The sequence below is a fragment of the Choloepus didactylus genome, chromosome X (genome assembly GCF_015220235.1).
Source record: "Choloepus didactylus isolate mChoDid1 chromosome X, mChoDid1.pri, whole genome shotgun sequence".
NCBI lineage: Eukaryota > Metazoa > Chordata > Mammalia > Pilosa > Megalonychidae > Choloepus > Choloepus didactylus.
The window spans coordinates 67,292,111-67,364,199 of NC_051334.1; the positions used below are offsets into that span (position 1 = coordinate 67,292,111).

The 72,089-nt window shown below is 40.3% G+C and overlaps 1 protein-coding gene across 4 annotated transcripts; it reads right to left on the minus strand.

Annotated features, from left to right (window-relative positions):
• Nucleotides 1–7,404: 7,404 nt before the first annotated feature.
• On the minus strand, nt 7,405–46,477 carry ZC4H2 (zinc finger C4H2-type containing). Of its 4 annotated transcripts, none has more exons than XR_005214626.1 (7): nt 46,345–46,477; nt 18,392–18,563; nt 16,690–16,862; nt 15,700–15,862; nt 14,468–14,564; nt 9,298–10,337; nt 7,405–8,182 (listed from the first exon to the last, which is right to left on the minus strand). XR_005214626.1 is itself a non-coding variant. In XM_037822221.1 (5 exons), the coding sequence occupies exons 1-5, from the start codon at nt 46,395–46,397 to the stop codon at nt 14,451–14,453; spliced, it is 675 nt and encodes a 224-aa protein (XP_037678149.1). In that variant the 5' UTR covers nt 46,398–46,477; the 3' UTR covers nt 13,071–14,450. The 4 variants fall into 4 exon arrangements, 2 of the variants coding, with proteins under 2 accessions (XP_037678149.1, XP_037678151.1); XR_005214627.1 differs by lacking the exon at nt 7,405–8,182 and having other exon boundaries at nt 9,501–9,528; nt 10,205–10,337; XM_037822221.1 differs by lacking the exons at nt 7,405–8,182; nt 9,298–10,337 and having other exon boundaries at nt 13,071–14,564.
• Between the last annotated feature and the right edge of the window lie 25,612 nt (nt 46,478–72,089).

A 72,089-nucleotide genomic window follows, 5' to 3' on the forward strand; every position in this document is an offset into this window, starting at 1 on the left:
GGCAGAGGGAACTCAGTGCAGTGCAGCTGTGAGTGATGTTTTGAAGAGGAGCTACAGCCAAGAGGGACACTTTGAAGAAAGCACAGGAGCTGCAGATGAGAGACAGTTTGAAGATGGCCATTGAAAGCAGACTCTTGCTCCGGAGAAGCTGAGAGAGGACAAATATCCTAAGTGCAACTAAGAGTGACATTTTTGAGGAACTGCAGCCTAGAGAGGAATGTCCTGGGAGAAAGCCATTTTGAAACCAGAACTTTGGAGCAGACACCAGCCACGTGCCTTCCCAGCTAACAGAGGTTTCCTGGACACCATTGGCCATCCTCCAGTGAAGGTACCCGATTGCTGATGTGTTACCTTGGACACTTTATGGCCTAAGACTTTAACTGTGTAACCAAATAAATCCCCTTTTATGAAAGCCAGTCCATCTCTGGTGTTTTGCATTCTGGCAGCATTAGCAAACAAGAACAACATCTTAACAATACTTAGCTTGCAATCCATGAACAAGGAATGTCCTTCCATTTATTTAGGTCTTCTTTGATTTCTGTAGCAATACTTTGCAGCCTTGGTTAGATTTATTCCTAGATATGTGATCCTTTTAGTTGAGATTATGAATGGAATTTTTTCTTGATCTCCTCTTCAAATTGCTCATTACTGGCGTATAGAAACAAGACTGATTTTTGCCTATTGATCTTGTACCCCACTACATTGTTGAATTTCCTTACTAATTCCAGTAGCTTCATTGTGGATTTTTCAGGATTTTCTGCATATAGGATTTTCCCACCTGCAAATGGGGAGAGTTTTACTTAATCCTTTCCAACATGGATGCCTTTTATTTCTTTCTCTTGCCTAATTACTCTGGTTAGAGCTTCCAGTACAATGCTGAATAACAGTGGTATCAGTGGGCATTCTTGCCTTGCTCTTGATTTTAGGGGGAAAGATTTTAGACTTTCACCACTGAGTATAATGTTAGCAGTGGGTTATTTATAAATGCCCATAATACTGAGTAAGTTTCCTTCTATTCCTAGTTTTCTAAATATATTTATCAAGAAGGGCTGCCAAATTGTGCCAAATGTCTTTTCTTCATCAATTGGGACAATAGTGGATTTTTTTCCTTCATTCTGTTAATATAGTGCATCACATTAATTGATTTGTTAATCTGAACCACCCTTGTATGCCTGGGATAAATCATTACTTGATTATGGTGTATAATTCTTTTTTAAAAAAATTTATTAGAGAAATTGTGGGTTAACAGAACAATCTTGCATAAAATACAAGATTCCCATACACCACCCCACCAACATTGGTATGGAACATTTGTTACAACTGATGATAGCACTTTTTAAATAATTGTACTATTTTTAACAGCAATTTTATTGAGATATATTCACATATCATACAATACATCCAAAGTGTACAATCAATAGCTTTTTAGCATAATCAGAGTTGTGCATTCATCACCACAATCAGTCCTAGAATATTTTCATTACTCCAATAAAAAACCCATGTCCCTTAGCAGTCACCTCTCAATCTATCCTTCCCAAGGCCTACAAAACTACTAATCTATTTCAGTCCCTATACATTTATTTATATTTACATTTTATGTAAATTTAATCATAAATAGGTAGCATTTTAGGTCTGGTTTCTTTCACCTAGCATATTTTTTAATTTGTATTTTTTTCTTAGAGAAGTTGTGGATTTTCAGAAAAGTCATGTAAAAAATACAATGTCCCAAATACCCCCTTATTGTTGACACTTTGCATTAGTGTGGTACCTTTGTTACAATTGATAAAGGAATATTGAAATAATACTATTAACTATAGTCCAAAATTTACATTAGATGTATTTTTCCCATATACCACCCTATTAATAACACCTTATAAAAGTGTCATACATTTCTGACTACTCATGAAAGAGCATACTTATACTTGTACTATTACCCCCAGTCCATAATTCACAACAGGATGTGCTTTGGGTGTAAAATCTAAGTCTATTGTGCCTATCACAATATATTTAAGATGCTTCTCAACATTACCCTCTGAAAGTTTTATAGTCTTGGTTCTTATATTTAGGTCTTTGATTTATTTTGAGTTAATTTTGGGAAATGGTGTGAGATAGGGTTCCTCTTTCATTCTTTGCTTATGGATATCAAGTTCTCCCAACACCACTTGTTAAAGAGACTGTTCTTGCCAGTAGTGTGGACTTGGCAGCCTTGTCAAAAATCAATTGGCTATAGATATGAGGGCCTATTTCTGAACTCTCAATTCAATTCCATTGGTCAATATATATAGGTGAGTACCAGGCTGTTTTGAATAGTGTAGCTTTGCAATATGCATTAAAGTCAGGATGTGTGAGTCCTCCAAATTTGTTCCTCATTTTCAAGATGTTTTTGGCTATTCAGGGACACTTATTCTTCAAAAAAATTATGATAATTGGCTTTTCCATTTCCGCAAAGTAGGCTTTGGGAATTTTGATTGGGATTGTGTTGAATCTGTAAATCAATTTGAGTAGAACTGACATCTTAATGATACTTAGCTTCCAATCCATGAACGTAGAACGTCCTTCCATTTATTTAGTTCTTCTTTGATTTCTTTAGTAAAGTTGTGTAGTTTTCTGTGTAAAAGTCCTTCACGTCCTTGGTTAAATTTATTCCTAGGTATTTGATTCTTTTAGTTGCTATTTCCTCCTCAGATTTCTCATTATTAGTGTATAGAAACTACTGATTTCTGTGTGTCGATCTTGTATCCTGCCACTTTGCTGAACTTGTTTATTAGCTCTAGTATCATTGTTGTAGATTTTTCAGGACTTTCTATGTATAGGATCATGTCGTCTGCAAATAGAGAAAGTTTTACTTCTTCCCCTTCCAAGTTGGATGCCTTTTATTTCTATTTCTTGTCTAAGTGCTCTGGCCAGAACTTCAAGAACAGTGTTGAATAATAGTGGTGACAGTGGGTATCCTTGTCATTTTCCTGATCTTAGAGGGAAAGCTTTTAGTCTGTCACCATTAAGTACAGATGTTTGATGTGGGTTTTTTATATATGCCCTTTATCATGTTGAGGAAGTTTCTTTCTATTCCTAATTTTTTAAGTGTTTCTATGAAGAAAGGATGTTGGATTCTGTGCAATGCCTTCTCTGTCAATCAAGATGATCATGTGCTTCTTTTTTCCTCTTTGTTTTCTTAATGTGGTGTCATACACTAATTAATTTTCTTTTGTTGAACTACCCTTGCATACCTGGGATAATTATTTAAATATGCTGTTGGATTTGATTTGCAAGTTTTTTTTTGAGGATTTTTGCATCTATATTCATAAGAGAAATTGGTCTGTAATTTTCTTTTTTAATTCAATAAAATTTAATAAAACTTTGTTGACAGGCTTCCAGAGCAAAATTCAGTTCTAGGATCTGGAAGGAAGGGAAGGCAGGACAGAGGCCATTTCTCTCTGTCCTGAAGGACCATTACTGGGTGGGGAGGATTTGCCATTTTATCTAAGTTGTCTAATTTATTGCCATACAATACTTCGTTTATAGTATCCTCTTATGACCCTTTTTTTTTTCTGTGATGTCAGTAGTAACATCCCTCCTGTCATTTCATATTTTATTTGCATTTTCTTTCTTTCTTTCTCTTTCTTTCTTTCTTTCTTTCTTTCTTTCTTTCTTTCTTTCTTCTTTGTTTCTTTCTTTCTTTCTCACTCTAAGGGTTTGGTAATTTTATAGATCTTCTGGGAGAAACAATGTTGGTTCTGTTACTTCTCTCTATTTTTTTTTCTAATTCTCAATTTCATTTATTTCTGCTCTAGTCTTTGTTATTTCTTTCCTTCTGCTTGCTTTGTAGTTTGCTGTTGTTTTCCTAGTTCCTCCAAGTGTGCAGTTTGATAACTGATTTTAGCTCTTTTATCATCTTTAATGTAAGCATTTCAGGTTATAAATTTCCCTCTCAGCACTGCCTTTGCTGCATCCCATAAGTTTTGATATGTTGTGTTCTTGTTTTCATTCATCTCAGGATAATTACTCATTTCCATTGCGATTTCTTCTTTGACCCACTGATTGTTTTAGAGTGTGTTGTTGCATCTCCATATATTTGTAAATTTTACAGTTCTCTGACTGTTCTTGATTTCCAGCTTCATTACATTATGATCAGAGAAAGTGCTTTGTATAATCTCAATCTTTTTAAATTTATTGAGATTTGTTTTGTGACCCAACATGAGGTATAACCTTAAGAACAATCCATACACACTTGAGAAGAATGTATATCCTGCTGTTTGGGGGTGCAATGTTCTGTATATGTCTGTTAGGTCTAGTTCATAGTTCATATTATTCCAGATCTGTTTCCTTATTGATCTTCTGTCTACATATTGATGAGAGTGGTGTATTGAAGTTTCCAACTATTATTGTAGAGAGGTCTACTTCTTCCTTCAGTTTTGCCAGTGTTTTCCTAATGTATTTTGGAGCACTATGTTTAGTTTAGGTGCATAAATATTTATGACTGTTACATTTTCTTGGGTAATTCCCCTTTTATTAATATAGTGTCCTTCTTTGTCTCTTATAAAAGTTTTGAATATGAAGTCTATTTTGACAAATATTAGTATAGCTACCCCAGCTCTTGTTTTTTTTCTTTCTTTTACTATTTGCATGGAATATCTTTTTCCAACATTTCACTTTCAACCTATTTGAGTCTTTGAGTCTAAGGTGAGTCACTTGTAAATAGCATATATTTAATCATTTTTTAAATCCATTCTGCCAATCTTTGTCTTTTGATTAGGGAGTTTAATCCATGAACATTCAATGTTATTACTATAAATGCAGTACTTACTTCAGCCATTTTATCCATTGGTTTTTATATGTCATATATTATTTTTGCCTCTTTTATCCTTTCAGTTACCCTTAGTGATAATCTTCATTTCTACACTCTCCTCCAAGACTTTCTCTCCTGTCTTTTCCTTTCAGCCTGCAGAACTCCCTTTAGCAGTTGAACTGTTCATCTTGATGAACTCTCTCTGTTTCTTTTATCTGTGACTATTTTAAGCTCTCCCTTGTTTTTGAAGGAGTTTCACTGAATAAAAAATTTGGGCTGGCAGTTTTCCTCTTTCTGTACCTTAAATATATCATACCATTGCCCTCTCACCTCCATAGATTCTGATGAGAAATCAGCACTTAGTCTTATTTAGGATCTAATAAGATGTTGAATTGCTTTTCTTTTGCTGCTTTCAGAATTCTCTTTATCTTTGGCATTTGATATTCTGATTAATGTGTCTCAGAGTAGTCTGTTAGGATTTATTCTGCTTGGAGCATGTTACACTTCTTGTAAATGTATATTTATATCTTTCATAAGAGATGGGAAATTTTCTGCCATTATTTCCTCAAATATTCTTTCTGTCCCTTATCCCTTCTCTTCTTCTGGGACACCCATGGTGGGTATGTTTGTGCACTTCATGCTATCATTCTAATCCCTGAGACACTTTCAATTATTTCCATTCTTTTCTCTATCAATTCTGGGAATGTCTTAATCTCTCATTTTTACAAGAAAATCATTACTGGATATAAAATTCTTGTTTGGAATTTGTTTTCTCTCAACACCTTAAGCATTTCAACCCAGTGCCTTCTTGCCTCCATATTTTCTGATGAGAAATCAGAACTTACTCTTATTGGGACTCCCTTGTAGTTTACACGTTGCTTTTCTCTTGCAGCTTTACCATCCTTTGCATTTGACAGTTTGACTACTGTGTTCCTGGGTGTATTTCTCTTCAAGGTTACCCTGTCTGATGTTTGTTGAGTTTCTTGCATGTGCATATTCACATCTTTTGCAAAGTTTGGCAAGATTTCTGTCATTATTTCCTTTAATATTCCTTCTACCCCTTTCTCTCTTTCTTCTCTTTCTGGGACTCCCATTTTGTGTACATTTATATACTTGATAGTGTCCCACAGATCTCTTGGGCTACTTTCACTTTTTCTAATTCTTTTTATTTCTGCTCCTCCTCAGCTGATTCATTTCAACTGCCTTTTCTTTGAGTTCACTGATTTTTTTCTGCCAGCTCCAATCTGCTGCTGAAACTGTCTAGGGAATTTTCATTTCAGTTTTACTGGTCTTCAACTCCAGTAGTTCTCTTTCCTTTTAAAATTTCTCTCTCTTTATTGAGATTCTCCTATTGTTCATTGTTTTCCTGATATCCTTTAGTTCTTTCTCTGTATTTTCCTTCATCTCCTTGAGCATACTGAGGATCACATTTTTAAAAGTCTTTGTCTGGTATGTTCAAAGTTTGGTCCTCTTTGTTGATGCTTTCTTGTTCCTTTGGGTGGGCCATCATTTCTTGTTTCTTTGTTTGCTTTGTAATCTTTTATTGCACACTGTAAATTTTAATATTTTAAAGTATTAACTCTGGGATTTAGTCCCTGAGCTGTTTCTTAAGTTTGTATCCAGCTAGTGATATGACAGAGACTTCCTTGAGTGCCAGGTGCTAACAAAAACAATCAAAGCAAAGATATTTATCTTTTACAATCTTTTCAATTTGGCTCTGCTTTGGTTGGTTGTTTTCTTCAGAGCTGACGCCTCTTATCAAGAAGATCAGCCTGAGGCAAATGCCTCAGGGCCCTCTCTGTCTTATCTGAGCCTGAGTGGAGCCATAAAGCCTGCTTTTCTTTGGCTTGTGCTTGCTCATGGTATTAGGAATTCCTCCTTTTTACAGTGTACAGTTCAAATGACTCATGTACTCCTTTTGAAATAGACTTTCACGACCTCCTGGGCACTCTTTTGTATGTCTTTATGCAGGTAGTACTTTGTCCCAGGTCTCTTTGACTAAATTGTTTCTTATACTGGTTTAGCTGTTTGTAGGCTGCTTCTCTGCTTTCGCGGCAAATTCTGGGAGGGTAAGTTAAGTTTTCTGGGTACCTAATAGATTGGCACTGACATTCAGGCATTCCAGTATATCCATAGGGGTTATTCTGCTCCCTCTAGAACAGGGCCAAGACCCATAATGAGAACACAGGCAGGTTCCACACTGCGCTGGGGAGGGGTTGGGGGAGGGACTACCATTTTTCAAGCTGCATTTTCTTGATTTGGCACTTATCCAGTTACTACAATCCTCTACCTGTTTTCTGGAGTTTTGAGTAAGATGGCCCTGCCAGTTTTTGCTAGTTGTTCAAAGATTCTGTGGTGGGAGGGCACCCTGGAGCATCTTACACTGCCATCTTGGTTTACCAGAATCTCCTCTTTTTTATTTTTAAAGATGAAAACTAATTGATCTTGTACATAGTGGAAAGTATCCAGGGTAGAAGGAGGGGTGAAGAAGAGAATAATGACTACTGGTAGAGTAAGGAGGGCTGAGGAAGCAGGAAATGGTGTTTTCAGAACTAAGGTAGAGGGTCTGACTTTGGCTGGTCCAGAGACCAGAGTAAAAGTAGGTGTGTATGTAGGGAAGTATGTCTCATTCATCTTTGAATCTCCAGAGTTCAGCAGGGGTGGGGTGGGGGTCCCTTGGCATGTAGCAGGCCTCTAGGAAATGTCAGAGTGAAGAAGACTAAGGAGAGTTTAGGGAATACTAGCTACAGGGGAAGGGAAATTTTTTTTAAAGTGAATTCCCTAATGCAAAAAGGATAAAGTCTGAAATTGGGGCTGCAGAAAGAGGGAGTTAAGGGGATAACAAGCCAGAGAGTAGACAGGTATGTGTGTATGTGTGTACACACATGGCAAACTTAGCAATGCAATGGAATAACTTTCACTACAAGCTGGCAACCTGTAATTAAATTGAATTAAGGCTAATTCTGCCTCTCCTGAAAAGGCATCTCTTTCTAATCATTAACTAGCACCGAGACAGATTGAAGGAAGCAAGCCTGCAGGGCTGGGCAATTAAGGGTGCCCCCTCCCATCTGCTGCCCATCCTTCTCCCCACTTACAGCCTAGTTTAAGTGAAATCTGCTTAGAGTAAGGGGGAGGGGTAAAATGACATTTACTGGTTCTCACTTGCCTATATCCAGCCCCAATTAATTCCTCAGACTGCCAGCCAGATGAGAAACTATTGGAGCAAGGGAGATTGTTTGGGAAAGCTTCTGAAAGGCTGTTCTCAGTCTCAGCAGTCCAGCACCTCCTGGTGGAGGACTATCTAGGTAGTTGGAGATGCAGGCTGTATTCTCTGGTAGCTCAGTTCTCAGTGTGGAAGTGAAGGCAGAGAAGCAGAGAAATCACCAAAACATGTGACTGCCAAGAGGGCAAAGGCTAGTTCAGACCATGGGTAGGAAGGAGTTAACCCCACCCAGTGGCTTCCTATCAAAATTGTAATTGTTTTTGCCTCTGCCTTGATTTCTCTCTTCCCCTTATTTACTCTAATCTCAAGCAAGATAAGATTCACATCTAAGTCTTAAAACTCCAAGTCTAGAGGAAGGAAATGAAATGTTATTGATGGCCTACAGGCAAATTGTTCTAGGCAATTTTGTGGTATGGTAGAGTCAAACAGACCCAAATTTGAAGTCATTTGACCTTTCTCAGCCATCTCTCTTCTCTAAGATGATGACACCCAGTATTAGAAAGATTTGATTTGTTTATTTGTTTATCAAGCATTCAAATAGTGTTCCCTGTGTACATGTTATAAATTTTAACACATTTAGTCCTCATTTAACAATCTAATGGGGTAAGTACTATTATCTCCATTTTACAGATGGGGTATTGAGTCTTGAGGAAGTTAATGAATTCACCCAAAGTAACACAGTTAACAAATGGCAGAGCTAAGATTTGAATCCAGACTCTGGTTTTAGGATCCATGCTCTTGGCCACTATGCTATGCTACCTCCTATGCATGATAAAGTATGTGAAAGCACTTAGCACAGTGTTTGTCACATTATAAGCACCCAATAAATGGTGATCCTCCCCTTCATAGTTTTTATAAATTTCACACAACCAATATTACCTCCATTTTACAGATAAGGAAACTGGGGATTGGAGAAGTCTGATGACTTATTCAAGAATGCACTGCTAGTAAATAGAGGACCTGGTATTTGAATCCAGGAACAACTGACTCTTGGATCAGTGTCATTTCCCTGAACTGTGCAGTACAGAAACCACTGAAGTGTACATGGCCTAGACCTCCAACGGGGAGCGCTTGTTTAAGGACGGTCTTCACTTCCCAGCCCCAAACAGAAGAGAATGTGATGGAAAGAGGGCCTTCTACCCAGTTCCCAGTAGGGCCCTGTGTCTTTTACAATCATTAAACATACTAAACGGCTGATGGCAGTAAAGCCTCAGTCTCCTCAAGCTTTAGGAAGGAAGCTGTTAATTTCAGCTATCAGTTGAGGCCCTACATAGGAGCAAATGCTTACCTGATGTACCCTCTGGACCTTTTGCAGGCTTCAAATGCTCAGTAAGCCTTCATCATCATCATCATCATCATCATCATCATCATCATCATCATCATCATCATCATTTTTGGCTTCTCAGGAAGCCAGTCATCATCATCATCTTCTTCCTCGAAGCAACCATTTATTGAATGCTTGTCAGGTGTTGTTATAGGCACTTTACATGTATTAGCTCATTTAACCCTTCTAACAATGCTATGAGGAAAGGACAATTATTATTCCTGCCTCACAAGTGAGAAAAGGGAAGCCTAGAGAGGTTAAGTAACTAACCCCAGGGCATAGGTCCCTGAGTTAGCAGGCTTCCTAGACTTCACTTTGGGAGATGTTGATCATTGCAAAGATGCTGACAGTTGCTATGGGAAAGCTGAGGGCATAACAGTAACAGAGAACTGGACTTCAAGATCAGAACTACTAAAATCACCTGCCCTTCCCTTTTGGAGTGAGATCCCACCCTCAGTGTAAGCATCAGAAACCACTGGCAAAAAGGAGGTATACTACTCAACCCCATTGTGTCAAGCATTTAAAGAGAGCCCCAGATTGGTGATCCCCAGACTGGAAGGCCTAAGTTCTAGTCATGGCTTTGCTCTTGACTTCCTATGTGACCTTGGACAAGTCAGTTCCCCTGTTTGGGCCTCATTTGTAAAATGGGGGTAATAAAGCATGCTCTATCAACAGTGGAGGTTATTGTGAGCATCAAATTAATGTTGAAGAAGGTGCTTTAAGTGTAAAGCATTTCGCCAATATAAAGAATAACTCTTCTTACTCTCCTCCTTCTTCTCTATCTCCCCCAACCTCTTACCTCCTTCTTTCACTCTATTTTTGTTATTTCCCTTCCCTTCTTTATTCTCCCTTAACCATGTCTCAGGCTTACCTGAAGCACTGTACTTGGGTAGAAAAAACACAGGGTTAAAAGGCAGACAGATCTGGGTTTGACTCATGGCTTTGCCCCTTCCTAGTTATTTGTTGGCAATTACTTTACCCTCTTTGAGCCTCAGTTTTCTCATCTGTAAAAATGGACACATATAACAAATTCCTTACAAGATTGTTGCTAGACGGTGTGGTAGATTGTCTGCAAATATGGCCACTAACAATTCTCCTATGCAGCTCCTCTCATCAAGAGGTTGAGTCTATTTCCTCATTCCTTGAATCTGCTTTGGCCAACAGAGTGCAGCAAAAGTGATACTGAGAGAGAAAGCCACAGAAAATAAGAAGCTGAAATCAATGAAAGCCGGAAGAGAACAGAGAGGCCAGGAGAGGCTGCCCTGTGCTTTGCCATATGACAAGCTAAGGACCAAGAATTGCCAGCAGCCAGCGTCAGAACATCACAAACATAGAACACTGTCCATAGAAAGGACAAACATAGAACACTGAAGAGAGAGTCCTGAAAAGGAAGAAGACAGGCAATACCTTCCAGGGGAAAAGAGCAACTGAGGAGAGGAAAATGTCAACTTATTGGCTGAATAACTCTAACTAGATGAAGCTGAAGCTGTTAAAGTTCACTTATGCTATGGATAAAAAAAAGTGCTGCTGTATAACTTCTTGTCTTATACCACAAAAGGCCTCATAACTTTCATTTTTGACCCTCTTGGAAACTAGCTGCCGGGTAAAAAGTCTGACTACTGTACAGGAGAGGCCAAATGGAGAAAGACAGTTCTTGGAGGATGAAAGACTACAAAGGTGGTAGGGGGCAGCCAGCTCATAGCTGTTCCAGCCACCCCAGCTGAGGTGCCAGATGTGAAAGTACAACCATTTTGGATCCTCCAACCCCAGCCAAACTCTCCGAGGCAACACCACATGGAGCAGAAATGAGCCATTCCCAGGGAATTCTGCTAGAGTTGCAGAATAATGAGCAAACAAACGGTTGTTTAAGCCACTAAGTTTTGGGGTGGTTTGTTTCACAGCAACAGATAACTGAAACATTAAGACTAAATAAGAAAGTAGCACCCCACCCAGTGATTATTCCTTCCCATTCAGCAACGGCCCTAACTTACCTGGTTGGTGGTTGTTCGGAAACCAAGACCCGTTACCTTGACTATAACAGAACTGACAGATCTGACCTCCATTGCGCCAAGGATGCAGAGCAATGATCACTCCTCCCATCCTCTACAGGGACTAGCTGTGTCCTAGACAGGTTAAAGGGTGAGGGTACCCGAGGTTACAGAGTTGAGTGCCTTCTTTTCCCAGAGTAAGCCTGGCCCACCTCAAAAGCAAGCTTGTGGCTGAACAAAACCTGGAGATATGGACTAATGCTGGGCAAGACAAATAGTATTTCTTTTGACTGGCTATCCAATCTGCCTGATCCCAGATGCACAGGAATTAATACTTATTGAATGCTTCCTATGTGCCCAGCACTGTTCACAAAAGCCCCATGAAATAGGTACTATTAATTTCATTTTCCTGTCAGTGTTCTCTAGGAAAACAAAACCAACAGGAGATATCTGTAAATATGAGATTTTATAAAAGTGTCTCATATGACTATAGATATGCATGAGTCCAAATTCTGTAGGGCAGGATGCATGAGTCCAAATTACTTAGGGCAGGGTCGCAAGCTGGCAACTCTGATGAAGGTCTTCAATGAACTTCCCAGGATAGGCTTGCTGACTGAGGAAGAAATGAAAGTCCTCTCTTCTCCCTTAAAAGTCTTCAACTGATTGAATTAATCCAACTGATCTATTCTCTCATTGTGAAAACACTCCCTTAGTTGATTGTAGATGTAATCAGCCACAAATGCAATCAATTGACTCATGATTTAATAGATCAGTCTTCTGGTTTATTAACCAGCCATGAAATGTCCTTGCAGTAATGATTAAGTCAGTGTTTTCTTGACCAGACAACTGGGTACCATCACCTGGCCAAGTTGACACATGAACACAACCATCACAGACACTGAGGCAAAGACAGGTTTTTGTTGAACACTGGGTTCTCTGGGAAGCACTGGAACAGTTTAGTGTACAGGTTATTAATTAGGGAGTGCCCTTGGGATCAACACCCATGGAGGGGAAGAGAAAGAAAGGGAAAGGAGTGAGGCAGGATTGGACAGAGGGTGACTTTAAGATGCAATGTAGTCTCAATGGAAACTTCAGCTCCCCATATGGGGAGCTCTGTAGCTGGGATGGATCTTCAGAGTTGTTCATTATTGGTGATAGGGGCCAAGTCTTTATGTCCCTAAATCAATCAGTCATTGGATTCTTAGTATCTGGTTTTTAGTCCATAGTTATTTCAACCACCCCTAACCACTATCAAACCACTGCAAAAGGGAGAAAGGGTTGAAGAAAAAAAAAGATCAGGAAAGGAATGTAGAAAATAAAATTGACTCTGGAATCAGACAAGTCTGGGTTCAAATCTTGAAACTTCCTATTACTATCTGTTTAACTTTGGACAAGTTACCTCTCTTCTCTGAGCTTCAGTTTTCCTCCAAGAACTCTCTTTCTCCATTTGGCCTCTCCTGTACAGTAGTCAGGCAATAATAATACTTAGCTTGTAAGATTATTTTGAAAATCAAATACAATCATTTATATAAAGCACCCTGCATAGGGACCTGGCACAGAATAGAGGATGGAATAAATGAGAATTATTATAAATATTGGATACATTATTGTGTCGTAGTGTGCCTGTGGTTTCCTCATTTGTAGGGTGTTGTAAATAAGAATGAAGAGCTACCCAGAAGGTTAGCTACCAGGGTTAAATTGCATTACATCTTTTGTATTATTTGGTACACAATAGGCATTCAGTCAGCATATATTCCAATGAGCAAATGTTTATTTAAAAGGACTTGTACAGACATAACATACTTACTTTCAAAAAGCAGAGGAACCTTTTATATTATGAACTCACAGACACTGTGGCAACTTAACACTACAGTGGAGGAAGGAAAGAAAAAATAATCTTCTCCATCCCCAGCCTGGGACGGACACCTGGTGCTAAAGCATTTAAAAGTCAGCAAGGCCCTGAAAGTCTGCAAGTTACTTGTCTAGAGTCCTGGCTTTAATGGAAGGACTTGGGGCTATGGGGCTATTGGGGCTTGGGGAGCCCAGTGCCTTTTCTTTTGCAAGGGGAGGCACAGCCCCAAGGCCACCTGCACAATCCACAGGAAAGGGGTAGCCAACAGCCATCCTGAACTGAGGCTGCCTTAGAGAGGAGGGCAGACCCAAGGGAATGAGAGATGAACAGTGGGAAAGTCCCATCCACCTGTATGTGTAAAGTGATTGGCATTTACTTGAATCCCAACCCACTCCTCTCCGTGTTGTGATATACCATTAAGCAGGTTCCTGAATAACGGTTTTGAACAAAAGCAATACAGATATCAATTTGGAGCCCCTGTCAGTCTAAGGCAGTCCTATAGCACAGCCCACGGCCCCAGTGACTGCTGAGTTTGGCAAGGTTTGTGGAGTGGGTCTGGTTCCCTGATTTCACTGTAGAGAACTTCTACTACTGATTTGCAAAGACTGGAGGTATGGGTGGAAAGCCCCATAAATCCCAGGATCCCCCAAAACACAGCCCAGTGCCTGAGAACTTTAGTATATCTGGGTGACAGAAGGAGGGCGGAAGTGGAGAAGGCAGAGCTGGAGAATAACATCCAGGCCTCCCAAATGAATATGAAAAGGAGGGCTTGTACAAGCTACCTCTGGGCCTTGAGAGTGAGGCAAGGGTAGGGGTAGGGGAAATGTACGCACCAAGCCTGTTGGGAAGTCCAGCAAGAAGGCTGGTGTCCCTTCAGAGCCTAAGGTAAATGTACAGAGAGGGGGCACACTGGGGCCTCCCCCAGTCCCCAAATTCCACAGCTCCTTAGGCCCCAGGCCTCAGGCACAAAAGACAGAATCACATCTGGGCCTTCTGCCACTCCCTCAGCTCCAAACAAGGGCAGGGATTGAGATAAGGTTGGGAGAGAAGGGATCATCAGACACTGCCATTAGCACCTGAAGCACATCTCTTTTTTTAAACCAGAAATCCCAGGAGCAGAAAGAAATAAGAACAAAATAAGAGAGGGGTTGTGCTTCTATCACATTAAATAGGAGATTTGGTGGGGGTGGGGAAGGGTTGTTTCACATAAGGACATCAATCACTCTGGCCAAGAGAAGGAGTTATGAGCAGCAGAGCTCCATGTGCTCTCCCTCTCTTCATTCATCCTGCTTACGTTTTGGCTTTTTGGGGTTCCGGGACCGGCTCTTGGCTTTGCACAGAGGGCATATGGGTGCATTTCGGTGAATTTGCTGGTGACATGACAAGCACGCCTGGAGGGGGGCACAGGACAAAGAGTTAGTGGTCACATACTTCTAGGCCATGGCTCAACCTTCTGATCCCCAGGGGCCCAGAAAGTAATTGTGATTTCCCAACAGGAGGGAGCAGTAATCAGTGAGTGAGATCTAAGGAGGGATATCTTTGTTCTTGGGGACCATAGAAAAAGGGAGTGAGGGATGTAGCCTAGATCAGAGACTGGTTTTAAGAAAAAACCCCAAAATTTGCAAATAAGGCAAATGAGGACTACATTGCATTGAGTGTTATACTGGAGCATTGTCTAACAGGCCCACCCAAGGATTATTTCTCTAGGACAGGGGTCAGCAAATTTTTTCTGTAAAGGGCAAGATAGCAAATATTTTAGGCTTTGCAGGCCATATGGTCTCTGTCACAATTACTAAACTCTCCCTGTTGTATGTGAAGAAATAAAAGCTGTTGACAATATGTAAATAAATGGGCATGGAAGTGGACCAATAAAGTTTTATTTACAAAATCAGGCAGCAGGTCAGACTTGGCCTACAGGCTGTAGTTTGCCAACCCCAGCTCTTGGACAATGTACCTTTGTTTGACTATTTACTTTTGATTAGGGACCAGATTCTGTGATAACATTATATGTTAACTAGACTGATAAGCTGTAAAAAGGGTTTTTGCTAAGTATAGATGCAAGTCATTTCTGTTGAGAAGAAAAGATAACCACAAAGGTTATGGTTTTATTGTACTTTAGGACAGTTCTGTATTCAACTTTTGCAAACTAATTTTGACATTCCTTTCCTTTCCTGGTTATATAAATATCTGTTCCTCACATGCTCTTGGAACCAGCTTTGTAATCCTGCTGGTTCTCTCATTAGTTACATGCTAACTATATATTTGTATAAGAGTCATGTTTCTTACTTTTTGAAAATTATACTTTAGCAAGGGTTGCCAATCTCCCTGCATTCTTCCTCCCCTGGGGTGGGCCAACAAAACCTGTTGGCCCACCACAGCACATACATGCCACCCCTTCCCATGTGTCCTAAGGGAAAGCTGTTTTAGGAAGGCCTAAAATAAGAAAGTTCAAGTCATCAGGCAGTTTCCCATGGGCCTGCCTGAGGATACCTTGCTTCCTTCACATCCCTTACCCAGTTCACTCACCTTCATAGGTGGTGGCTGTTGTCTGAAGGTGGCTGTCTGCCTTGTGTCCTGCTTTCTAGCCACTTGAAGTTGTTGGGCTGCAGCTGCTGCAGCGGCCAAGGACTCAGGGATCGGGGGTTCCTGAGGCTCTGTCTGCCACTCTGCTTTCTGCTTCTCAAAGTAACTTTGGAGATAAAAGACATTGGCTAGGTCATTGTGAAAGCAAGGAGAACCTTGCCCCTCTTAAGGATTCCATGCCACAGAACCAAGGATTGGGCTATGGCTCACTATAGAAGTTCCTGCACCTCCCCCCGCCCAAACACAAGGCTCTTTTCCCTGAGTACCAGGCACTTTGCCTGCTGACAAGGGTAATCTTCCTGCTTTGACAGACCCAGAAGATCAAGAAATCCCTGAGATAACAAGGTCCTTAAAAGGCATTCGGTTTCACCCTCCATCCCATGCTCCAATCCCCTTTGCAGTATTCCTATTAAGTGTCCTCAGGCCTCTGCTGATACACATCTAGAAAGAGAAAGCTTACCACTTCCACAGGCAGTCTGCTCTACCTAGAGGAAGTAGAAGTCCTTCTTTCTTCTGACCCGAACTCTGTCTCTCTGTAAGGTGGGACTGTTTCATAACTCTGAGGTCATAAGATGAAGTTCTAGGCTAGCCTCTGGAGATCATAAAAGCTCAGCCTCCTGTGTTCTCAAAGGTTTCTGGACAGCGCTTCTAGATCTTGACTTGGGAAGTGACCTCTTAAGAGTAGTAGACATAGTCTAGGATTGCCAAAATCACACAAAGAATTTTAAAAAAACTATCTAGCAATTGTAGTCTAATCATCCTTCTTCTGGTGTAAAGTCCCAACACAGATACTTGCCCAAGGCCATGCAGTGAGTCAGCCACTGACAGTCCTGGGACTAGGACCAGTTTCCCTGAATCAGGCTTTGTGTGTGTGTGCATTCTGCAAGTGTTTATGTGTGTAAGTGTAGCGGGAGGAAGAGGCAAGCAGCTTACTCCAAGGAGAGTTTCTCTTCCTCATCACACAGATCAGGGAGCCTCTGCAGGCCCAGGGTCATGCGCAGGGCATCCACATGTTCCTTCAGTGGCTTATACTCATCATGAAGCCGCCGAGTAGATTCTAGCAGCTTGTTCAGGTCGTTCTCAGACTGTTTGATGGTGTTTTCCATCTGGAACATAGAGTGGGGTGGGCACAGAGACAAGACTCCAAGGTTTTCAGAGAGGCTCTAGAGCTGAATGGGTAATACCAGAGGGTCCAGAACCAGACCAATCTATGGTCAATTCCTGGATCTGCCATGTACTCTCTGTGTGATGCTGGTCAAATCTCAGTTTCTTCTTCTGTATAATACCAATAATAATACAATTTCAGTGAAAATTCATACAACACACTCAGCACAGAGGTTAACACAGAGTAAAGGCTCAATAAATGGTGGCTGTTCAAATGTAGCATCTTAAAGAGCTAGAAGGGCCCTTAAAGTTCATTTAGTCCACTCCAACCCCATTTTACAGATCAGAGAACTGAAGCTCAGGGAGAAGAAGGGATTTCCTTAGGGAAATACTTCTTAGTCAGGGGTGAAGACTACAAAAGACTTAGGGCTTCTACCTCCCAGGCCAGTGACCTTTCTCCTAGATCAGTGGTTTTCAAAATGTGGTCCCCAGATCAGCAGCATCAGCATCACCTGGGACTTGTTAGGAATGCAAATTCTCAGGCTCCTCCCCAGACATACAGAATCAGAAACTCCGGGGTAGAGTCCAATGATCTGTATTTTAACAGGCCCTCCAGGTGGCTCTAATGCATGCTCAAGTTTGAGATCTACTGGCTCAGATTTTCTTGCTCCTTTCATTGGCTCTATATCCCTGGTTGGCTGACAACAACATTGCCAACCCCTCATTAGACTCAGGAATTCTGTGATTTCTGACACAGATAATCCCAAGTGCCTAATGTCCAAAACTCACTCATATTTTCTTTAAGACCCTAGGCCTCGCAACATCAGGGAATGAGTATTGTCACAGAAATGAGTTTTCCAAGAATAGAAATTTAGCTCTTTCAAATGTAATTTTAAAAATATATATATTTCTGGTTGATAGAGGCTTTAAGGGTTGAAAGGGACTTTACAAGTCAGCACCTTCAACATCCCTCCTGGTGAAGGAATCCAATACAGCAGCCTGACAGGTAGTCATTCAGACTGCTTGAATACCCCCAAAAGTGGGGAGCTTATCACCTTAGCAAAGAGTTCCTTCCGCATGTTCCAGGAGTCAAAGGAGAGACTCTAATGAGGGATCTTCACTATGATAAGCAGGCTGCGACTATTTGTTTGGCCTGGTAGGAAGCTTTAGAACCCTTTAAGCTATACTCCAGAGGCAGCCACCCGCTCTGCTTTCCCCCAAGGCTAACTGTAAATTCCCAGACTCCCTGAAGGAGAGCGCATAAGAGCTGAAAGAGCCCTTAGAGGTTACTGAGTCCTTCTCATAGTGCAGTGAGGGAAACTGAGGCCCAAAGAAGAGACTTGTTCAGTGATACACAGTCAGTTAGTGACAGAGCCAGGACTAGAGCGAAGAACTCCTGCCTCCTTCACCACCACCTGCTACCTGCTCCTCCTGCTTGGCCACAGCCACTTCTCAAGGACAGACCACAGCACTCACTACTGGCATTTCTCCAAGGTACCCTGAGGTAGGCTCTAGCCAGCTAGTCACATACCACATTGATGTCAGCATGGATCAGTCGAAGTTCCTCCACATGGGCCATCTTCTCCTGTAGCAGGAGGTCCATCTCCTGCTTGTATTCTTTCAGGTGTCTCTCTTCTGACTCAAGGGCCTCAAATTCAGCCTTCAAACGGGACTTGATCTTTTCCATCTGCAGGGTCTTGTTCCTGCAATTTCCAAGAAGCAGGAAACAGGTCAATAGGAGAAGAGAGGAAAATGGGAATGGAGTGTGGAGTTAGGCCCTAAGCCAGGGCCATCTTTCCAAGTCTCCCTCCCTCCAGGCATAGCCAACCTACAGCCATCCCCAAAAAGTTAGGATATGCTTTCTTCTAAGATAAAAGCTCAGTAGGTTACAAATGGAGATGATTCTGCCCCCTTATGAGGCTTTTGCAAATATGTGGGATAGGTTTTAGTTGTCAAACTGACTCAAGGGAAAGCACTACCAACATTTAGTGGATATGGACCAAGGATGCAAATGGCCTGCTGATGTGCCGAAAAGTTCCACACAACAAAGAATTCCCACCCAAGATGCCAACAGCAACCTCTTGAAAAATACTAAAACGGCATTGTCCAATAAAACTTTCTGCAATGATGGAAATTGTTCTGTATCTGTAGTCTCTAGGCACATGGGACCACTGAGCACTTGAAATGAATTAATGCAACCAAGGAACTTAATTTTTAGTTTTATTTCACTTTAACTAATTGAACTTTAAATTTAAATAGCCACACATGGCCAATGGCTCTTGTATTTCACAGTGTAGCTCTAGGTGTCCTCATCAGTTCCAGAGGAGGAAGAGGAAGGGAAGACGTATGAGTCATCTCTTTTCTTTTTAAAAAAAACAAAAACTTGCTTCTGGTCGTTAAATCCCTATCGCATACACTTTGGCTCAGTAATCCTGTACCTGGGAATCTATTCTAAGGAAATAATTCAAAAAATCAAAAAGTTAAAACACAGAAATGTGGTTTCTGGGTTAGGCATGATTGGAATATTTAGCAGCCATTAAAAGGGAACATTATGAAGATTTGTGACATGGAAAATGTTGAAGATGTGACATGTGACATGGAAAAAGTATACACACTAGAGCTGCAACAAGTTCAATGACTAAACAAGGAAGCAACTGGCAGGGGTATGGTTTCAAGGGCCTTGAAGGTTTTTTGAGGCCTGCACATGGGAAAAGGTCACAAGCCTTAGAATAAGGCTGCTCTAGGGCACATTGCTATCCACCCACTGGCTCCCTACTCCCTAGTTCTCACATCCTGCCTAGCCATCAGCCCCTTACTCAGATTTTGCATCTCCTTTCTTTTGCCTCAGTAGGTATCTACCACCCTGCCCTAGCCCATCCCACAGGTGCTCTATCTCCTGCCTCAAGAGGTAGCCCACAAAAAGACAAACAACCAAATTGAAAAATGGGCAAAAGACATGGATAGACACACTTTTCTAAAGAGGAAATACAAATGGCTCAAAAGCAGAAGAAAAGATGCTCAGCTTCACCAGAGATTAGGGAAATGCAAATCAAAACCACAATGAGATATCACCTCACACCTACTAGAATGGCCATTATCAAAAAAACAGAAAACTACAAGTGCCTGAGAGGATATGGAGAAATAGGTACACTCATTCACAGTTGGTGAAAATGTAAAATGGAGCAAGCACTCTGGAAGGTTGCCATATGATCCTGCAACCCCGGTATTAGGTATATAATGGAAGAACTGAAAACAGGGACATGAATGGACATTTGCACACTAGTATTTATGGTGGTGGCAGCATTCACGATTTGCAAAGGATGGAGGTGGGCTAAGAGGACATCGACTGATGAACGGAAGGGCAAACTCCAATTAAAGATATGAATGAAATGAAGATGGTTAGGACTAAGGTAAATCAGAATACATGGTAAAGGATGATACTGTCTGTATTTTAAAACTTCAATGTCAGTGTGAGACCAAAGGAAGAGATGTTTATTTGGTCTAAAATTTAAATTTTCTGTAGCACACTATCTAATTTAACCTGTCTGGTCAGTTTATTTAAATAACCCAAATACATGGAACCAAGAAAAGGGAATGGGATCCTATTATTCTGTACAGGTTAATGTAATACCCAGATACATTCCAGAGTATTGTGGGCAGAAAATAAAAAAGTATTTGCAATGTCTAGTTCAGGGACTGGGGAAAATTGTGGAACTATTAAATTTCCCCACCTGGGGAATTCCTGATATTCTCTCAGGCACTAGGGACTCACAATTGATTAAGCCAAGCCCTCGATCTTGAAACCTTCATGAAATTTATTTCTGCAATGGTGAAGCTAGGCCTGCATGTGATTGTGACTAAGAGTCACCCGAAGAGAATCTCTTTTGTTGCTTAGATGTGAGATGTGGCCTCTCTCTCTTTAAGCCAACTCTGCAAATAAACTCAATACACACCCCTCCCCCTTATGTGGGACATGACTCCTAGGGGTGTAAGTCTCCCTGGCTACGTGAGACATGACTCCCACGGATGAGTCTGGCCCTGGCATCATGGAATTGACATATCTTTTTGACCAAAAGGAGGAAAAGAAATGGAACAAAATAAAGTTTCAGTGGCTAAGAGATTTCAAATAGAGTCAAGAGGTCATTCTGGAGGCTACACTTATGCAAGCTTTAGCCAGATATTGCAAACTACCACAGTATGCCAAGCCCAAATCAACAATATTCCTGAAAACCCTAGGGAATGCACTTGGCTGTATCTAAGTCTCTAAAAAGGTTTTTCTTGGTAAGATTATTTTTTCAGAAACTTAAGACATCCAGATTGTTCCAATGTCAGATAAGCCCTGAAACCCAGAGGTACCAGTCTCTCCAAGAACATTAACCAGTTTCATGCCTCTACCCCTTTCCAGCACAAAGAAGTTAAAATGGTCATTGCCCAGATATCTCTGAAGACTGAAAGATCAAATGAGAGGGAGGAGGTGTAAATGAGAAATTTGGATTTAACAAATGACTACCAATACTGGCTCATTATATAGATATTTCTTTTTTATTGTCTAGTGTTTTAGAATAGCCAGAAGGAAATACCTGAAGTTGTTGAACTGTAATCCAGTAGCCTTGATCTTTGATAATGATTGTATAACTATATAGCAAAAAAAAATTTTTAAGTCAGTTGCCCTTGTTTGTAGGGATCTACTTCTGGATGATGTTCTGTTCCACTGATCTATAGATCTATCTCTGACAATACTATACTATCTTAGTTAACCTACTTCTACTGTAAGTCTTAAAATTGGGTAGAGTGCAATACCAGTGATCAATAAGGGGGAGGGGGAAGAGGAGGGTTATGGGATGTTTGGGGTCTTCTTTTTTCTTTTTATTTTTCTGGAGTAATGCAAATGTTCTAAATATGATCATGATGATGAATACACAAATATGTGATGATACTGTGAACCACTGATTGTATACTTTGGATGGATTGTATGCTGTGTGAATATATCTCAGTAAAATTACATTTATTAAAAAAAAAAGAGAGGTAGTCCATAATGGCACAGACCACAGAAAGAATTGTGATAGGTAGGTAGGATGATGGGAGGAGATCTTCCTCCTATATTCAAATTTTTCTTTTCATGTTGTTATATTGTTTTTACCTTTTAAAAAGTGCAAAAGGAGGGGTGATATTATCCCATCTGTAGAGCAGAAAAATGAGGTTCGGTGTAGTAACTTGCCCAGGATCACTGAGAAAGTAAATGAGGAGCTGAGATTTGAACCCAGGGATCTCTTACACCAAAGCATACACACTATCCACTAACTCACACTGCCTCTGAGTGGAGTTACTAGGATGAAAGACATAAAAATACTGAGGTTCTTGGTATAGCTGGTCAACTATCTTGCAGATGGAAAGCCCCTCCTATACAGATTTTTATCATCCTCCTCTTCTAGGTTATATGCAGAGCAATCTGAATTTTACTTACTCTTACCCCCATTTTAAAAATGGAAAAATTGAGATTCAGAATGGTTTAGTGTCTTGCCCTAAGTCACACAGCCAGTTACGGGCAATATTGGACCCAGAATCTATTTATTTCTACAGACAGCGCCATATCATGAAACAAACATGGGCTTTAGATTCAGACCTGAATAAAAATCCTGGTTCTGTCCCTTGACTAGCTATTTGCCCTTGAACAATACTAACAACTACATTTATATTTTTAACTATATTTATTGAGTACCTACTATGTACCAATTACAGAGAATTTAAATACACATTCATTTAACAAATATTTATTGATCACCTATCATGTGTCAGGTAAATACATGATAGAGCAGAGAACATGATACGTTTGTGGACATGAAGCTTAATCTAACAAGGAAAACAGATGCTGAACACATGGTTACACGTAAAACCATGTGATGATAGCAGAAGGAGATGCAGAATGCAATGGAAGGACACAAAAAAGGGACCTAACATAGTCCGAAGGACATTACAGTTAAGTGGATGGACAGGGGAAGCTTCCCCAAGAAACTGAGCATGTGACATCTAAGCTGAATAAGAGTTAACTGGTAAATTCAGGTGGACACAGAGGAGAGCAGTCCAGGCAAAGAGAACAGCATGAAAAATAGCCCTGGAGCAGAAAGGAATGTGGCACATTAGAGGAACTGAATGAAGGCCACTGAGGCTGTAGCATCTACTGCAAGAGAGAGAGGGGCTTGAGATGAAACCAGGGAGGCTGGCACCAGCCAGAACACGGCTAGGAGGTTGGGATTAGGAGTTAGGACTTCTTATCCTCACGGGAAGGGGGAATAATTGTAGAGATTCAAGCAGCAGGAGAGTGGCATAATCCAATCATCTCAGTTCCCTTCTCTCAACCTTGACTTCCTCATCAGTAGCATGGGAATAGTACCTACTTTACAGGTTATGTGGTTAGGATTAAATGAGCTAAGTTATGTAAAGTCCCTAAGCAGAGTGTATGACACATAGTGGACAGTCAACAAAAAATAGTACCTTCCCTTTTCCACTGTGTCCAGCTCCTCTGCCACGGTTATCTCCTTTACCACAGTGAGCTGAACTGTGTTGTAAAGAGCCTACAGTGACTACAGTGTGTGTGTGTGTGCACGTGTGTGTGCATGTGTATACATGTATTAGTGTGGGTAGCCAGGTATATTACTGGTTGCTAAAATGAAAATAACAATTATCAGTACAAGACACCATATCTCATAATGTCAGATAAATAATGGCATTTTCTGGGACTGAGCCAAAACCTAAATTTGTAATCAATTCAGTTAAGATGGTAGCAGCCAACACTAAATGAGATCAGAGGTGAGAGTTCTCTCCCACTGACACTTCACAGAAATCAGCATAATATATCTGTCCCTGCTTAGCTGAGTTCCTTTTATCTACTCCTCCCTTCATGCCTGCTTCTGCTTACAGAACCCCACATGTGGGGCAGGAGACACTGCAATCCCAGACTAAATCAAAATAGGCCAAAAACTTTTCACTTGGTGGGGTCACAGTCAAGAGCTGTCTAGACTTGGAAAATCAAAGATACAAAGTCTTCCTTAAAGTACCACTGGCATCACCTGCAAAATGGCAGCCTCTTCCTTTGAAGTTGCCGATTTGGATATATTATGTTCCTCCAAAAGACATGTTTTAATCCAATCTTGTGGGATATTTGGATTAGGTTGTTTCCATGGAGATGTGACTCACCTGACTGTAGGTGATAATTTTGATTAACTATTTCCATGGACGTGTGGCCCTGACCATTCAGCATTGGTCTTGATTTAATTAGTGGAGTACTTTAAAAAGAACCACACACTTGCTGACACTGATGCTTAGACATGCTTAGAGATGCAGACAGAGGGACGTTTAGCTAAGAGATAAATGCTAGAGTTTGCCCCAGGATATGCTAAGACAGGATCCCCCACCCCCACCCCCACCCCGGTGCTTAGAGAGAAATATCCTGAAAGAAAGAACCAAGAACGCACAGGAGCTGAGAGAAGAGCTGGAACACAACCCGGGATCAGCAGATGACAGCCACGTGCCTTCCCAGTTAACAGAGGTTTTCTGGACGTCAATGGCCTCTCTTCAGTGAAGGTATCCTCTTGTTGATGCCTCAGTTTGGACACCTTTATGGCCATAGAACTGTGAATTTGTAGCCATATAAACCCCCTTTACAAAAGCCAATCCATTTCTGGTATTTTGCATAATGGCAGCATTAGCAAACTGGAACAAAGACCAAAGTAGCTGCATCATCTACCTCCATCCAAGATATTTTTGTGCCTCTGACAATTGCCCATTGTGGTAAGAAATAGCAGGACCAGAAACACTGACTAAAAGGAAGAAGGTCCATGAGTCTTGGTTAGGGGAGGGAAGCAGTGTTACAAACATGGGTTTCAGAATTAATCTGTTTGCTGCTGCTATTTAAAAGTCAGCTTTTTCCGGGGGGCACCTGGCCCATGCTTTAGCAAAGGGACAGCAGGCTTTGATGGTGTCACAGTTACCTCTCAGCAGGTGCAGGCAATAAGGGGTACACTGTATAGAATTTAAAAAAAAAATAATAGGTTTGGCAGTTCCTCAAACAGTTAAGCATAGAATTACTGTATGACCCAGAAATTCCACTCCAAGGTAACTACCCAAAAGAACTGAAAACACTGTTTCAAACAGATACTTGTACATCAGTGTTCACAGCAGTATCATTCACAATAGCCAAAAGGGGAAAAAAAAACCAAGTGTCCATCAACAGATGAATGGATAGACACAATGGGGTATATCCATACAGTGGAATATTATACAGCCATTAAAAGGGGAATGAAGTTCTGGTACATGCTCCAACATGGAAAAACCTTGAAAACATTATGTTGAGTGAAATAAGCCAGACACAAAGGGACAAATATTGTATGATTCCACTTATGAAATATCTAGAATAGGCAAATTCAATAGAGATAGAAAGTAGACTGGAGGTTACAAGGGCTTGGGGAAGGGTGGAATGGGCAGTTATTGCTTAATGGGTATAGTATTTCTGTTTGCGGTGATGAAAAAGTTTGAACAATGGATTGTGGTAATGGTTATACAACATTATGAATGTAGTTAATAGCACTAAATTATATAGTTAAAATGGCAAATTTTGTTATATATATTTTACCACAAAAATTTTTTAAAAAATAATAGAACCAACTAAAAGTTGGTCTGCTCTTTATTGTCACCATGCACTGGCAATTCTAAACAATGTTCGCTGGGGTAGATCACTTTCTCCACCTTATAGGCAACAAACTCTCAAGGGATGGGATTTGGGTTGCAGTACATCCAATCTCCTCTATGAGACCTTTTGTGGTTCCCCACTGTGTATGGAAAACAATGCAAGCACCTCAACTAGCATTCATATCCCACCCCAGAATCTGGCTTCAGCCCTATTTCCACTTCCTCCCCACCCCATTCCTAATATAATCCCCTACCATCATCACACCCTCCCACCCATATGCATTGTTCACCCAGTTCCCTCTGTCTAGAGGCCATTCCACTGCCCCTCTCCATCCCCACCAGCCCTGAATTTCTTAAATCCTATCCATCCTTTTTCAAGGCTCAGCATAAAAGCGATCTACCCTAGATCTCAGCTGCAGCCATGCCCCCACTCCAGCATGACAATAAATTAACCTGTCTCTCCTCTCTGTTCATTTTTACTCATCCACTGTCTTGTAGGCAGAATTTTGCAATCTGATGTGGGTTACCATCCTTTGATTTTGTCAAAGTTTCCCTTTCTAGACCATGGGCTCCTTCAGGCCAGGGTCAGTGTCATATGCAACTGAGTACTGTCCACCTCAAGCCCAAGTATGCAAAAAGTGGACAGTAAATTGAATGGAAGATAGCAAAAAGCTATACCACAGCATTCTAGAAACTAGTCACACAAAGTTGCCAGTTCAACTGGGTCTTCATGAGAGCTGGAGACCTTAAGGATACAGGCAATGCCAGCATCCCTCCATATCTTTGACTCCCTCTGCCTTTTCCTCCTAGATTATAGGGTAGCTAAGATATCCTCAGTGCCTTGAAATGTATCCACAGATCCCTGCATCCCCTAAGATCTGGAACAACGGGGTCAGAGCTGAATTATAAGCTGCACCTCACCACCCCCCCCCCCCCCGACCCTGGCAACTCTCTCCACTCACTCCAGAGAAGGGGCAGTCAGCTTCACAACATAAGCAACCTCTTCCAGTTTCACTGAGTTCTAGTGGCTTTACGTAGACCTTTGCCCCCTTGTTTTGTCATCTGTGGCTAGCATCTGGAACATCCTGTCTTCCAGACTGAAAGCTAATTGCTTTAAAAGAACTGGATTCTGGGTCTGAATCTTAGCTCCACCCATTTTGCTCAGAAGCCCTCTTCTCTTTTCCAAATCCTCATAAACACCTCCACGGCCCCTTAAAGAGCCCCCTCCATGGGAAAGCTGTGCATGGCTCCTGACCAACATGACAGCTCCAAGGGATCCGCATGCCAGGACTAAGCCTCATGTCTTGCTTTATTTTATTTTAACTTTTTATTTGACATAATTATAGATTCACAGGAAGTTCCAAAGATAGTACAGAGGTCCTGTGTACACCTTCACACAGTTTCCCCAAAAGTTATATCTCACATAATTTTTTTTAATCCTTCAGCCTTTATTTAGTCTTCAGCAATCCCACGTCTGCCTGTCCCAAACAATTCTCTCAAAACTGCTGCCACCAAGTGACCAGTGATATTCCCTTCTGTCAAACCCAATAGATAGTTTTTTTTAAGTAAAAAAGAACACTAGGTGCCTTTTTTTTCTTTTTTGCCCCCATTTTTCTACTCTTCCATCCATACACTGGACAAAGGGGAGTGTGGTCCATATGGCTTTCCCAATCATATTGTCACCCCTCATAAGCTACATTATTATACAATTGTCTTCAAGATTCAAGGGTTCTGGGTTGTAGTTTGATAGTTTCAAGGTATTTACTCCTAGCTATTCCAATTCATTAGAGCCTAAAAAGGGTTGTCTATATTGTGCATAAGAGTGCCCACCAGAGTGACCTCTCAGCTCCTTTTGGAATCTCTTGGCCACTGAAGCTTATTTTGTTTCCTTTCATTTCCCCCTTTTGGTCAAGAAGATGTTCTCCATCCCACAATGCTGGGTCTAGATTCCTCCCTGGGAGTCATGTTCCATGTTGCCAGGGAGACTTACACCCCTGGGTGTCAGATCCCATGTAGCGGGGAGGGCAGTGATTTCACCTGCCAAGTTGGCTTAGCTAGAGAGAGAGGGCCACATCTGAGCAACAAAGAGGCATTTGGGAGGAGGCTCTTAGGCACAATTATAGGCAGGCCTAGCCTCTCCTTTGCAGCAACTGTCTTCCCAAGGGCATATCTTACATAATTATAGTATAAGAACAAAACCAAGAAATTGACATTGGAATAATCCATAGAGTTTTATGCAGATTTCACCATACCCACCTCCCGCCTCATCCCCTTCCCCATACCTAACTCCTGGCAACCACTAATCTGTTATCCATCTCTATATAATTTTTTCATTTCAAGAATATTATATAAATAGAATCATACAGAATGTAACCATTTAGAATTGTTACCACTAAGTGAAGTTCCCTTTAGATCCATCCAAGTTGTAGTGTATCAAGTTTGTTCCCTTTTATTACTGAATATTATTCCATGCTACAGATGTACCACAGTTTGTTTAAACATTCACCCACTGAAGGACATCTGGGCTGATTCCAGTGTTTGGCTATTAAGAATGAAGCAGCTTGAATATTCATGTACAAGTATTTTTCTGACCATACGTTTGAATTTCCCTTGGAAAAATGACAAAGAGTACAACTACTGGGTCATATCGTAATTGCATGCTTAGTTTTTAAAGAAACTGCCAAACTGTTTTCCAGACTAACTACCATTTCACATGCCTACCAGCGACATATGAGCAATCCAGTTTCTACATAACCTGGCCAGTAATTTTTTTAAGCTGTTCTACTAAGTATGTAGTGACACTTCAATGTGACCTTAATTTTATTTTCTCTAAAGGGTAGTGATGTTGAATACTATTTCATGTACTTATTTGCCCTCCATATATCCTCTCCCATGAGATATCTATTCATACCTCTGGCCTGTTTTCTAATTGGATTGTTTGTTTTATTACTATTGAGAGTTCTTTATATATTCTATATATGAGTCTTTTGTTAGATATGTGGTTTGCAAATATGTTCTCCAGACATCAGTGTGTCTTTTCATCCTTTCAATGGGGTCTTCAGCGAAAAAATTTTAAATTTTGATGATGTCAAATGTATTGTTTTTCTTTTATGGATTGTGTTTGGTGTCATGTCTAATACACTTCACCAAGCCCTAGGTCCCAGAGAGTTTCTCCTATGCTATCTTCTCACTTTCATAGTTACATTTAAATCTACAATCCATTCAGAGTTAATTTTTGTATATGGTGTGAGGTTTAGGTGGAGGCTCATTTTTTTGAACTATGAAAATCCAGGGCCATTTGTTGAAAAGACTAGACTTCCTTCACTGAATGACTTTTGTACCTCTGTCAAAAATCAGTTGGCCAGGCAATGCCATCAACATGGTGATGTAAAACATCCCCTAAAAATGTTTCCCCAAAGAATCAGCCATTAAAAGGGCAAATCCCACTTGCTCATAACTCTGGCAGACAGTAGACTGGAAAAGGACTCCACAAATGCTGTATCAAAGAAAATGTAAAATACAAGGTAAGAAATTTCTGTCATGGACCTCCTGGTTGATTCCCCTCCCGCTCAATTAGTTCTGCACAGCTTGGGAGTTGCACAGATGCCAGAGTCCCTCTGCCAAAGAATACTGAGCAACTCACAGCAGCAAGTTACAACCCCATGCATATCTAGGCACAGGGACCCAAGTGTGCAGAGGCCCAGGGCAGAACACAAGCCTGTAAGTTGTGCTGCATAAAAAAGGGCCTCCATGCCGAGGTGGGGGAGGGGCAGACCATGGCAAACTGTCAGCAAGATGTGCACTCACTGAATCCATTTTCTGTTGGCTGGACCACTTAAATGCAAAATGGACTTTTCTGGAGTGACTCAACTTTCTGGATTGACCTAACCTGGCTCCCCAGGATGGAATGCCTTAACAAGGAAGAAACCAGAGTAGGGAAAGCTTCAACGAAAAAAAAAGAAAAAGGGGGGGAGGTTAGACAGGAGGGACCTTGAACTGAAAAGTGTAAGGAAAAGCAGGCATAGAGTGAAGGAAAGAATTTAAATAAATCATAGGAGCGGGACAGAAAATTCTGCACAAAAACAAACAGAGATTAAGACTCCCAGGGAAGGAACAGAGGAAAGGAAGCTTTCTCCTGGAGGTAAAACAATTGGACAAAACTTGCAATCTTGAAAACTGTACCACTATACAGCGGCAAGAATCAGATCAAGAAGTGCTGAGAAAAACTGAAGAGTTAAACACGGGCTATTCTAAAGGCATAGAGTAAGTTGGAGCAAGCATCAAGGAAGAGCCTTATCACAAAGCCAATCAAAAATAAAACCCTAGACAAGAGAGAGAACCTGACCTTCAGAGTAACCTCATCAAAAAAAAAAAACAGATGCCTTGACATCAGCCAAAAATTACAAGCTATACTAATAAATAGGAAGATATGGCTCAATCAAGGAAACAAACTAAAACCTCAGAGGAGATGAATTTAGAAAAACTAATCAAAAAAGTTCAAACAAATCCCCTAAATTGATTCAAGGAGATGGAGGAAAAGGTGCATAAATAGATAAAGGATATTAAGAAGACAATGTATGAGCATAAAGAACTTGAAAGTATGAAAAGAAACATAACAGAAATTATGGGGATGATAGGCACAATAGTAGAGATTTAAAATACACTAGAAGCATACAACAGCAGATTTGAAAGATAGAAGAAAGAATCAGTGAATTAGAAGACAGAATAATCAAAATCATAAGTCAGAAGAATAGATAGAGAAAAGAATAGAAAAAATTGAACAAGATTTGAGTGACAAACAAATTGACTGAGCACACAAAAATACACATCATGGGTTTCCCAAAGGAGAACAGAAGGGAAGAAAATCAGAAAGAAACTTTGAGGAAATAATTGCTGAAAATTTCCCAACTCTTATGAAGTATAAAAATATACATGTCCAAGAAGCACAACGTACTCCAAATAGAATAAATTCTAATAGACCTTTTCCAAGACACAAATAAATCAGAATGTCAAATGCCAGAGATAAAGAGAATTCTGAAAGCTGCAAGAGAAAAGTGATTCATCAAGTATATGGATCCTTAATAAGACTAAGTGTTGAATTCTTATCAGAAACCCATGGAGGTGAGAAGGCTATGGTAAGACAGATTTAAAGTACTGAAAGAGAAAAAGTGCCAGCAAAATATTCTTCATCCAGGAAAACTGTCCTTCAAAAATGAGAGAAAGTTTAAAATATTCTGAGATAAACAGAAACTGAGAGCATTCATCAACAAAAGACCTTCCCTACAAGAATTACTAAAGGGAGTTCTGCAGATTAAAATGAAAAGACTAGGGACAGTGGCTTGGAGTAGTGTAAAGAAATGAAGATCACCAGTAAGGGTAACTAAAAGGGTAAATCCAAACCCCAATAATAATTTACACAACCCAAAACTTCCCCCTTTCAATCACATTCACATACATAATTCAGCACTGTTAATTACACTCACAATAAGGAGTATGTTACTAGAAGGACAGTCAGAAGATAAAACATGATACTGTGTAGCACACACACACACTCACACACACACAACAAAACCCAATAGCACTGTATCCTCAATACACAACTCTACACTTTAATCCCTATAGGAGACAGGATATAATTGAACAGGAAAAAGGCATATTTCCTGATAACAGACATGTGAAATATAAAGGGAGAATGTGGGACAAAAACAACATAAAGAGGAGAAAAAGAGATATGGGAGTAGAAAACAGGTATGCTGTTGGAGCTAAGTCAGAATCTTTTCAAATTAGGTTATAAATGTAGGTTGTGTAATAAAAACCCTGGGGTAACCACAAAGAAAGTATTTTTAAAATATACAGAAACAGAAACGAGAAGGATCAGTCAGATACATTACAAAAGATCAACTATACAGGAAAGGAGGTGACAATAAATGAAAATAGATACAAAAAAAAAAGAAAAAAGATATGACATTTAAAACCAAAGGACAAAATGGCTGAAGTACTGCCTTTACAGTAATATCCTGAATGTTTAATGGATTAAGCTCCTCAATCAAAAAACATAGATTTGCAGAAGGGATAAAAAGAATGACCCAACCATATGTCGTTTAGATCCAAAGACACAAATAGGCTGAAAGTGAAAGGATGGAAAAAGATATTCTGTGGAAATAGAAACCAAAAAGGAGCTGGGTAGCTATATTAATATTGACCAAAATAGACTATAACTCAAAAGCTACAGGGCATTATATATTTTTTAAATGGGGCAAACCACCAAGGAGAAATAACATCCATAAACATAAATATGCACCTAATCACAGTGCCCCAAAATACAAAAGGCAAAAACTGGTGAAACTATAAGGAGAAATGTACATCTCTACAATAATAGTTGGAGATTTCAATACACTACTCTCATCAATAGGGAGAACATAGAGACAGAAGATCAATAAGGACAAAGAGAACTTGAAGAATATGATAAATGGACTAGACCTAACAGACAAATGGAACAATATACCTGAAAACTATATGATACACATTCTTCAAAGGTGCACAGGGATAATTTTCCAGGATAGACCACATGTTGGGTCACAAAACAAGACTCAATAAATTTAAAAAGATTAAAAGTATGCAAGGCTTATCTGACCATACTGGAATGAAGCTGGAAATTAATAGGCAGAGAACTGTAAAATCCATGAATATATGGAAGTTAAATGACAGACTCTTAAACAATCAGTGGGTCAAAGAAGAAATTGCAAGGAAAATGAGTAAATATCTTGAGATGAATGAAAACGGGAACACAACATATCAAAACTTATGGGATGCAGCAAAGGCATTGCTGAGAGGGAAATTTATAGCCCTGAAGACTTAGATTAAAAAGGAAGACAGGGCTAAAATCAAAGATGTAACTGCACACCTGGAAGAACTAGAAAAAGAACAGCAAACTAACCTCAAAGCAAGCAGAAGGAAAGAAATAAAGACTAGAGCACAAATAAAATGAAATTGAGAATGTAGAAACAATTATCAAAAACAAAGATGCTTCTTTGAAAAGATCAATAAAATTGACAAACCCTTATCTTGCCTGACAAAGAAAAAAAAGAGAAGATGCAAATAAAACCAGAAATGAGAGGCAACATCATTGCTGACCCAAAAAAATAAAAAGGATCATAAAAGGATACTATGAACAAGTGTATGCCAAAAACTAGACAACCTAGGTGAAATGGACAAATTCCTAGAAACACATTGTGCCAATTTGGATGTATTATGTTCCCCCAAATGCCATTATCTTTGATGTAATCTTGTGTGGGCAGACCTATCAGTGTTAATTAGATTGTAATTCTTTGCACCCCACCCAACTGTGGGTGATGACTGTGATTGGATAATTTCCATGGAGGTGTTGGCCCACCCATTGGGTGGATCTGAATTAAATTACTGGCACACTATATAAGATGAGACAGAAAGAGCGAGCTTGCTACAGCCAAGAGGGACACTTTGAAGAAAGCACAGGAGCTGCAGATGAGAGAAAGTTTGAAGACAGCTGTTGAAAGCAGACTCTTGCTCCAGAGAAGCGAAGAGAGGACAAATACCCCAAGTGCAACTAAGAGTGACATTTTTGAGGAACTTCAGCCTAGAGAGGAACGTCCTGGGAGAAAGCCATTTTGAACCCAGAACTTTGGAGCAGACGCCAGCCACGTGCCTTCCCAGCTAACAGAGGTTTTCCAGACACCATTGGCCATCCCCCAGTGAAGGTACCCGATTGCTGACACTTTATGGCCTTAAGACTGTAACTGTGTAACCAAAGAAACCCCCTTTATAAAAGCCGATCCATTTCTGCTGTTTTGCATTCTGGCAGCATTAGCAAACTAGAACACACATGAACAACCTACAATTACTCTACAAGAAATAGAAAATCTCAACAGACCAAATTCAAGTAAAGAGATTGAATCAGTCATCCAAATCCTCCCAACAACAACAACAAAAAAAAAAAAACTAGGAAAAGATAGTTTCACAGGTGAATTAGACCAATTGTTCCAAGAAGAATTAATACCAATTCTGCTCAAACTCCTCTACCTAACTCATTCTACGAAGCCAGCATCAGTCTAATACCAAAGCCAGATAAAGACACAAGAAAAGAAAATTACAGATCAATTTCTCTCATAAATATAGATGTAAAAATCCTCAATAAAAATACTTGCAAATCAAATTCAACAGGATATCAAAAGAACTATACAACATGATCAAGTGGATTCATCCCAGGTAAGAAAGGGTGGTTCAACATAAGAAAATAAATTAATGTAATTCACTGCATTAACAAAAATAAGGGATGAGGCAATAGCCTCTTCAAGAACATCAACCAGATGCGTCCCCTTTTCCCATAATGTCAATATCCCTTTTCAACATGAACAAGTTAAGGTGGTCACTGCTTAGACATCCCTGAAGATTGGGAAAGTGATTAAACTAGAGGAAGGGGTAGCAACAGAAAAGACGGAGTTTAAGAAAGGATTATGCATACTGAATCTCTAGGGGTTTGGAATAGCTGGAAGGAAAGAATTAAAATGGTGGAACTGTAACTCATAGCATTCTTTGAAATTTGCTCTATAGCTACTTGTTAAATTGCAATTTGAAAGTTATCACCTTTTTGTATATATGTTATATATTACAATAAGGAAGTAACTGAGACTATGGTACAGTAACTCATAATATTTTTGGAAATTTCCAATATAACTACTTATTAAATCATTCTTTGAATGTTATTACCTTTTCGCATATGTTATATTTTACGATAAGGAAATAACTGAAACTGTGGAACTGTAACCCATAACATTCTTTGAAATATGCTAACTACTTGTTAAATTACACTTGGAAAGTTATCTCTTCTATGTATATATGTTATATTCCACAAGAAAAAATATGTTAAAAAAATAAAAGGGAAAAAACCTCATGATCACCTCAATTGATGCAGAAAAGTTATTTGACAAAATCCAGCATCCTTTCTTGATAAAAACATTTAGGAAAACAGGAATATAAGGAAATTTACTCAATATGATAAAGGACATATATGAAAAGTCCACAGCTAACATCATGCACAATGGTGAAAGACTAAAACCTTTCCCTCTAAGATCTGGAAAAGACAATGATGCCCACTGTCACCACTGTTATGCAACATAGTACTGGAAGTTCTAGCAGAGCTGTTAGGCAAGAAAAAAATAAAAGGAATCCATATTGGAAAGGAAGAAGTAAAATTTTCACTATAACATGATCCTATATAGAGAGAGTCCTGAAAAGTCTACAACAAAGCTACTAGAACTAATAAACAAATTCCTCAAAGTGTCAGGGTAAAAGATCAACATGCAAAAAATGAGTAGTGTTTCCGAATGCAGGAATGTGCAATCTCAGGAGGAAATCAAGGAACAAATTTCATTTACATTAGCAACTAAAAGAATCAAATATCTAGGAATAGATTTAACCAAAGAGGTAAAGGAATTGTATGGAGAAAACTGCAAAACATTGCTAAAAGAAATCAAAGAAGATCTATATATATATGCAAGGACATTCCATGTTTGTGGATTGGAAAACTAAGTATCATTAATACTTGAATTCTACCCAAAATGATTTACAGATTCAAAGCAATCCCAACTAAAATTCCAACAGCCTACTCTACGTAAATGGAAAAACCAATTATCAAATTTATTTGGAAGGTAACGGGCCCCAAATTGCCAAAATCATCTTGAAATGAATAACAAAGTTGGAGTGTTCCCATTTCCTGACTTTAAATCTTATTGCAAAGCTACAGTGGTCAGAACAGCATGGTACTGGCACAAGGATAGATATATAGACTAATGGAATCAAATTGAGAGTTCAGAAATAGACCCTCATGTCTATGGTCAATCGATTTTTGACACATTTGCCAAGTCCACTCAATTGGGAAAGAATAGTCTTTTCAACAAATAGTGCTGGGAGAACTGGCTATCCATATGCAAAAGAATGAAAGAGGACTCCTATCTCACACCATATACAAAAATTAACTCAAAATGGATCAAAGACCTTAATATAAGAGCCAGGACCACAAAACTGCTAAAAGAAAACGTAGGGAAGCATCTTCAAGATCTTGTGTAAGTCAATGGTTACAACCAAGCAACAAAATAAAAAAAAAGATAAATGGGCCCTCCTAAAAATTAAAAGCTTTTGGGTATCAAAAGACTTTGTCACAAAAGTGAGGAGACAACCTACTCAGTGGGGTAAAATATTTGGAAACTATATGTCCAAAAATGGTTTAATATCCAGAATATATAAAGAAATCCTACAACTCAACAATAAAAAGACAAATGACCAAATTTTAAAAATGGGCAAAAGACTTGAATAGATATTTCTGCAAAGAGGATATATGAATGGCTAAAAAGCACATGAAAAGATGCTCAACATTACTAGCTATTAGGGAAATGCAAATCAAAACCACAATGAGATATCATTTCACATCCACTAGAATGACTGATTAAAAAATTAAAAAAAATATATACATGGAGAGGATGTGGAGAAATAGGAGCACTCATTCATTGCTAGTTGGAATTGTGCAGCTGCCATGGAAGACAGATTGGCAATTCTTCAGAAAACTAAGTATAGAACTACCATATCACCTGGCAATCCCAGTACTAGGTATGTACCCAAAAGAATCAAAAGCAAGGACTCAAACAGATATTTTCACACTGATGTTCATAGCAGCATTATTTGCAATTGCCAAAAGATGGAAAACAACCGAACTGTCCATCAACCAATTAATGGATAAATAAAATGTGGTAAATTCATACAATGAAATATTATTCAGCTGTAAAAAGGAATGAAGTCCTGATACATGCAACAACTTGGGTGAACCTTGAAGACATTATCCAGAGTGAAATGATCCAGACAAAAAAGGACAAATATTGTCTGATCTTACTCATAGGACATGATTATAATAAGCAAACTCAGAGTTAGAATCTAGAATATAGGTTACCAGGGAATAGACTGGGGTAGAGAATAGGGAGCTGAATTATGTATGTGAATATGGATGAAAAGGAAAGTTTTCGATCATGTATGTTGCTAGAATGAAAATTAGAAGATAAAACATGGGACTGTATAAAAACCCTGTTGTGGATGGACTGGGCTTAACAGTACAAATATAAGAAAGTTATTTCATGAATTATAACAAACGTATGACACTAGTACAAGATGTTAATAATAGGATGGTATAAGGGAAAAATACACCAAACGTAAACTATGACTATAGCTAATAGTACCATTTTAATGTTCTTTCAATTGTAACAAAGGTAACACACTAATTCAAAGTGTCAACAAAGTGGGGGGTATATGGGAATATTGTATGCTTTAGATTACTTTTCTGTAAACATATAACTTTTTTAATTAAAAAATAATAATTAAAAACTTTGGCTAAGTGAGAGAAACCAGGCACAAAGTACTACATATTGTATGATTCCATTTATATAAAATGTAAACAAAAATAAATCTATAAAGACATAAATAGATTAATGGTGATGTAAGGAAAGGGAACAATAGAGGGATTAAGCGGTGACTGCTGAGGGGTGTGGGGTTTTCCTTTTTGGAGTAATGAAAATTCTAAAATTGTGGTGATGAATGCACAACTCTGAATATACTGAAAGTCATAGATTGTACCCTTTGTTTGGATTGTATGGTATGTGAATACATCTCACTAAAACTCCTTTAAAAATAGAACAATTATTAAAAGGTGCTATCATCAATTGTAACAAATGTTCCATATTAACAGAAGGTTTTGGTGGTGGGATGGTGATGGGACTCTTGTATTTTATATGATTGTCCTGTAAACTCACAACTCCTCTAATGAAAAAAAAACATTTTCTTAAAATCAGTTGGTCATACTTGTGTGGGTCAATTTCTGGGCTCTCAATTCTGTTTCATTGACCTATATGTCTGTCCCTTCACCAATACCACACATTCTTGACTACTGTAGCTATCCAATAAGTGTTCAGATCTGTATCTTAGTTTTCCAGGGCTGCTTTAACAAAGTATCATATAATTGGATGACTTAACAAAAGGAATTTATTGTCTTGCAGTTTGGAGTCTAGAAGTCCCAAATCAAGATCTTGGCAGGTCGTGCCTTCTCTGAAATTTGAGGTGTTCTGTTGGTTAATCTGGCAATGAATTTCTGCCTCTATCACATGGCAATCTGTCTCTTTCTGTCTCCTTCTGTGGGATGTACTTCCATGTCCAAATTTCCCTTGCTTATATGGACTCCAGTCATATTAGATTAAGACTCACACTGATTCAGTTTGGTCTCATCCTAACAAGACTTTCAAGTATCCCATTTACAAATGAGCACACCCAGAGGACTGAGGGTTAGGACTTAAGCATGTCTTTTGCAAGAAATGACTCCTTCTACTTTATTCTTAGTGTTCAAAATTATTTCAGTTATTCTAATTCTTTTGCCTTTCCATATAAATTTTAGAATAACCTTGCCTATATTTAAAAAAATTTGCAAGGATATTGACAGGAATTCCATTAAACTTTTATATCAATTTGTTATATTGATTCTTCCAACCTATGAATACAGCATGTTTCTCTATTTATTTAGCTCTTCCTCAATTTCTTTCATCATTAATTGTAGCTTTCAGCATAAAATCCCTACATATATTTTGTTAGATTTACACTTTTCTGATGTTTCTTTTGATGATTGTAAATGGTATTGTACTGTTAATTTTGTGTCCATGTGCTTATTGCTACTATATAGAAATACAATTGATTTTTGTATGTTGATTTTAATGCTGCAACTTTGTTGAACTCACATATTAGACCTAGGGGTTGTTTTTGTTTTGTTTTAGATTTCTTGGCATTTTCTACATAGACAATCATGAAATCTGCAAAAAGGAAGAGCTCTATTTTTTCCTTTTATCTGTATGCCTTCTATTGTTTTCTTGCCTAATTGCCTTGACTAGAACCTGTAGTACCATTTGAATAGCCATGGTAAGAGCATACATCCTTGCCTCACTCCTGATCTCAAAGGATAGCAATCATTCTTTCACAAGTATAATGCTAGTTGTAGGTTTATGTAGATGCTCTTTATCAAGTTGACAAAGTTCCCCTCTATTCCTAGTTTTCTGAGTTTTTATCATGAATGAGTGTTGGATTTTGTCAAATACTTTTTCTGCATCACTTGATATGATTGCATGATTTTTTCCTTCTTTACCCGGTTCATATGGCAGATAACATTGACTGATTTTCAAATATTGAGCCAGCCTTGCATCACTAGAATAAATTAAAGTTGGTCAGAATATATAATTCTTTGTGTATATTGCTGAATTTTACTTGCTAATATATTCCTAAAGAGTTTTGTGTCTACATTCATGTACTTTTCTCTTTTTTGTACTTTGTCCAGATTTGGTATCAGAGTAATAATAGCTTCATAAAACTGGATTGGAAAGTGTTCTTTACTCTTCTGTTTTCTGAAAGAGATGAAAAAGAATTAGTGTTAAGTCTTCATTAAACATTTGTTAGAATTCTCCAGTGAAACAATCTGGGACTGAGGATTTCTTTTTTGGGAGAATTCAAATTATGGATTCAATGTCCTTAATAGTTATACATCTATTCAAATTATCTATCTTATTTTGGGTGAATTGTGGTAGGTTGCTTTTTGAGGAATTTGCCCATTTCATCTAACTTGTAAAATTTACATGTGTAGAGTTGTTTATAGTAGTCCCTAATGTGACCATTTGGAGCTATGTACCCCAGAAATAGATGTTCTTAAATCTAATCCATTCCTGTAAGTGTGAACCCATTGTAAGTAGGACCTTTTGATGAGGTTACTTCAGTTAAGGTATGGCCCAACTCAATCAGGACTATTATCAGAGGTCTTTATAAGCAGAATGAAATTCAGACAGAAAGTCACAGGAAGCAAGAAGATTAAGGTCAATGGAAACTGGAAGAGAAGGGAGAGGCCAGGAGAAGACACCATGTGCATTGTCATGTGATAGAGGAGCCCATGACTAAGGATCACTGGCAACCAGTCCCAGAATGCCACAGTCTCTGGGATGGGTCTTCATCCTATTACTAGAGTCCTTCATAAGCAGAATAAAATTCAGACAGAAAGTCAGAGGGAGTAGCCAGAAACCAAACATCGACAGAACCTAGAAAAGAAGGGAGAGACCAGGAGACACCATTTGCCTTACCATGTATGGTGGTTTGAAGCTGTATGTACCCCAGAAAAACATTTTCTTAAATCTAATCCATTCCTGTGGTTGTGACCCCATTATAAATAGGATCTTTTGATAAGGCTACTTCAGTTAAAGTGTGACCCACCTCATTCACAATGGGTCTTAATCCTACTACTGGAGTCCTTTGTAAACAGAACAGAGAGAATAAAGAAGCCATTGAAGCAAGAAGCTAAATTCAACAAAACCCGGAAGAGAAGGGAAAGACCAGCAGATACCACCATGTGCCTTGCCATGCAACAGAGGAGGCAAGAATCACCAGCAGCCAGTCTTCAGGAAGAAAGGACTGCCTTGGTAATGCCTTGATTTGGACATTTTCATAGACTCTAAGCATGAGCGAAAAAATTCCCATTGTTAAAGTGAACCATTTCTTGGTAGTTGCTTTGAGCAGCCTAGCAATCTAAAACACCATATGACAAGCTAAGGGCCAAGGATCACCAGTAGCCAGTCCTAGAAGGCCACAATTTTCAGGGAGAAAGCATTGCCTTGATGATGCCTTGATTTGGGCTTTCTCTTTACCTCAAAACCATAAGCCAATTAATTCCCATTGTTTAAGCCAATACAATGCATGGTATTGGCTTGAGCAGCCATGGAAACTAAAACATATTTTGCTACCAGTAGAGTGGGGTGCTGCTATTGCAAAATACCAAAAATGTGGAAATGGTTTTGGAATTGGGTAATGCATAGAGGCTAGAAGAATTGTGAGGTGCTTGATAGAAAAGGCCTAGATCACTTTGAAGAGATTGTTAGTAGAAATACGGGCACTAAAGGTACAACTGATAAGGTTTTAAAAGGAAATGATGAATGCATTATTGGAAACTGGAGGAAAGGTAATCCTTGTTTTAATGTGGCAGAGAACTTGGCAAAACTGAGTTCTGATGTTGGATGGAAAGCAGAACTTGAAAGAGATGAACTTGGATGTTTAGCTGAGATTTCCAAGCTAAATGTGGAAGGTGCAACCTGGTTTCTCATTGCAGCTTACAGCAAAATGCAAGAGGAAAGGGATAAGTTGAGAACTGAACTCCTGGGCACAAAGAAACCAGGATGGTTTGGAAATTGATGGTTTGGAAAATTCTGAGTTTCTGGAAAGTGAATCCCCAGAGAACAGTGCTCCATGTGAGGGTTTAACTGAACATGGAACCAGGCAGCCATTTCAGGGGAAGTCAAAACTGGAAATGCAGTCATGCAGGAAAGATCTACTGTCGGATGATTTGGACCCCTGTGAACTACATGCAACGCCAACAAATTTTTTGAGAAATTTGAATGAGCAGAACCACTGCAGCCTGGACTGAAAGGGACAGGGAAGAGACAAACTGAAGGAAAAATGACATTAAGGCAGAAGCCGAGGTCTGGACTGAAGAGATCCCCATGGGCCAAGAGACCAACCCATGTGAATGAAAAGGGCACGTCTGCCCCATGCTTGAAGAGGGCAGGCCTTCTGCCCCATTGGTCAGGGAGAGTACTTCCACCCCAATGCTTGGAGATGATGAGGCCTGTGCCCTGGCATTCACAGGAAGTCTGACCACCACCCCAGTACACCCACACACAGCCCCAAAACACCACAGTCTTCATGGAGAAAACATTGCCTTGATTTGAGATTTCTCTTCACCTCAAAACCACAAGCAAATAAATTCCCATTGTTTAAGCTGACCCATTGCACTGCATTTACTTGAGCTGCCAAGGAAACTAAAACAGTTTATTATCCTTTTGACATCAGTGGGGTCTGCTGTGATATCTTCTGCCTCATTCCTGATATCAGTAATTTGTGACTTCTCTTTTTTCTTTCTCAGTCTTACTGTTTGTCAATTTTATTTTTTTTCAAATAATCAACTTTCTGTCTCATTGATTTTCTCTATTTTTTTTTTTCTGTTTCCAATTTCATTGATTTCTGCTGTTACGTTTACTATTTTCTTCCTTCTGTTTGTTTTGGGTTTATTTATTTATTTTTTTTTACTTTTTTTTTTAATATTCATTTTATTGAGATGTATTCACATACCACACAGTCATACAAAACCAAATAGTAGATTCGATTGTTCCCAGTACCATTACATAGTTGTACATTCATCACCTAAATCAATCCCTGACACCTTCATTACCACACACACAAAAGTAATAAGAATAATAATTAAAGTGAAAAAGAGCAATTAAAGTGAAAAAGAACAGTGGGTGCCTTTGTCTGTTTGTTTGTTTGTTTGTTTCCTTCCCCTATTTTTCTACTCGTCCATCCATAAACTAGACCAAGGGGAGTGTGGTCCCTATGGCTTTCCCAATCCCATTGTCACCCCTCATAAGGTACATTTTAATACAATTGTCTTCAAGATTCATGGGTTCTGGGTTGTAATTTGATAGTTTCAGGTATCCACCACCAGCTACCTGTTTTGGGTTTATTTTGCTCTTCTTTTTGTAATTTCTTGAAATGGGAGATTAAATTATTGATTTGAGACATCTCCTTTGTTCTAAATTAAGCATCTTATCTTTTTATATGCGGCCCACAAATTTTGACATGTTGTATTTTCATTTTCAATCAGTTAAATGTATTTTTTGCTTCCCTTGAGAATTCCTCTTTGACGCATTTATTATTTACTTAGAAATATACTATTTAGTGTCCAAGTTTTTACTGATTTTCCTGTTTTGTTTCTGATTTACTTCTTTCTAGTTTGATTCTACTGATATCAGAAAACACATGTTATATTTCAGTTTGTTGAGGTTTGTTTTCTGTCCAGGATATAGTCTATCTTGGTATATGTTCCATGGGCGCTTGGAAAGAAGTGTATTCTGTTGTGTGGAATGTTCTATTGTTCTATAAATGTCAAATTAGATCCTATTGGTTGATGGCGTTGTGGAATTCTTCTATAAAATCTATGTTGTATATATGTGTGTGTGTGTGTGTGTGTGTGTGTATATATATTCTTCCATAATACTCTTTTAAAACTTGCTGATTTTCTGCCTAGTTCTATCAGTTGTTATTAGAAATGTATTGAAGTCTCAAATCATAATTGTGGATTTGTCTATTTCTTCCTTCAGTTCTATAAGTTTTGCTTCATGTATTTTGTAGTTCTTTTTGATAGATACACAATTAGAATTACTGTCTTCTTAGTGGATTGATCCTTTTCTCACTATCTAATATCCCTCTCTGTATCTTCTAACTTTTTGCTTTGAATTTTACTTAATCTGATATTAATATATTCATTTCTGCTTTCCTTTGATTAATGTTTTCATGGTGTGCTGGTTTGAATCTGTTATGGACCCCACAAAAAGCCATGTTCTTTAATGCAATCATGTGGGGGCAGATCTATTGTGGGTGGGACCTTTTGATTAGGTTGTTTCCATGGAGATGTGACTCACCCAATTGAGGGTGGGGCCTTTTGATTAGATTATTTCCACGGGAGATGTCACCCCTCCCATTCAGGGTGGGTTTTGATTAGTTTACTGGAGTCCTTAAGAGAGCTCAGAGCTGACACAGACCCAGACACTTGGAGATGCAGAGAGAAAGACGTTTGGAGATGCTAAGCTAAGAAATGAAGCCCAGTATTTGCCCTGGAGAAGCTAAGTGAGAACCCACAGACAATTAAAGAGAAAGCCACTGGAATCAGAAGCTGAAAGCAATGCAATCCAGGAGCAAAGAACCAGCAGACGTCAGCCATGTGCCTTCCCAGCTGGGAAGGCACGTAGCTGCTGACTTCTGGCCCCGGGTTGTGTTTCAGCTCCTCTCTCAGCTCCTGTGCATCCTTAGCTTAGCATCTGCAAACATCCTTCTGTTAACAACTCCAAACATCTCTAAGTGTCTCCAAGCATCAGCAGCATCTCTTGGGGAGTTTTGTCTTCTCTGCTCTCTGTATGAGCTCCCTTTAAAGGACTCCAATAAACTAATCAAGACCTACCCTGAATAGGTGGGGTCAAATCTCCATGGAAACATTCAATCAAGAGGTCACACCCTAATGAGAAAGAGTAAGAAATCTGCCCCCCACAAGACTGCATTAAAGAATGTGGCTTTTTCTGGGGGACACAATATATACAAACCAGCATATTGTGTTTTTTGTTTCTAAAATTTCCATTTGGTCCCTCTTTGTTTTATATTTCTTTCTGAAACTTTCTATTTATTTGTTATGGATTGAATCATGTCCCCCACAAAGACATATTGGATTAAGGCCCACCCTGATTCAATTAAGCCACATCTTAGCTAGTAACATCTTCAAAGATCGTATTTACAAATGGTTTAACATTCACCAGGCCAAGGGTTAGGACTTGAACATGTCTTTGTGGGGGACATGATTCAATCCATAACACACTAAGATGACACAAACATTAGAATTATCTGACAAAGATTTTGAAACAGCCATCTAAAAATACTTCAATGAGCAATTACAAAATACTTGAAACAAATGAAAAAAATAGAAAAATCTTAACAAATATAAGCAGAGGAAATTTGGACACAGTAGAAAGAGAAAGAGACAGAAGGAGCTAGATGCCCATGTGTCAGAAGTAGAGACTGAATTGTGGATTGCTGAGAAGCCACACCAGATCACTACAGACTTCAGAGAAAGCATGATCCTGGCAACATCTTGACTTCACCCTCTAAAACTGTGAGACAACACATTCCTGTTGTTTAAACCCACCAGTCTGTGGTATTTGTTATAGCTGCTCTGCAAACTACAACAGCATCTCTTTTCTCTTTCAAGTTGAGATATTCCTGGCTCTTGGTATGATGGGTGATTTTCAATTGACACCTAACCATTTGGGGTATTATGTTATGACATTCTGGACCTTAATTAAATCTTATGTTTTCCCATGCTTCCTCTGGTACTCTCATGGCAGGAAAGGGAGTATGCTACCCCCTTATTACCAGGTGGAGGCAGAAGTCCAGGTTCTCCACTGGGCCTCTGCTTGATATTCTAGTGGGGGTGGGGGTTCTTCTTGCTACTGCTAGGTGGGAATGAGAGTTCAACCTCCACTCCAGGCCACCACATCCCACCCCAGCTGGTAGGGGGAGGAACAGCTGATTGCCATGGGTGAGAGTAGAAAACAGGGCTCCACTCTAAGGAGGAAGGGGTATCTTTACATCAGGGATGAAATTCCCTGCTCCCAACTCATCCTTATATAAAGGGTGTGAGGGGGAGGGAGTGGAGGAGAGGATCCTTTAAAGCCTGGGGAGAGTGAAAGTCTAGTTTTTTTACTTGCATGCCTAAGCTTCTTATTAGCTGCATTGTTATTCTGACAGCTGGTTCTCTGCTGCACCAAAGTGTCTTACTTCCTATCTCCTGACGGTTTGGCAGGAAAAAAAAAATGCAGCACACACCCCTTCCATGTCAGATGTGGCATTTTAAAGCTGTGTGACTCTGGGTGAGTCACTTAATGTTTCTGAGGTTCCATTTTCCCAACTGTAAAGGAAGAATAAGAAACCACACCTCTCCAGACTCCTGCTGAAATGAAGGTAGATCAGTTGGCCCAGCGCACCAGGGTCTCAATAAATAATAGTTCTCTTGCTTTTCCTTCCCTCCAAAGAGAAGGAATCCCTCCAGAGGAAGAAGGAACCATGGTGCTTCCCACCCACACCCACTCCTGCCCCCTCCCACATATAGGTCTCATTCAGGCATTTCAAGGGTTAAATCTCATGGTCAAAGTCTTGTTTCTTAAAGGGACACACTTGGCATCCTGCCTCCCCCTTTGCCACCCTAGGTTCCTGTAAAATACACCTAGGCCATCCTAAGAATGAGGGTAAGAGTTGCGGCGGGGGCTCGGACAACGGAGGGTAGGTGAAGGCAGGCCTGGAGTCTGGCAGGCGCTGTTACGTTATGAGTAAGGACAAGTCCGCGCCAAAGGAGCTCCTGGGGCAACAGGGCCTAGGACACTGGCAACTCCCACTTCTCCAGCCTGCCCTTCACCTCCCTCGGGCGCCTCAGAGCAGCTGCCTCCGACCACTGGCGTGGCGACAGCTTCCCCAGCCCCCATCGCCTCCATTCCCGCTTTCCGAGGGTGGGGTAGGAGAGGGAAAAAGTGCTGAGTGAGTGAAAGCAAAACACACGCGTGCGTGAGGGCGTGCGGCGTCCCCAGAACCCCGGCAACCAGGATTCCTCTGCACACCCAGCCCCGCAGCCCCACTATCAGCCCGGACGCGCTAGACTCAGCTCTCAAAGGGCTCTCTGGAGCCCCAGGTCCTGAAGTTGAATGGGAGACTGAAAATAAAAATCTCGACTCGAAAACAGCAAAGAGCCAAAGATATCTTGTAGCCAACAAGGACTTTTAAGAAATGAGTCCACGAATGCCGCTACCACCACTCACCTACCCCCACCAACACAAAAGAAAAAAAAAAAAAACGCTGTCTTGGAACCAGCCCCGTGTGTGCGTTTTCTCATCCAAATCTGGCCTGAGGTGTCCGTCTCTCTCGCTCTCTTCCTCCCTCCATTCTCGCCTCACCTTGAAGTCTGGGATGAATGGTCCCCTTTCCTATTCTCCTCCACAGCAAGTAGCCCAACAATAGATACTTTACAATAGGTAACTCAACACCCTCCCGCAGCGAGGAATTCGGGGCGGGGGGCGGGGCGCAGAGGGAGGCCTGGGGGACGCTGCAACTTACCTGATTTCTTTAATGCTTTCCAGTTTGCACATGATTTCTTGCTCATCAGCCATGCTTTTCACTCCCAATTTCACTTCCCGAGAAGTGTACAAAAACACCAGCTAAGGGATACAATAGACAATGTAACCACCCCCTCCGGGCATGCGGCTCTGAGCCTGTGCGGAGGAGCTTGGCGAAAACTTGGGAGCTGTAGTCCTCAGCTCTAGGGCGAGCCAGGCAGCCCAGGGGACTGCAGCACTACAACTCCCAGAAGGCCAAGCGAGACATGCCTGCTTCTCTTCCTACAGCCGCACTTCAAATCAATTTGTCACAGATAATTATGTCAAAGGTTGTGAGGAGTGCAAGGGAATGGGGTTATTAGTCTGGCCTGTGCGTGAAAAGAAAAAGAAAAAAAAAATACTCCAGAAGGCAACTGGGAGATAAGAGACGCACCCATTCACATCTTTCCGGGGGCCCTCATGCTTAATCACCTCCCAAAAAGGTTAGCCAAAGTCACTAATTAATCCATGCCTTGGGGCTAGAGAGAAAGCCTGCAAGGAAATTAGCTTTTCATCTGATGAGTGTTCCTCTTGCTGCTGCCTTTGGGCATTCATAAGAGGGTGGGGAAGAGGAGGGGAAGAGGAGGGGAAGAGGAGGGAGGGAGGAGGGAGGGAGGAGGGGGGAGGGAGGAGGGAGGAGGGAGGAGGGGGCTGCAAAAGCTTGGGGAAGCAGAAGGAACCTCGTTCCTTCTAGCCACCTTTCCACTCAACAAACATTTACTGAGCACAGACTTTGCCAGTCAATGAGGGAGGTATTGAAGGAGGCTCTGTGTTGGGCAATGATAAATAAAACCTAGCCTTGCCTTTGAAGAATTGGAAAGATGGAAGTGTAACACATTACAGTGCAGCGTGGTGTCATATTACAGAACTAGATAAGGGGTAGCTTGAACAAAGAGTATGTAAGTAAGCCTCAAAAGGTGACTGAGAATTTGCCAGACCATTGGGGAAGATGGGCTTTTCAGGAGTGGGCACAGCACATACAAATATGTGGAGGTATGAGAAAAGACAAGACCAAGTGTGTCTGAAACATAAGGTTCATATATAGGGTGTGGGGGTAGAAGAGAAAAGTAGATATATCTAGAAAAAGTAAGTTGGAGCCTGATTGTGAAAAGACCTTGAATGACAGACTAAAGAGTTTGGAGGTAATCCTAACAGGCACACGTTCATCCAACACACCTTTATTAAGTGCTTGCTGTGCACCAAGTAATGTGGAATTACTTTATGTTTCAAAGTACAGGAGTGATAAGGTTGGAGGGGTGAACGGAGGCAAAGTTGAAAATTAAAGGAGATGAAAACCGGTAGAAACAGTTACTCAGAAAGCACAGACACACATATGGAGCTGGACTTTGGACAAAGGGAGGACCTGACTCACTCCCAAACTAAGGGTGAGACAGACCCCTCTCTGATTGAGCTTGTCCCTTCTTTTTCTGGGCCTCAGTTTCCTCATCTGTAAAATGGACCTAATAAGCCCTATCTGAAAGGTTTATTGTGAAGATTCAATGAAATCATTCCCATGATGGTGCTGAATACTGTAATGAATACTGTATTTTGTAGGAGCTTGAGAAAAGTTTGTGGAACATAAATCTCAAGCCATTTTGAATGTGCACATTGATTTTAAGAGTTTTCAGGGAAGAATTGAAGCCCTTTTCTTCCTTGGATCCCAGATACAATAACTTTCACAACCAGGAAATTTTCCCCAGTGTCTAGCTTAATGTTTTCCTGATGGTTTTGAGGGTTCCAATCTTGCAGTGCCACTAGCTGTCATCTGAAGACCAGTGAGTTGGTTGGTCACAAAGACTGTGCATACTGAGTGGTCCTATGATAGTATTTGGAGCCAAAAACTGGCCCCAGCCCTGACCCATAAGAAGAGGGGGAAGGGAACAAACCCATGTAAGTGCCTGGTATATACCAGCTACTATGCTGGGGGCTGTATACAGACCCTCATTTCATTCTCAAACCCCTGTGAAGGAGTTAAGAAGATTTATCCCATTTTATAAGGAAGAAAATTGACTCAGGTCAGAAGATTGGCTTGGCCAAGACTACCTGGTAAGTTACAAAGCCAGAGCCTGGACCCAGGTTGGATCAAATTACTTGCAGCTTATTGAAGGGAATGTGTATTAAAAATATGGAGACCAAAAATAAAATGGGGTCCTGGATGTATATATTTATGTCAATATAATAATAAACATTTGCTTTACAAATGTGATTTAATGCTGGTTTGGGGAAAAGTAGAGGCTGTGTATAGGAATATGTGGGAAACAGTTTAGGAAATGCCTTTGAGGTTTTAAAACTAATGTCATGCCATGCCCTAACCAACAGTAGTCCTGAAATATCTAGGTCCCTATCTGAGATTCCACAAAAGTTTTACTCATTGTGTTTATCTCTCAGAAACTTACATCCACCAGAGTGTTTCTATGCCAGACAAGGCCTAAAACCCAGAGGCAACAGCCTCTTTAAGAACAACAATCAGATGCAGCTCCCTTCCATAATGTTGACACCTCTTTTCAATATGAACAAATTAGGGTGGTCTCTGCCTAGACACCCCTGAAGATCAAGAAAGTGATTAAACAAGAGGAAGGGGTAGCAACAAACAAGGTAGGATTTAACAAAGGATTATGAATATTGAATCTTTATATGAATATTTTTTGGATGCTAGGGTATTAGAATAGCTAGAAGGAAATAACTGAAAAGGTGGAACATAACATTCTTTGAAATTTGCTCTATAGCTACTGGTTAAATTGTACTTTGAAAGTTATCACCTTTCTGTATATATCTTATATTTCATGATAAGGAAAGAACTGAAACTGTGGAACTGTAACCCATAACATTCTTTGAAATTACCTACATAACTAGTTGCTAAATTGTACTTTGAAAGGTATCACCTTTCTGTATATATGTTATATATTACAGTAAAGAAATAACTGAAATTGTGGAACTGTAACCCATAACATTCTTTGAAATTTGCCCTCTAACTACTTGTTAAATCATACTTTTAAAGTTATCACTGTTATGTATATATGTTAAATTTCACAATAAAAAATGTATAAAGAAAAAGACACATAGCAGAGGATGCACATGGTAACAGCATCGGGAGATAGTGCTCCAAAAAGTAGTCTGGAAAATAGAAAGCAATTTATTAATGCCAGGGGACTTTTTAGTCTTTACCAGTGTGATTACACCATTCTTTTCCCTAGTCTTCTAACTCTAAGAGGCTGAAGATGGGTAATAAAGACCTGGTAAAGTTCTGCTGGGAATAGTGGAGAAAACCCTAGGTTTAGGTTCAGTTCCAGCTCTGCCTCTTACCTGTAAGAATTTGAGAGGTCATTATAAGCCTCTGTGTGTTTCATCTTCTTATGTGAATGATGGGGTCAAATTAGATATATTTTTAAAATCCACCATGAAATGCATAAATCTTAATAAGCTCTTAAAACAGCTATTGGAAATAGTCAAGTTTTTAAAAGATTTTAAAGAAAATGAACGTTTTAGGCAAAATCTTACCTTCACTTGAAATAGCACTAGCTTCATTGCCTTGTCACCTTCAGCAACACTGACTTTTTTATTATTTTTATTTCTCCATGACTTTGAGCATGCTGTTCCCTCTTCCAGTTGGAATGCCACTTCCTGAGCAAAGTCTGTCAAGCTCAAAAATCAAGGGAATCCTTCCGTTAAAGTTAAGGTGCCCCTTGTTGGTTGGTACTTATGCAGTATTTTCTTTAGAACTTTGTTGAAGCAATTACCAGATGGTTATTGTGCCAGTTCCCAAAATGCCATTATCTTTGATGCAATCTTGTGTGGGCAGACATATTTAGAGTTGATTAGATTGTAATTCTTTGATTGAGTGCTTCCATGGAGATGGGACCAACCCAACTGTAGGTGATAACTCTGATTAGATAATTTCCATGGAGGTGTGGCCCCACCCATTCAGCATGGGCCTTGATTAGTTTACTAGAGCACTATAGAAGCTCAGACAGAAGGAGCGAGCGAGCATGCTACAGCCAAGAGGGACACTTTGAAGAACGCACAGGAGCTGAGAGAGAAGCTGCAGCTTACAGAGACATTTTGGAGACGGCCTTTGAAAGCCAACTTTTGCTCTGGAGAAGCTATGAGAGGACAAATGCCCCCAAGAGCAACTAAGAGTGATATTTTTGAGGAACTGCAGCTTAGAGAGGAACGTCCTGGAAGAAAGCCATTTTGAAACCAGAACTATGGAGCAGATGCCAGCCACGTGCCTTCCCAGCTAAACAGAGGTTTTCCGGATACCATTGGCCATCCTCCAGTGAAGGTACCTGATTGTTGATGCATTACCTTGGACACTTTATGGCCTTAAGACTGTAACTGTGTAACCAAATAAACCTCCTTTTATAAAAGCCAATCCATTTCTGGTGTTTTGCATCCCCACAGCATTAGCAAACCAGAACAGTTGTATAACTTTCAGAATTAAGACTATTTTTAATAGCCAATTGATGCATGTATTGAACAAACTTAACAGAGCTTACTCTGTGACATATTGTTCTGTGTTAGGAAACAATTCCCAGTTACTTTAAACACATTACTATATAGTTCTAAAACTCAGGGCAAAGACTTTTAACTTGCATAAGCAGTCAAGTCAGTTATGATACATAAAGTTTGAAAAAAATCTGATCACTTCCAGACAGTGTCCTGATCAACCTCTAGTGTGACATATTTCTGATTTAAAGCTTTGATGTAACGTCAAAGTTCATGTGCACTGAAATTCCTGCTCAACGCAGGCATTGTTTTTCACTTTTGCTGCTACTGAAACACTTTCAGTATTTTTCTTTCCTGTTACTGGCTGTAACGCATTGCTGGGCCCACGTTCTGCATCTACTATCTTGTTATCAGGATAATCTTACTTCTTTACCCAGAAAGAAAAAAAAACACAAGGATCATTTAAAAACTACTTTTATTCCTCAAAAACTTAAACATAGAATTAACATATGACCACATGAGCCCACTTTTAGGTATATACCCCAAAGAACTGAAAACAGGGAATCTGCACCAATGTTCATAGCAGCATTATTCACAACAGTCAAAAGGTGGAAACAACCCAAGTGTCCACTGAGAGATGAATGGATAAACAAAATGTGGTATATTCATACATACAATGGAATATTATTCTGCCATAAAAATGATTGATGCTCTGATGCATACTGTAACATGGATAGCCTTGAAAACACGGTGAGTGAAATAAGCCAGACACAAAAGGATGAATACTGTATGATTCCATTTTTATGAAATATCTGGAATAGACAATTCCATAGAGACGAAGTAGATTACACATTACCAGGGGCTGGAAGGAGGAAGAATGGGCAGTTATTGCATTATGGGTATCAAGTTTCTATTTGGGGTAATGAAAGAGTTTTGGAAATGGTAGTGATGGTTGCACAACAGTGTGAATGTAATTAATGGTACTGAATTATATACTTAAAAATAGTTAGAGTGGAAAATTTCGTTATATATAGTTTACCACAATAAAAATAAAGAATAAAAATCATTAAATGTATAAATGGGTTTACAGTCTGATTTTCAAAGTAATTTGGCAAATGTCTTCTCTTTCAAGCCTCACCACAATTGCATTTCACAGATAAAGAAAGTAAGGCCAAGAAAGGCAAAGGACTTATCCAAGTTACCTAACCAAGGTTGCATAGAGCCAGGACTCCTAACTCATGAACCTATCTTCTTCCCATGGCCCCACATGACTTGTATCAAGTTGTTCCTGCTCCATGGAATCTGAATGTCTCTGTTACTTCAGCTGGAGAATTCACTCCAGGTTCACTCTGAGCCTGCAGAAGGCCCAGCATATTCTGTACTCCCAAGTCATGGACATTAAAGGGAGATGTCAGAAATGTCAATTAATCTATGAAAAGGGAACTTGGGAGCCCCTGAAGCTTGGAAGAGGGTTTGGGCTGTTTGTAACAATTAAGGTGTCAAGTCAAGGAAAGGGTCCATAAGCCTCTTATATTCTGTATAGTTTGAGTTCTCTATGGAAACAGAACCAACAGGAGATATCTGTAAATATGAGATTTTATAAAAGTGTCTCATACAACTGTGGGGATGAATAAGTCAAAATTCTGTAGGGCAGGATGCACCCGTCCGAATTCCATAGAGCAGGATGCATGAGTCCAAATTGCATAAGGGCAGGCAGTGAACTGGCAACTCCGATGAAGGTGTTGGACAAATTCCTGAGGAGACACTGGCTAGACAAAGAAGAACTGAAGGTTCTTTCTCTTCTACCTTAAAAGTCTTCAACTGATTGGATTAAATCCAGCTGATTTAATTCCCTCATTGTGTAAGACATGCCCTTTGGTGATGTAATCAGTGAAGATGCAGTCAACTGACTGATGGTTTAATAAACCAGCCTTCTGGTTTATTAACCTGCCACTAATGTCCCTGTAGTAATGGTTAGGCCAGTGCATGCTTGATCAGAAACCTGGCCACCATCACCTGGCCAAGTTGACACATGAACCTAACCATCAAAGTTCACCCCTTGAAAACTTAGCAGCTATACACCACACCTTAAACCACATTTAATCTCTAAATAGAACACAATAACAGACATTTGTTTCACCTAACAATACTCAGCTGTCCTGCATTCAACTGGAAATGCTCTACATCTGTCCAGGATAGGGTGCAAGTCCTTAGGTAACATTTACTCTTAAACTCAATATCCTATAACTTAAGTACTATGAAATGAACAATACGAATTATGTCATACAATAAGGAGATATGATAGAGAAGGAAACAAAGATATTTGCTTTATGGACAAGTACAAACATACTCATAACAAGACAAGGAGGAAATATTGATGCCATCATAGTCCTCATTTCTGTACTGGTCATGTGGTCATAGTTCATATTTATCACTACCTTCTTCCACTACCTATTCCATCTTCCCTTTACCCTCAGCAAGTACTTCAGCCATCCATGGTTCTTTGCCTAGGGGGGTGTGGGGTGACCCAAACCTTCATGCCTGAAGTTTCTGGGCCACTGGTAGGCCTGCCTGGATTGGGTTGTTGCAGTTTTCCATTGACTTTAAGCACAGAGCATGGTAGTACTAAAGGACACCCTAGGGGATCTCCTGTTTTCCAGGAAACTCTTCTTTACCTCCATTGTGTAGTTGAAGTGCTATTTCCCCTTGATAGTCAGGATCAATCACCCCATCCAGTACAATAATCCCCTTGTTGTCTGTTGATTCAGAGGTATGATAAGTTCAAAGTGGCCAGGTGGCAGTCTTATCTTCCAGTTCAATGGAATTATTGTTGTATCACCTGGTGGGAGCACTCCTCCTTTTGGAACTAAGACTTGTAGACCAGCAGAGCTTAAGCTTGCAGGGACAGGAAGCAAAAATTTTCCTAGGAGTGATAGTGAGTGTTGCCACTCCCATTTCCACTCCTTTGATCCTGGGACCTGTGAATCCTGGCTATGGGAGAAACAGCACCATAGAGTGGACGCTGATTTAGAGCAAACTCAGCCTCCTGGAGAATACTGCCCCAGCCCTGCAAGGTGTGGCCACCTAGTTGGCACCAAAACTGAGACTTCAAAAGGCCATTTACCATTCTATCAACCCAGCTGCCTCTGGATGTTGGGGAACATGGTAAGACCAGAGAATTCCATGAGCATTTGTCCATCCCCTCACTTCATTTGCTGTGAAGTGGGTTCGTTGGTCAGTAGCAATGCTATGTGGAATACCATGATGGTGGATAAGGCACTCTGTAAGTCCACAGAGGGTGGTTCTGGAAGAAGCATTGTGTGCAGGGAAGGCAAACCCATATCCAGAGTATATGTCTATTCCAGTTAGAACAAATCACTGCCTTTTCCATGATGGAAGTGGTCCAATGTAATCAACCTGCCACCAGGTAGCAGGTTGACCCCCTCAGGGAATGGTGCCATATTGGGGACTGAGTGTAGGTCTCTGCTACTGGCAGATTGGGCACTCAGCAGTGGCTGTAGCCAGGTCAGCCTTGGGGAGTGGAAGTCCATGTTGCTGAGCCCATGCATAACCTCCATCCTTCCCACCATGACCACGTTGTTCATGAGCCCATTGGGCAATGACAGGAGTGGCTGGGGAAAGAGGCTGACTGGTATCCACAGAACAGGTCACCTCATCCACTTGATTATTAAAATCTTCCTCTGGTGGGCATTCACATGGGATGCAAATATCTTCATGTTTTTTGCCCACTCAGAAAGGTCTATCCACATAGCTCTTCCCCAGACTTCTTTGGCACCAATTTTCCAATCATGTTTCCTCCAAGTCCCTAACCATCCAGCCAAACCATTAGCACCAACCCATGAATCAGGATACAAATGCACTTCTGGCCAGTTCTCCTTCCAAGCAAAATAAACAACCAGATGCACTACTTGAAGTTCCGCCCACTGGGAGGATATCCCCTCACTACTTTCCTTCAGGGACATCCCAGAAAGGGGTTGCAGTGCTGCAGCTGTCCACTTTCTTGTTGTACCTGCATATTGTGCAGAACCATCTGTAAACCAGGCCTGAGTTTTCTCTTCCTCAGTCAACTGGTTGTAAGGAACTCCGCAAGAGGCCATAGCTGTGGGCTGGGAAAGAGAAGGTAATATGGCAGAAGTGGGGACCATGGGCATTTAGGCCACTTCCCATTGTAACCTACTTGTGCCTTGCACACCCAACTTTATGGCTTGGTGGGTCAGACAACACCCAGCTCATGATAGGCACCTCAGGTCCAAGGTTAAGTGTTCTGTCTCTACTAAGGCCAAGGCCCAATAGCAGGCCAAAAGCTGTTTCTCAAAAGGAGAGTAGTTATCTACAGAGGATAGTAAGGCTTTACTCCAAAATTCTAAGGGCCTGCATTGTGATTCTCCTACAGGAGCCTGCCAAAGACTGCAAACAACATCTCTATTTGCCACTGAAACTTCCAGAACCATTGGATCAGCTGGATCGTATGGTCCAAGTGGCAGAGCATCACACACAGCAGCCTGGACCCGTCGCAGAGCCTCATCTTGTTCTGGTCCCCACTCAATACTAGAAGCTTTTCTGCTTACTCGGTAAATGGGCTGGAGTAGCACACCCAAATGAGGAATATGTTGTCTCCAAAATCCAAAGAGGTGAACTAGGCATTTTGGTTGTAGGAAGTGCCAGATGCAACAGCTTATCCTTCACCTTAGAAGGGATATCTTGACAAGCACCACACCACTGGACACCTAGAAATTTTACTGAGGTGGAAGGCCCCTGTATTTGTTTTTTGTTGTTTTATCTCCCATCCTCTGACATGCAATTGCCTTACCAATAAGTCTAGAGTGGTTGCTACTTCTTGCTAGTGAGGTCCAATCAATTTGATATCATTAATATAATAGACCAGTGTGACCTTCTGGGAGGGAGAAACAGTAAAGGTCCCTGTGAATAAGATTATGACATAGGGCTGGAGAGTTTATATATCCCTAATGTAGGACAGTGAAGGTATACCACTGGCCTTGCCAACTGAATGCCAACTGTTTCTGGTGGTCCTTACTAACAGCTATTGAGAAAAAAGTATTTGCCATCTCAATAGGTACATACCACTTACCAGGGAATGTGTTGATTTGCTCAAGCAATGATACCACATTTGGAACAGCAGCTGCAATTGGAGTAACCACCTAGTTAACCTTGCAATAATCCAATGTAATCCTCCAAGTCCCATCTTTTTTCTGCACAGGGCATGTAGGAGAGCTGAGTGGGGATGTAGTGGAAATCACCACCCCTGCATCCTTCAAGTCCTTAAGAGTGGCATTAATCTTTTCAATCCCTCCAGGAATCTGATATTGCTTCTGATTTAGTATTTTGTTAGACAGGGGCAGTTCTAGTGGCTTCCACTTGGCCTTTCCTACTATAATAGCCCTCACTCCATGAGTCAGGGAACCAATGTGGGGATTCTGCCAGTTGCTGAGTATGTCTATTCCAATTATGCTTTCCAGGACTGGGGAAATAACCACAGAATGGGTCCAGGAACCCACTGGACCCACCGTGATATGGACCTGAACTAAAACTCCATCAATCACCTGACCTCCATAAGCCCCTACTCTGAGTGATGGATCAGAGTGACATTTTGGATTTCCTGGAATTAATGTCACTTCTGAGCCAGTGCCTAATAATTCCCTAAATATCTGATCATTTCCTTTTCCCCAATGCACAATTACCCTGACAAAAGGCCATAGGTACCCTTGGGGAAGGCTGGGAGGAAGATTAACAGTATAAATCTTTGGCAGTGTAACAGGGTCCTTGCCCAAGAGTATCTGGCCTTCCCCTCATTCAAGGGGTTTTGGGTCTGTAAACTGTCTCAACTGGGTATTGATTAAGGAGCTGTAATTCCCTGTTTTTGTAATTCAAGTTAGACTTTTGTTCACTTGACCTAGAATACTTTTGCTTGTATGGATCAAACAAGAATTTAGTAGACTGCCCATCTATTTACTTGTAGGTACTCCATGATGTACTAGCCAACTCCACAAGTCTCTGCAAGTCAGCTTATTTTGACTGCTGCTTTCAGCCTGTTTTCCATTATGTTAGCCATGCCCACCTTGTCTTTGATGATTAACTGCTGCCACGTGGCTTCTGCCAATTCAGGATCCAATTTTCCCCATTGTGTTTAAGGATTCCAGCTCAGTGACAGCAGTTCCCACAGTAATATCTGACCTACAGAACTCTTCAGGGATGATGGAGCTAGTCTCACAAATTTATTCCTCACAGTTATGGTAAAAGGTGTGTCCTCTGGACATTCCAGGGGTGTGTGAGCAGGCCTTCTATGATAAATACACTCTAACATTCCAGTCTCTCTAAGCCTTTGAATTCCCTCCTCTTCATTATACCAGGGCAGTTCTGGCATTTTGACCTCAGGTAATGTTGGCCACCTTTTGATCCATATTTCAGCCAGCCAGCCAGCCAGCCAGCCAAACAGTCAATGCCCTTTCTAACCCCTCAAGCTAAAACACTGAATGCAGAATCTCTCCTTAGTGGGCCCATATCAATAAATTCAGCCTGATCCAACTTTATATTTCTCCTACCATTGTCCCACAACCTTAATATCCATTCCCACACATATTCCCCTGATTTCTGTCAATATAAATTGGAAAACTCATACAGTTCTTTTGGAGTATAGCATACTTCCTCATGGGTCACACTTTTTACCTCACCCTTTGGGGCCTGTTGGGACTTTAGTCTAGTTATAGGTCTTAAAGAAAAGAGTGGTGATAGACTTGGGTCATGAAAAGAATTAGAAGTATCCCTCAAGCCAATTACCTCAGGACATTCCATTGCAATTTCATCTGGTGAAACAGCATTAATTTTTCCAGAAGAGTGAAGGCTGCTTCCTCAGGGGCGATGATTACAGGTTTAGAAGGCACTGAAGGGTTAATATGTTTAGGTGGAGGTTGGAAGGCAGCCTCCTCAGGACAGACTGGAGGTTGGGAAGCTGTTTCCTTAAAGCAAGCTGGAGGTTGGGTAGCTGTTTCCCCAGGGCAGACTGGAGGTGGTGGGGCTATTTCCTCAGGGCAGACCACTACAGGTATATCTAACAAAGACTCAGCAGAGTCCAGGGTTCCAATGTCCTCACTGCCATTATTATCAATCCATATGTCCCCATCCCAAGTTTCAGGACCCCATTCTTTTCCAGTCAATGCCTTTACTTTAACAGCAGACACCTTGCAAGGTTGAGATTTTAGCTTATGTTGTAAATCTGCTACTTTCACAATGAGACTCTAGGTCTGGTTTTCAGAAATCTCAAGTCTGTAGCCATAGGGAATAGAAATCTTTACATCTGTCATACAGCATGTAAGTTTCAAATTTGAAGACTTTAGCTTGTCCCTTTCCTGTATAACTTTATCCAGTGTATCTAAGAGCAACCAGCCAACATCATTATACCTCTTAACTCCACAAAACTCTGTTAAGGTGTCAAAAATACTGTCACCTGGAGTCTTGCTTTGTACAAGAGTATGATTAGGAGAATCAAACAGTGATATTTTGTGTATCTCCAGCATCAACTCATGCCACAGATACTCAGTGCCATCTTGATTATTGGAAATGGAGTCATTAGTGCCTTTGAATCTAATCAGAGTAGAACACCAATTGTAAAAGCCCATTTTAAGATTCTGTTTCTCAAGAGCCACTCCTGTACCAAGCTGTATTAGTTTGGGTTCTCTAGGGAAACAGAACCAACAGGAGGTGTCTTTAAATATGAGACTTTATAAAACTGTCTCACGCAACTTTGGTGATGCCGGAGTCAAAATTCTATAGGGCAGGATGCATGAGTCCAAATCCCATAGGGTGGGATGCATGAGTCCAAATTCTGTAGGGTGGCAGCAAACTGGCAACTCCAATGAAGATGTTCAATGAGTGTGCCAGGAGATGCTGGCTTGCCGAAGAAGAAGTGAAGGTTCTCTCTCTTCTCCCTTAAAAGTCTTCAACTGATTGGATTAAATCCAGCTGATTGAATTCTCTCATTGTGGAAGATATGCCCTTTGTTGATGTAATCAGTCACAGATGCAGTCAGTTGACTGATGATTTAATAAACCAGTCTTCTGTTTTATTAACCAGCCACAAATGTCCTTGCAGTAGTGGTTAGGCCAGCACTTGCTTGACCAGATGCCTGGGCACCATCACCTGGCCAAGTTGACACATGAACATAACCATCACAGCTTCCATGGGTCTGTCTTGGCTCCTTGATCTCTTTGAGAATAGGTATTTCACTTGGTCCTTGCTGAGTTGTAAGAATCTAGGCAAGCAATGTTCTGAGAGAAAAAATTAGAAAGAAATAGGACTAGAGAAGAAAACCATAGCCTTCTGCTCCTTCTCCTGAAGCGGCACTTAAATATGTCTCTGATCCAGGCTAACGGCCTTCCCATACTGTGTATTCAATAGTTTTCAATTAATCAGAAGTCTGTAATTGGTGAAAGAATATTTAGGATTATGCTAGCATGAGTACTAATGCATTATTTTATTAGAGCTGGTTGTTTTGTGGTGGTTGAAATAAAAATTCTTAGTTCAGTCAAGGCCAACATTGCTCTTATTGCCAAGAAATAGTTAAGGGGAGGGTAGAGTATGTTGGGGTGGATAGTATATAAAATGTGAGAAATTGACAAAGCGGAAACCAACCAGTCTTGACATGATTATATTTTCAGGGAATAGATCAAGGGTTAAAAGTGGAGACCAGAATGTTGGAATTCACAGATCTTCCTCCTGTGCTTCAGTAGTGAACTGAACTAGAAGAGGAGACAGAGAAGCAATAGCATCCTTCATTCTGAATTGCCTTTCAAAAAGTAGTAAAAATTACTTAGTAAATTTTTCAAGTCATGTTTCTTAATTGGCATTTCTAAGCAAAAAGTGAGCCAAATTTTGCAGGTTTCAGTCATCCAGCCAAGAAATATTTATCGTATACCATAGTAGATATGACAGATATGGACCCTGCCCTAACTGAGCTTACAGTTTAATGGGAGAAACCAGCTTTAAAAAAATCACACCCAGGAACATATAGCTACACCCAGCAGTTAGGAGTTGGAAGAAGAAACCTAGTTTCTATGAACACACATAACAGAAAATACCATCATAGTCTTAGGCAGTGGAGAAGGGAACAGTCAAGGCAAAGCTTCCTTTAGGAAAAGGCCTAAAGGAAATGAGAAAGGAAAAGAGGGAAAGAAGAAAGAGCATTTCAGGCTGAGAGAACTAACTGCATGTGTGTGTCAACCCTAGGATGAGAAAGAGCACTTTTATGAAGCTTTTCCCAAAGCTTCCTTTAGGAAAAGGCCTAAAGGAAATGAGAAAGGAAAAGAGGGAAAGAAGAAAGAGCATTTCAGGCTGAGAGAACTAACTGCATGTGTGTGTCAACCCTAGGATGAGAAAGAGCACTTTTATGAAGCTGAAAGAAGGCCTGTGTGATGGAGTATGGAGAGTGAGAGTGAGCTTGTACACAACAAGGCTTGTGAGGGAAGCCCAGGTCAAAGCCTACAGAACCATGATTATTTTGATCCCTCATGGAAGACCAATAGAAAAATCACTGAGCAATTTTAAGCAGCTGGAATGAGACATGATTGGATTTGCATTTTGAGAAGAGCCCTCTGGTTGCATTACATGGCCCCAGAGCAGTCAGAAGACTAGATGAGCAAAGTAGAAAACAGGTGACAAGAGCTTGAATTTGAGAAGTGGAGATGGAAATGGAGAGAAGCAAATGTATACAAGAGCTATTTAGGAGCTATTTAAGAGAAAAAAAATGACAGGATTGGTGATGAATTATATGTGAGGAAGGAGCAGGAGGCATTAAGAATTTGTTCAATCATGCAATCAGCCAACAAATATTTATTGGGCATTTAAAATGTGCTAGGCACTCTTCTAGGTTCTGGGGATATAGAATTTTACATGTATTGAATCAGTATTTAATCTTTGCAATAAAGCTATGAAGTATATACAATTATTATCCCCATTTTGTAGAAGAGGATGGTGAAGCACAGAGAGGTTAAGTAATTTGCCCAGAGTCACACAACTAGTAAGCAACAGAACTGGGATTTGAATTTAAACAGTCTGACTCTAGAGGCCATGCTTTAAACCACTATATTCTATTGCTTCCCTAAGATACCTGTCCTCATGAAGTTTACATTTTAGTGGAAGGATCCAGCCAATAATCAAAGAAAAGAAAAATCAAATGAATATGATAATTTTAGGTGGAGATAAGGCAAAAAAGAAACTAAAATAGGATAATGGGACAGAGTGGTGGTAGAAGGGGAAATGTTTTAGATAGGATGGTCAGGGGAAGACCTCTCTTCAGAGATGACATTGGAATAGAAACCTGAGAAAGATGCAACCATGCAATGATCTGGAGGAAAAGTGTTCTGAGCAAAGGGAATAGCCAGTACAGTGATGTTGAAGCAGGAACAGGCTTGGCCTATGGAAGACCATAGCTGATTGAGGTGGAACAGTAGTAACTTGAGAAGGTAGATAGGGAAAAAAAGAATCTTGTAAACCCTGGCAAGGAGTTTGGATTTTATTATAATTACTATAGAGAGCCATTGAAGGTTTTAAGCATGAAACCAACAGTATCTGGTTTTTAAAAGATCACTCTGACTGCTGTGAGAATAGATGGTTCTGAGGCAAGAGTGGAAGCAGGAAGATCAATGAAAAGCTATTGCAGTTGCCCAGGCAAGAGATGATGACAGCTTATATTACAGTGATAGTAGTAGAGATGAAGAAAAATAGACTGATTGGAAACATATTATTGGACATAGAACTGATATTAGCTCATGGGATAGGAGAATAGGGAGGGAGAGGGAGGGCATCTAAGATTAATTTTGGATGTTTGGCCTGAGTGATAAAGCAGTGCTATTTACTAAGATAGGAAAGACTAGAGGAGAACCATGCAATGTTAGAGGTGGAAGGGCGCCTGCATATAGCACATATAGAAACTGAAGATCAGAATTGGGTATTGACCTGCCTGGGGCCAACCAGTGAGTTAGGGGCAGAGATGGGTGATCCCATTCGTCACACTCCCAGAAACTTTTATGTTCTCCATCCCTCCAATTAATCTGGCCTGACAATTGTTGTAATGGGTTATAATTGACTCCTTACCTAAGATTCCCCAAATAGATGGGAGTTATAGGTTATTAGCATATAATTTTCATCTGCCTACATAGAATGTGCTAGATATTCTCAGTCAATATTTCAGCTGAAATGAGAGCCCCACATTTCCCCTCTCTGAGTATGTAAACCCTAATATGAAATATTCTATTCATTGGAGATTGAATCATATCCCCCACAAAAGACATATTCAAGTCCTAACCATCCCCTGTCAGTGTGAACCCATTTGTATGTTATTATTAGTTAAGATGTAAACTCATTTGTGGATAGGATCTTTGAAGATACTGTTTAGATAAGGCCAAGTTGAATCAGGGTGGGCATTAATCCACATGACTTGAGTCCTTAAAGCAAAGGAAATTCCACAGTCAGAAAAAGTCAGAAGTCAGAAGAAGCCAAAAGTCAGTAGAAGCCAGAAGTCAGCAGAAACCAGAGGAGCAAACACAAGGAGAGAGTGATCACCATGTGAGAGAGGATTGCTGGATCCCTACAGACTCCAGAAGAAAGCACAACCTGGTGATACCTCAATTTTGGACTCGTAGCCTCTAAAACATGAGACAAAAAATTTTTGTTGTTTAAGCCATCCAGTGGGTGGTGTTTGTCATAGCAGCCCTGGAAAACTAAGACACTATTATAAAAGTAGCCTGGTGTACATATGCTGAGTTATCTTAGTAAACTTTTACCAGCTTCCTCCAGAACTCAAGGGAGAAGATATGGTGATGACTTCTGCATCTGGGACCTTGAGTTCAAATCCCAGTTCTGAAACTGCCTCCCTGCATATCTTTGGGCAAGTCTCTTCCTGTGCTAGGGCTCAGTCTTCCCATTTGTAAAATAGTAGGATGGAACTTTCTATTTTTCCCTGCAACTTGAAAGAAAATACCTAACAGAAAACACATGCCTAAACACCCCATTTTCTAAGCCCAACAGATGTGAACCTAGGGCCCTCTCTGGTTTGTTTCCCTGTGTCACCCATCACCCTGTCCCCCAGTAGGTGTGTGCTATGTAACCCATCTGCCCTTCCCCATCCTATATTTCCTATTATAAAAGATGTAGTCATTTTCTCATTTCCTTGAACTTTCTCTTCAAGTGCTTGCTTCCACAACACTTGCATTCTGACCAGAGGAGATGAGAAATCATGTGAACAACTGCTTTTGTTGTATTCATTTCTTAAATAAATCTATACAGGTTTCCTAAATCCAGAAGTGTTTTCAGGGATCAACTTCCATGAAGAGGTGAGCTAAGGAAGCAGGAGAACTGTGTTCAGGGATTGGCTGCACCCCTAATCAGTTGGAATGATCTTAAGCCAAGCATCTCTGGGCCTCACTTTCCTCATTTGTAAAATAATGTCACTCTTGAAGATGAATTCTAGGGCCTTCTTTGGCACTGACATTCTGTGTTTCTATTTTTTACCAGATATGCTTTTAAAATTTCATCAGGTTTCAGGGAACATTTGCTACCAACCCTCTCCTCGTTCATTTCTCATTTACTCAGACTCACTCAACTAGGAGGAGGAGGCTTTTCTATTAACAGACTGTGTGACCTCAGGCAGATCTATTCCCTTCTTTGGGCTACAGTTCCACCATTTGTAGCTTGAAGGAATTGGCCTGGTATTCCAGCTCTGTCTTTTTGGAGTTCTATGATGCTGTGCTATATTTGGATATCCTTCAGGATTTCTGGGCAGCCAAAGGAGCTGGATAACTAACTTTGTAACTTTTTTCATCTTTGGATATTCCCCTCCCTCCAAACACATAAGCTGATAATGGTCAGAAAATTCTCCAAGACTTGTGTGTTCACCTAAGAGTGAATACGTTTGCTGCTCACTAAATGCTTTCACCTATATGATTTCACTTTTGATGCAACCTCTCTTAGCCCTCATTGGCATCTATGGTAACAAAGCAACAGGTTGACTACTGAGCTTTGTGCTGCTGCCCAGGGAGAAGATGGTCACAGTCATGCTCCCAGTGTGACATCACACTGAGATGGGGTACTTTCCCTTGGCTTTCAAGCCATAGCACTGCCCTCACTGACTTCTCTGAGTGCATTTCTTCTTCTTTAACTTCTTTACTTTCTCCTGACTCCAAAATAGAAGCAATCTCCAAAGTACTGCCATCCAAATCTCTTCTTTCTGACAATAGGCCCTCTCCCTATCTTCAACTCTCACCTCCTTGAAGGTGTCCAAAACTGTATGCCTATCTCCAGTATGTTCAGTGATCTTCAGATCCTCATTTCTAACTGCCTGTTTGATATCACCAGGACCCAGTGTGGGGCTGGGCTTCCAGAAGGGATGAGTCTTGCTAGAATCCCCTTACACTTTGCCCAGGGCTGGAGCCCCTTGGGGACCACCCACAGGATCCTCCTCCCCCTCATAAAGCTGTTTAAAGATTAAATTAAAAGAGATAAGGCATGAGAAAGCACCTTTCAGCACAATGACTTAAATAGAATAGGCATTCCTCCCCCTCTCCACTTCCTCTAATTCTCAGAGTTGTTTTGAGCCCCCAAATTTGGAGAGAAGTCAGTGAACAGAAACAGGAGCAGAACATGAAAAAAAAGTTGTCTTGATTTATGCTTGAGAAGACTATTAGGGCGGATCATTCAGAAATCCACACAACACAGCGAGTCAAAGTTTAAACATAGAGTTTAAGATTTATTAGAGAAAGAAAATGGGTGGGAGCCAACAGAAAAGAGAGAATGGCTCCATCTTTCTATCTGAGAGCAGCATTTTTTAAAGGAAAAAACCACATGGGGAGGGAAGGGTGTCCTGTGCTTTGAGTGGGTGAGGGCTTATCAACTTCTGAGCTGACTGGTTACTAGGGTTCTAACACACTACTCTTCTTTGATGTGCACTGTATTATCTATGTGGAGGAAGCAGACCTTTTGGCTTGTTTGTGGTCATTCATCTTATGGGCCTATCTGATTTTGCCTTATCTTCCCCCTGGGGTCACGGCACCACCATGGCCAGAACAGCCTTGAACAGCCTTTATCCTTTAGTTTATGGGGCACCTGGTATCTATGAGATAAGCAGCAGGGTCCCTGGATCAGACATTCCTTCTATATGTTAGACTCTTTTTTTCTGGGGTCTGACAAAGACAATGATAGATGCTACATTTAGGGATCTCAAAATGGACAGGACAGCATATGACAGGCAGGTTAGAGCCATTGTCTCCCCTGAGTCTATGGCAAAAAGGGCTTTAATTATAGTAGAGCCTTAGAGAGATGATAAATTGTAAAACTACGATGACAGATAAGCAACCCCAAAGGAAAAGACAGACAGACTTAACTATATAAAGACTGAAACTATACAATGAAAAGTGACACTCATAAAATAAAAATAAAAAGAGACTGGGAAAAAAAATAATTCCTAAGCTTTAGTATTTCCTTACCCAGGAGTTGGTTGCATTATGAACAGTGGACCAAATCTTAAGTCAAAGGAATAAATCACTATTAATGAAATATCAGGCATTAGCAAGTGAATGGGGTGGGAGATGAGTGGGAAAGCAGATGTCCCTTCCTTGGGCCTTTAAAATCCCCTTGCAAAGGCCCCAAATAATTTCCCTGCTTGACTGCCCCAGATATCCCTTCCTTTCCTAGCACAAGTGGCAGTATACTGAGTGGTGAGGCACCCAGACTCTGCAGTCAGGCTGCTTGGGTTCAAGTCTAATCTCCACTTTTTTAGCTATGTGACTAACAAGCAAATCACCTCCCTTCTCTTGAATCTCAGTTTTCTCAACTAGAAAGTGGGAATGATAGTAATTGTAATTACATCTTAGTTTTGAAAAGATAATTAAATTGAGTTAATATTTGGAATGTACTTAGAACAGCATAATAAGCACTATAGAAGTATTTGCTGTTATTAGGATGGATAGTCTTCACTAAACTTTCTTGGCAACTCCTTTTTCTACCCTCAACAGTCTGCTCCTCCACTAGACAAGTTCCCATTATCTCCTAAATCATAAGGATTCAAAGGATTGTGCCTATCTGCTTATGATGAAAATACCAAAGAAATAAATCATTGGTATCAGTTTGTCATAAAACTGAGGATACAATAATTTTAAACATCTGGATTCATTTAAAAATAGGAAAATTATATTCTGAGTTCTATAAAATGGCCATAACTTCACTATACCCATTGATTGCATGATTCACTATTCATATTAATCAAATGTCAGATAAATCCTATACATAGCATATTAGCACATAAAATACATCTCAATTATATCATAAATTATATAAAAATTAATATGCTAGCTCTACTGATATGCAACCATTTAATTAAAATAATTTAATTCAATTTAATTTCAATTAAACTAATGAGTTAAAATAGCTTAAATGGAATGATTTGGGTGATTTGGTCTCTTGGGGAAAAAAGGAATTCAAGGACAAAGGAATTCAAAGAATGATATCTTCTCAGTCCAACCTTTCACTTCAACCCATGTTTACGGAGTACCCTCTCCATTCCAGATGCTATTCTATGGGGTAGAGATTCAGAGAAATAAATATAGTCATCCAGAAGCTCATAGCCTGATTGGAGATGAGCATGTAAATAAACATGACAGTACAATGTGAGGTGTACTATTGTGGAATGGTGAATAGCATGCTCTGAGATCGTAAGAAGGGGTTAAGGAACTCCACCTGGGAAAATCAGGAAGGGTTTCCCAGAGCTGGGGCAGTTGCAGGCTCCATTGGAAAGCTCAAATCAATTTCCCTGTGGCTGGCAGAGACATGAAGTTTCTTAAAGCCCATGCCCCTTCAAGCCAACATATCTTGAATAAAGATAGACCCAACATTTATCCACTTTACCTTCTTACTTCCTCGGTTTATATAAAGTTTCAAAGGCTAGAAAATGTCAGAGCAGGAAAGGCCTCTCAGATGGCAGCTAGACCAATGATTTTCAAACTGGGTTTGGCAGAACCCTAAGATTCCAGAATGAAGGGGAGCCACCCATCTCCTGCTTCAACTAGAGCTCAACTGGTATCAGTTTCACATTTGGGACTTTGGAAGAGATTTTTCAAGGTAGTTTTCTGTTGCTTAAGAAATATTTGAAAACCAGTGATTTAGTCCTACCCCTCCTTCATTTAAGGAGGATCAGAGCAAGCAGGGCTTGGCCAAAGACCAAAGAAATGCAACAAGAAAAAAGTGCTATTAAGACAAACATGCTTATCCTTTATTTGTCAAAGCCAGCTTTGTAAATATGTCTTTTTAGTCTATGAGTCCTCCAGTCCCAAGCTAGAATTCCTGCCTGGCATATTTCAAAACTTGGTCTGGTGTGGTCTTGTTAACAGTAGAGGGACAGGTCAGGCTGGGAGGGGCCAGAATCCAGTGCCAGGCATTCTCCCAACCCCCCTGCCACCACATACTCACATTGGAATTAGGTGAATTCTGGGGGAAGACTCAGTGGCAGGCCCCAATGGGAAAGTTAGACCAGATACATTAACTGACAAGTCACAGGTCAAGCAGGCAGTTGTAGTGTGATGTGAATTAACAGGGGTGTTCCAATAGGCAGGAGATATAGAGGAAGGTGGGCTGCAAGGGAGTCCATGTTTGAGATCGCACCAGGCAGCTGGCTCCAAGATAATGTGTCTGTAGAGAGAAGGGATCCAATCACAAGACTTCAGGTAGTCCCTGAGATGTAAGCAATGGAGGAAGGTAGATGAACTGTCTAGTGAGTAAATAGCAGGACTCAAGTATAGAGGGCCTGGCAACCCTGAAAGCAAACTGAATCATGGAGAACAAGGCAACAGGAGCCTCACAATCAGGACTGAGACAAAATGTCAATTCTCCCCAAACTGAGGTATAGCCATAAAATGGAATATTAATCAGCCACAAAAAGGAATGAAGTACTGATATGTGCTACAACATGAATGAATCCCAAAAGCATTATGCTAAGTAAAATAAGCTAGTTATAAAAGACCACATATTATATGACTCCGTTTATACACAATGTACAGAATAGGCAAATCTATATAAACAGAAAGTAGATTGGTGGTTTCCAGGGGCTAAGAGTAGGGAGGAATGGGGTGGGACAGCTTAATGGGTACAGAGTTTCTGTTTGGGGTGATGAAAATGTTTTGGAACTAGATAGTGGTGATGGTTGACAATAAAGTGAATATACCAAAAATCACTGAATTGTATATTTTATGTGAAGTTTATGGTAAGTCAGTTATGTCTCAATTTAAAAAGGGGAAAATGCAAAATCAGAGTTACAAATCTTTTAAAATGATCATGTTGTCTCTCATGTAAATTCACTTGGAGATAATGTCAAAAGTCTCAACATAAAACCTTTCTTGAACTTGACCTGTGAATATGGTCGTTCTAGTACCCCTTCTCTGCTGACCCTCTGATAGGCTCTAATCAAGGATCTCCTATCTATGCCAACCAAATGCCTGTAAAAATTGCAGCTGAATCTGCTTATGTTCTCACCCAGGCTCAGATGCACCACAGTTTCTGAGCCCAGAGATCATATATAATAACTCCTGCCCACAGTTTCTGAGCCCAGAGATAAGACATTATAATAACTCCTGCCCACTGCCTGTGGGGTTTGGAATTTATTCATATTCTCAAATGTGGGATTGAGTGCCCCCCTTCCAATAGGTGGTCTTCCCTAGCCTCCTTGTTCCTAGGCGTACTCAGACTTGTGCCCAGTCTGCAGGACTAGCTTTCCGCTATTTTCATATCCTTGGAGCTGATTGTTATAGTGGTTGATACTGCCAAGTTCCACTCCCTCTCTCTTTTTACTGCAGAAACCCAGCACTACTGAGACTCATCCTTCCCCACCCTGCTTTTACCACTTGCCAATGCCCTTGGAACTGATCTTAGCCCTGCACCTCCTTGGGCAATTAACTGAGTTCTGGTAAAGAATCTTTCAGAATCCCAGGTCCTACTTCCCTGCTGATTCCTGAGTATTCTACAAGAGTCTGGATTCTTGGCTGCCTGACATGCCTGCTCGAGAGCTTAGCTTACTGCTGCTACTTCAGGAATGAGGCCGTAGGCATGGGTCAGTCAACTGTGCTCTCCTAAGCCAGCATCTGCAATTTGGGCTGTTGTCTTCCAGTGCATCCTCCCTCCATAGGGTTGCCAAATATAGCAAACAAAAATACAGAATGCCCAGTTAAATGTGAATTTCAGATAAATAAAAATACTTTTTTAGTATAAGTATATGCATGCAATATTTTGGACATACACTAAAAAAATTGTTGTTTATCTGAAATTAAAATTTAACTGAGAGTATTGTATTTTATCTGGCAACACTGTCCCCACAGGAGTTGGCATCAGCTTAGCCATTCTTCCCTTCAAGCTCCTTGCCTTGGTGTCACTTTCTGCCCCCCATTCCCCTTCTTGTTCTGATTTATTTCTTTTATTTTTTAATCAGGCTTCCTGGTGATTGCTTCCCCTGCTCCCCTGGAGTCTCTTCTCCTCTCCATTTCAAATCTTCACATTGTGTTTTCTGGAATAATAATAAGAGCTATTTGAGCACTTATGTGCCAAGCACTATTCTTGGTGCTTTACCTGTATTCTTTCATTTCATCTTCAAGGCGGATATTATGTCAATCCCCAATTTATGTATGAGGTGCAAAGAGGTGAAGTAAATTTACTCAAAGCCACTTACTAAATGGTAAAGCCAGGATCCTACCCATATGTATTTTCACATGTCTAAGACAATTATTTCCCTTTAAAAGGAGTTTGTATCAGAATAGGTAGCACATGAAAATATTAGAATCTTAATCCTACTCTTTTTTATATATCACCTCCTTCCACAAAAAGTATTTCATGCAGTTTACAGAGATATACACATTGCAGCAAAATAAGAAATAAAATAGGAAATAGGAACAAATGGAAAATGAAGAAAAAAATAAGATAAAGCTGGGATAGGAACAGAAAACAAAATTTTGCTTGATTGCTAGTGGTAGCCACAAATCTATCTCTGAACTTTCTAGCAGCAAAATCAGAAGGAAATTATAAAATCAGTCATGCTTTTCATAGGATTTGTAGGGAAAAAAGCAAATTAGTTTCTCAGGACTCCCTTAAAAATGGTTTTTATTATGTCTTTACTCCATGAAATGTTTTTTCTTGTGTCTTTACTCCATGAAATGGTTTTTCTTGTGTGTTTACCCCGGCTTTAGAAAGATAACCAATCAAATCAATTCAAATATAATATAATTGATAGTCTTTTTGCTTATATAATATAAAAAGTCAGTCTCTCATCAGTTATTAAGAACTGAAAATACATTTAAATGATCCTAAATTATTGAGTTGAGAACTTCAGGCACGACAGGTGTCCTGTAAGCACAGTGCCTCAAGCCTTGTACCCAAGTGTCCATTCAATCAGTCAACAAATATTTATTGCACACACTCTATGTGCTCTGCCTGTATGATTCCATCCACTCCCATGATTTAATGACTACTTGTATGTTGATGACCCCTAAATCTATATCTCTAGAATAGAATGTTCTAAGCATTAGACTAATATGTCCAACTACTTGCTGCCCATCTCCACTTGGATGTCCTATAGACAGCTCACAATATGTCCAAAATTATATTTATCAATTATCTATTCTTCCCTCTTCCTCTCCTTCCTTATCTCAGTGATTATAATCAAGTCTAGTCAAGAAACACAAAGCATACCCAATATTTTGATAGAGAATATAATATAAAAAATCTTATTGGAGATCTAAAAAAGCAAAAAGGAGACAATGAGGTATCACAGAGGTAACTGCACCAAGAAGCTAGCATCCTTTAGGCTGGAGGAATAAAAGGAAGAGGTTAAGATTATTAGACTTTAGAGTTTAAAGGTGGGGTCCTGGGGAGCTAGGACCCTGTTCTCTGAGAAGGGGGCAACTGCTTGACTGGTGTTGGGGTCCCAGGGGGCATGATGAGGTGGGTTCTGGATATTCTGGGAGAGTGGAAGAAACTGGAAACTGGAGCCAAGTGCAACTGTAACCACCTGCTTCTGATCAGTGAAAGGCCATTGCTGGGGCAACATGAACAAGAACAGAAATCATAAAAAGGAACCATCTCTTTTCCCTCCTCCAGCCTTGTAGTCTCTGGCAAATGTGTGGAGGATGAATTGAAGTCCAGAAAGAGATCCTGGGCAAGCAAGACTGAAAACTGTTGCATAAGAGATGATTGGGGTTGAACTAAGGTACCGGTAGTCAAGATAGATGGAAGCAGCCTGATTTCCCCTTGCAGCTTGTAGTGAAATGTGAGAGGAAAGGGATAAACTGAGAAATGAGCACTTAGGCACAAAGAAACCATAAAATGATGGTTTGGAAAATTCAGAGCCTATTCAGATAGTGTGCTCTGAGACTAAAGCCAGAAGTGGCTCTATCAGGGACCTAACTTGAGCTTCCAGAAAGTGAGTTCCTGAAGAATAAGGCTCCATGTGAGGGTTTAACTGAACATGGTACCAGTCAGTCATTTCAGTGGAAGTCAGTTTGTGGGAAAGATCTGTGGGAAGTTTTATTTTCTGATGGTTTAGACACCTGTGAACTGAATGCAAAGCTGACAAGTTTTTCTGTGTGTGAAATTTGTATGAGTGAAACCACTGCCAAGCTGGACTAAAAGGGGTGGAGAAGGGACAATTAGAAGGAAGAATGATGTTTCTGTTTGCTAAAGCTGCTGGAATGCAATATACCAGAAATGGACTGGCTTTTACAAAGGGAATTTATTAGGTTACAAATTTACAGTTCTAAGGCCATAAAAGTGTCCAAACTAAGGCATCAACAAGAGGATACCTTCTCTGAAGAAAGGCCAATGGCATCTGGAACACCTCTGTCAGCTGGGAAGCACATGGCTGGTGTCTGCTGATCCTTTTGCTCCCAGGTGTGTTGCTTTCAGCTTCTGATTCCAGTGGCTTTCTCTTTAAGCATCTGTGAGTTCTCACTTAGCTTCTCTGGGACAAACTCTGTACTTCATTTCTTAGCTTAGCATCTCCAAATATCTTTCTGTTTGAATCTCCAAGCATCTGGGTCTGTGTCATCTCTGAGCACTCTCTCTCTCCCTGAGCACTCTTAAGAACTCCAGAAAACTAATTAAGACCCATCTTGAATGGGTGGAGTCACATTTCCATGGAAATAACCTAATCAAAATATCCCACCCACAATAGGACTGCCCCCACAAGAGTGGATTAAAAGA

What these genes read in the sequence shown, in the direction of transcription:
- ZC4H2 (XM_037822221.1), bottom strand. Translation starts at nt 46,397, where the DNA reads ATGGCTGATGAGCAAGAAATCATGTGCAAACTGGAAAGCATTAAAGAA. An exon ending in TCCATGCTGACATCAATGTG is followed by an intron (nt 16,863 to 18,391) that starts GTATGTGACTAG and finishes TCTATGTTCCAG; the next exon opens with ATGGAAAACACCATCAAACA. An exon ending in AACAGCCACCACCTATGAAG is followed by an intron (nt 14,565 to 15,699) that starts GTGAGTGAACTG and finishes GCCCCCCTCCAG; the next exon opens with GCGTGCTTGTCATGTCACCA.